General features: G+C 40.4%; 1 protein-coding gene across 3 annotated transcripts; it reads left to right on the forward strand.

The window, feature by feature from the left end:
* Positions 1–10,310: 10,310 nt before the first annotated feature.
* dusp23b (dual specificity phosphatase 23b) lies at positions 10,311–41,566 on the forward strand. 3 transcript variants are annotated; one of them, XM_052024349.1, is made up of 4 exons: positions 16,654–17,195; positions 22,320–22,474; positions 33,663–33,937; positions 39,022–41,566. In XM_052024349.1, the coding sequence occupies exons 2-4, from the start codon at positions 22,330–22,332 to the stop codon at positions 39,205–39,207; spliced, it is 606 nt and encodes a 201-aa protein (XP_051880309.1). In that variant the 5' UTR covers positions 16,654–17,195; positions 22,320–22,329; the 3' UTR covers positions 39,208–41,566. The 3 variants fall into 3 exon arrangements, with proteins under 3 accessions (XP_051880310.1, XP_051880309.1, XP_051880311.1); XM_052024350.1 differs by lacking the exons at positions 16,654–17,195; positions 22,320–22,474 and adding an exon at positions 10,311–10,603 and having other exon boundaries at positions 39,022–41,565; XM_052024351.1 differs by lacking the exon at positions 22,320–22,474 and having other exon boundaries at positions 16,655–17,195; positions 39,022–41,563.
* The last annotated feature ends 30,523 nt before the right edge of the window (positions 41,567–72,089 follow it).

Here is a 72,089-nt window from a genome sequence, read left to right on the forward strand (position 1 = left end):
TTACAACCCCACTTTCTTAGCGTGTCCTGTATCCCTTGATTTCCTTAATGCCTTAAACTGGGTTGATGTTCTCCTTGATGGTGAAAGTTAGGATTTGGAAGGTGGTATGGGCAGTAGACACAAGATGCTTGAAGTCATGCAACACACTGACTTGGAAATGTATTATAATACCTTTGTTGTTGTATCTAAATTTTGGAATGCCCTATCCAACAATCCTGTGGGAATTGTTTCACAGAAAGACTGTAATGGTTCAAGAAATCATTTTAAGTAATCATGGGTATAAAATATTATTGGAAATTAGAGGATATTTTAATGGCAGAGAATTGGACTACTGGTATTACTCCCATATTTTTGTTTAGAAAACTAAATGTCTATGGAACCAGAGACCAAGTATTTTAATGTCAGCAACACAGATGAAATCTCCATTTAAAGATGTCATAGAAAAGCATTTTGAAACCAAAATTATAATAGTGGTCTCCATGCATTTCAAAGGTACAAGGCCATGCTGGCATAAGCAGGAAGAATAGACAGGGGTAATCATAGATTCACTACTCTCTGGGGAAAAGTGGTTGTTGAACTGTTCTTTAAACATCTCCAGACTAATAGAGCAGGCCTGTAATTATCAGAACAGTAACCTCAGCACTGTGTTCCCTAGTCCTTGCAAACAAGGTTTGCTGCTTTCTAAATGGCTTGCCCATTATTACAGGGCTGCCAGAACAAGGCACCTGATCCTATAAGGCAGCAGTGGAAGCTGTGGACTGCTTTAGACAGGGGTAATGCAGTAGAAATTACACACTAAATTGCTCAAAACACTTGAGGTACCACATATTTAAGATATGACTAATCTTGGATCAGGTAATGTCACAGGACGTGTAGCAGATTGAATGGCAAGGTTGATATTGCACAGAAATTTGCTTGGATTAGTGAAAGATAGGAAATATTACTTGGTGATTGATGCTGGATTGAAATTGAAATAAAAAGTATATTTTTAAAATTTGCAGATGACACCTAGTTATGGATTAGTTACTGCTGAAGACTAACAAGGTATAGGGCAGCATCCATAAACCTTCAGAATGACTGGCAAAATAACTTCAGTTTAGATAAATGTGATTGTGTCATTTTGCCAAAAGGAATAAGCATGTCTGGGAGGGTGGGGTCACATACTCAAAAGTAACTGACTAAACGGATTCAAGGTAAACATTTACAACTCATTTAAAAAAAAGCAGTAGCTAGCTAAATAGGCCATTAAACATAGAAATAAAGAAGCTGAATTAATTTCTGGACCAATTCAATAGAAAAAAGTTATTTAGAATATTGGTTAGACCACATTCAGAGAACTTTATATACTTCTGGTCTCTGGAAAATCAGGGTAAAAGTCTTTTCAATGATAATATCAGTATTAGGAGTTGATAATCAGAGAAGATTAAACTGATAGCATTCTTGAGAATAGAGATCTTTAAAAATTTGCAGAGGTTTGTTAGGGTAGAAGTAGGAAAGATGGGCTGTAACTTGTACCATGCCCATAAAGGTAAGTTTAAACTGGAGCTGTGCCAAGGGATTTGCATCAATTTTACTTAAGACCCGCTGTAGAAAAATTCTATCTCAAATGAGGCCCAAGGCATGGTGTGGATTAAATCATTTTGTGTGGGCAAAAGCCTTTGGTCCATCAGTTCTAATCACTGTGAAGCCACTGGAAGAAATTGGGTTGCAGAACAAGGGAAGAGAGACAATATTACCAAGTCTTTTTTTTAAATCTCCACCTTCTCTTTGTCTTGCCACCAGGTAAATGCAATTGGACTTTTGATAGAATTCAATCACACAAATGAAATTCTAGGCAGAATTCTGAACCAGCTGCCATAAATATTAATATATTTAATGACTCTAGTGAAGAAGTTAGGAGAAACTTTTTTTGAACTGAGTGATTAAAAATACTTCATGAAACAATGAGGCAAATAATATAGATATCTTTAAGAGGAAGAATAAATAAAAGGAGCAGTCTTTGTTTCAAACCTACTCTGGCACCATTTCCCTAACTCTTTCTCTGCTATGGCAAATCAAAGGTGTAGTTACAGGGACTCCCATGCACCCTAGCTACATCTTCATTTTTGATGGAACATGGAGCAGTGTTTGTTCCAAACCTACTCTGGAACCACTCCCCAACTCTTTCTTTGCTGCAATAAATCAAGGGTGTAGCCATGGGTCCGAGCCACACCTGCCTTTTCAGTGACTACATGGAGCAGTCTTTGTTCCAAACCTACTCTTTCTCTACTCCATTGATTGCTGCATTTATGTTGCCTCCTGCACCTGTGCAGAACTCAGCAATTTCATCAACTTCACTAGCAACTTCCACCCTGCCTCAAATTCACCTGAACCATTTCCAATACCTCTATTGCCTTTCTTGATCTCTCTGTCCCCATCTCAGGAAATATACTATCCCCCGACATTTACTACAAACATATTGACTCCCACAGCTACCCAGACGACACCTCCTCTCACCCTGTCTTGTTAGGATGCCATTCCTGTCTCTCAGTTTCTCCATCCCTGTCATATCTGTTCTCGAGATTAGACCCACCCCACCCACCCCCTGCCTGTTGGTGGAGCCCTCACCTGCATCGGCTTTGTTTCCCGTACTTCTACTCTTACCCCCACCTTCCCCCAGACAGAACAGGGATAGATTTCCTTTGGTCCCAGCCTTTCACCCCACCAGCCTATGCATTTGGTGCATCATTTGACATTTTGCCAGCTACATCACGGTCCCACCACCAGCCACAACTTCACCCCTCCACCCCTTACTGCTTTCCGCAGGGATCACTCGCCCTGACTCCCTGGTCCACTCATCCCTTCCCACCCATCCCTCCCCCTCCCGAGGCACGTTCCCCTTCAACCTGTTCCTACACCACCTCCCTCACCACCATCCAGGGCCATAAACAGCCTTTCCAAGTGAGGCAGAGATTCACATTCACCTCCTCCAACCTAGTTTATTGCATTTGGGGCTCTTGATGTGGTCTCCTCTACATCAGAGACCAAGAACAGACTAGGTGACTGCTTTGCTGATCACCTGCAGTCCGTCCCCTGTGGCCATCTGGAGCTCCCAGTTGTTGGCCATTTTAATTCCCCTCCCTATTCAGACTCCAACCTGTCTGTCCTCAACACTCTCCACTGCCACGTTGAGGGTAAACGCAAATTAGAGGAACAGCACCTCATTTTGCACCTGGGTATTCTCCAACCCGCTGGCATGAACATTGAATTCTCCAATTTCAGGTAACTTGCTCCCCCTCTGTCCCTTCTCTCTTTCCTCCTGATCTACACTCTCCCCAGTCCCCCATCACTCCATTTCTTTCCCCTCCTTCACCCACTCCATCTGCCCATTGACCTACACATTTCTATTGCAAGATCCCCTCTCCCCACTGTTCCCATCTGCACACCCCATCTCCCTTGGTTCCAAGCACCACCTTCCTCTCTTATCAGATTCCATCATCTGCAGCCCTTTGTTACCTCCACCTACCACCTCACAGCCTCTGCAGCTATTTCCACTCTTGCTTCCTCCATTCACCTATCACTTGCCAGCTCTTGCTCTACCTATTCCCTTCATCTCTTTATACTGGCCATCATCCCCTCTGTATTTCAGTCCAGATGAAGAGTCTCAATCCAAAACGTCAGCTGTCCATTTCCCCCCCCACAGGTGCTGCCTGACCCACTGAGTTCCTCCAACAGTTTGTTTTTTGCTCCAGATTCCAGCATCTGCAGTCTCTTGTGTCTCCAGGATAAAAGATGATACAATTGTTGGGAAAGACCTGAACTAGTCTGGGAGAAGGGAACCAGAAGAGAAAAGCAAAAAATTGAATGTTAAATAATGTAGTAAATGAGATGTGAAAGGGCATGTAGGAAAAAAAACACAATAAAGAAACCCAAGTTTTGGCAAGGCTTAATTGTTTTTTTTAAATTTGGTTATTCACTTTCAGGATCTTGGTATTACTGATAACCAAGCATTTGTTGAGTTTAGTCATGAGTGAAGGAGGATTATAACTAATCAGCCAGCAATCCCCAATTCCCTTTGAATTGAATGGTTTGCTAGTCCATTTCAGAGTTAATCACATTGGTGGGTTTGAAGTTACAATCCAGTTAAGGATGGTAGCTCTCTTCCTTTGAGCTAACTAAGATTTTACCAGTAACTGTGGTTATCATTACGAATGACTAGTTTCATGGTTCCAAATTATTAACTGAATTCAAATTCCCTAGCTTCCATAGTGCTATTTGACCTTGGGTATGTACAGTGTTGGTCTGGACCTGTAGATTTCTAGTTTGGTAACTTAATTGCTGAGTCCAGACTCTAAAAAGAGGTAAGGAAGAAAATAGTGCAGTCTGGCTATATTTTCCTAAAACAATGTTTGGTTAAAGCCTTAATGCTAGAGGACTGGAAAGTTGTGAATGTGGCAACATTGTTTTAAATGCGAGAAAGGAATCTAGGGAGAACTAGTTGGGTGGATTCCAGATTGGCTCAGAGGTAGGAAGCAGAGGGTGGTGGTTGAAGGTCGTTTCTCGGAATGGAGCCCAGTGACTAGTGGTGTGCCACAGGGGTCAGTGTTGGGACCCTTGATATTCGTTATTTACATGAATGATTTGGATGCAAAATCCAAAGGCTTGATCAGTAAGTTTGCAGATGACACAAAATTAGGTGGTGCTGTTGATAGTGAAGAAGGTTATCATAGATTACCTGGGCATCTTGATCAGTTAGGGAAGTGGGCCGAGGAGTGGCAAATGGATTTCAATACAGATATGTATGAGATGATGCATTTTGGAAAGTCAAACCAGTGTAGGATTTACCTGTGAATGGTAGGGCACGAGGGAGTGTAATGGAACAGGGGGGCCTCGGAGTACAAGTGCATAGTTCATTGAAAATGGCATCACATGGTGGTGAAAAACGTGTTTAGCATGCTGACTTTCATCAGTCAGGGCATCGAGTATAGGAATTGGGCCCTCATGTTGCAGTTGTACAAGTCATTGGTGAGGTCTGTGTGTACTGTGTACAGCTTTGGTCACTCTGTTATAGGAAAGAAGTGGTTAAACTGGAAAAAGTGCAGAAAGATATGAGGATGTTGCTTGGACTAGAGGGCCTGGGTTATAGGGAGAGGCTAGGTCTTTACTCCTTGGAATGTAGGAGAATGAGGGGCAGCCTAAAGTTCATTTTAAAATTGAGAGGCATAGATAAGGTGGACAGTAACAGTCTTTTCACCAGGGTAGGGGAATCCAAAACTAGAGGCATGGATTTAGGGTAAGAGAGGAAAGATTTAAAAGGGACCTGAGAAGCAACTTTTTCATGGAGGGTGGTGAGTATGTGGAATGAGCTGCCAGAGGAAGTGGTTGAGGCAGGTATAGTAGTATTATTTAAGAAGCACTTCAGTAGGTACACGGAGAGGCAGGTTTTAGAGGGATATGGGCCAAATGGCAGGAAATTGAGACGAGGTGGGTGGGGACCGAGGTCAGCATGGACTCGTTGGACCTGTATCCATTGGACCTATGACTCTAAAGGGTGAAACTACAGTTCATTCAGTGTGATATCAGTGATGAACAGATTGGGGGAAAAATTAGGGCCCAGCATAAATCAGTATTTAGAAAGCCACGAACCTAAAGTCCATTTGCAGCGAGTATGCACCTGGTGCACTGAATGACCTCCTGTTCTTTTGATTTCCATGATGGGTTTGGATGAAATAGATCAGTATAATGCTGATGTAATAACATGGACATATACCCACAAGGGTCAAATAACCCATTTCTGTGGCATAAATCTGCTTATGAAATGGTTTAATTCTTCCTCTCAGGTATTTGAAAATGTATATATAATATTCATTGTGGATAATGATAGACTTTAAGGATTGTGAAATATGACTGACTGCTCTGGGGACTGCAAGTGTTTTGAAGAAAGATTCAGAGGGAGCCTCTGAAGATTCATTGAATAATATTTACACTTTGTTTGATCTCCTCATGCCATGTGCAAGTCTGTACATTTTACAAAAGACTTTGTTGGAGGTTAATTCCCTGCACATTACAGTTATTAATTTTGAGCTTGTGTTAGTATAAAGGTCATGCCATACAGTAAGTTTTTCAGTTTGATCCTCAGATTCTTCAGTGTTTGGGGATTTCTATCATAGTTACAAATTAACCTGTCAATAATTGGCTAATAGACCAAGAGTACTTTCAATTCCAAAAATGTAATGGGATCTTTTTAAGTCTAGGTGACGGGACAGAACCTTGGACCTCAGCCAATAGGTAGCAATTTCAAGAATGTTGGGTTATCTCAAATGCACTGAATCATCATTCTGCTATCCAATCCTCTGCTACTTTGGACCTTGAATCTGGAGTTCGAGCTGACATTTAAGATTTCCTTTTTCAGCATAAGTAGTTTGCTACTGCAGATTAGAAGGCAACTTGGAAAGCCCGAGTAAAGCAGGATTACAACTAATGCAGCAGAAGGATATATGAAGCTGGGGAACAATGGTATCTTTTGTCCATTCTAATACAGGGTCTCCACAGTTTACGAATGTCTGATTCATAAACAGCCTGTACCTATGAATGAGTGTTTGGGAGACCAATGGGATGGATTTGTTGGCTACTGCGGGGCTGCAGGTATCTTTTGCTGCCTGGGAACTCGGTTTGTGGCCACAGTTCTGACTTGCAAACTGTCCAGATAACAAATAGTAGACAGGAAAGGAACCCTACTGTAACCCAAGGGATTATGTGAATTGCAGTCTGAAAGAAAATGTTTGTTTTATTACACTGGAGCAGAATTAGGCCATTCAGCCCTTCGAGTCTGCTCTGTCATTTGATCAGGACTGATTTATTTTTCCCTCTCAATCCCATTCTCCTGCCTTCTCCCTGTAACCTTTGACACCCTTACCAATCAAGAACCTATCAACCTCAGTTTTAAAATAACCCAATGACTTGGCCTCCACACCTGTCTGTGGCAATGAATTCCACAGATTCACCACCCTCTGGCTAAAGAAATTTCTCCTCATCTCTGTTCTAAAGGGACGTCCTTCTATTCTGAGGACGTGTTCTCTGGTCCTAGACTCTCCCACTACTGAAAACATCCTCTCTACGTCCACTCTATCCAGGCCTTTCAATATTTGATTAGGTTTCAATGAGATTCTCCCCCCCCCCCCCAAATCCTTCTAAATTCCAGCAAATACAGGCCCAGAACCATCAAACACTCCTCATACATTCACCCTTCCATTTCCGCGATCATTCTTGTAAACCTCCTCTGGATTCTCTCCAACACCAGCACATCCTTCCTTGGATATGGGGCCTCAAACTGCTCACAATACTCCAAATGTGGTCTGACCAACGCCTTATAAAGCCTCAGCATTACATTCTTGCTTTTATATTTCTTGTCCTCTTGAAATGAATGCTAATATTGCATTTGCCTTCCTTACTACCGACTCAACCTGCAAGTTAAGCTTGAGGGAATCCTGCACTTCGACTCCCAAGTCCCTTTGCACCTCCGATTTCTGAATTTGCTCCATGTTCAGAAAATAGCCTTTGCCTTTATTCCTCCTACCAATGTACATGACCATACACTTCCCTTCACTGTATTCTGTCTGCCCATTCTCCTAACCTGTCCAAGTCCTTCTGCAGACTCCCTGCTTCCTCAACACTACCTGCCCCTCCACTTATCTTTGTATCATCTGCAAATTTGGCCACAAAGCCCTCAATTCCCTCATCCAGATCATTAACATAAAAGTAGCAGACCCAACACTGACCTCTGCAGAACACCACTAGTCACCGGCAGCCAACCAGAAAAGGGTCCTTTTATTCCCACTTTTTGCCTTCTGCCAGTCAGCCAATCTTCTATTCATGCTAGTACATTTCGTGTAATACCATGGGCTCCTATTTTGTTTAGCAACCTTGTGCGGCAGCCTGTCAAAGGCCTTTTGAAAATCCAAGTGAACAACATCCACTGACTCTCTCTATCCTGCCTGTTACTTTAAAGCACTGAAGTCAGGCTAACTGGCCTACAATTTCCTGCCTTTTGCCTCCCTCCCTTCTTAAAGAGTGGAGTGACACTTGTGATTTTCCAGTCCTCCAGAACCATTCCTGACTCTAGTGGTTCTTGAAAGATCCTCTACAGGTCAGATGAGATGTCCTGAACCCAGGCACCAGGCAGGCAAAACAGCCTTCGGGTCTCTCGATCCTTGCGACAGAGAATTGTGTCTATTCCCCTGACTATACTATCCCCAATCACAACTACATTTCTCTTCTCTGCCCCTCTTGAATGGCTACCTGAACCACAGTGCCATGGTTCAGTTGCTCATTCTTCCTACAGCCCCCACTCTCATCCACACAGGGAGCAAGAATCTCAGACCTGCTGGACAAGCTCAAGGGCTGAGGCTCCTCCAGCACTACCTCTTGGGTCCCCCTACCTGCCTCACTCACAGTCACATTCCTGTTGTCCCTGGCCACAGACTGAATTTGAAGTAGTTAAGCTAATGGGTGTGACTGCCTCCTGAAACACAATATGAAATACAATATCCAGGTAACTCTCTCCCTCCCTGATGCGTCGCAGTGTTTGAAGCTCAGATTCCAGGTCATCAACTTGAACCGAGTTCCTCGAGCAAGCTGTGGTCACCAGGAGCCACAAGGGGGTCCACCAGCTCCCACATCATGCAGCTACAACACATCACCTGATCCTGCGTCCCTATTTAATTTGTTATAATTTGATGTCTTTTTATTTAACTATAAAAAAACTTTACCTGTTATTACCTGCTATTCACCTGTGCCTCCTCGCTGAAGCCTCTTGAGTCAAAGCTTCAGAATTCCCACTCCTACACTGGTTCACTCTCACAATAGCTGCTCCACTTTACCCTACCTTCCTTTTATTGGCTGAGTTGCCGCACACTTAGCCAATCACAAAACCTTAAAAACAAAACAGAAAGCTTCTCCCCTCTGCTGCTCTGGCTGCTGCAACTGGAGAAAATAAGGCATTGTAGTTCATATAAGGCACGAAAAGGTGCAAAAATGCCTAAATGATGAAATTCGTTATATTTTCAGAACTTGATACAATTATAGAGAAACATGCAAGAAGAAAACTATGTCATCAAGCAAGTTTCTAAATTGACTGTATTTGCTGAATTATATGATCTACCGAATCTTAAATCACTGTCTGACAAGGTGTTGGCAATAGACTTTATTTTCTTTCTCAAGATCTTAATTGGCTCCAGGGCAGGGTTCGGGGAGTGCGACTGACTTGATGGATGAGAGAGTTTTTGGTTGTCATTTTTGTGTGTGAAGGTGAAAATGATGATATTCACAATCTTCAGGAAGTCCCAAATGAATTTAAAAACTTTTGTTTAAGAGCTTTAAAAATAATATGCCACCCTCTTTCAGTTAATACAGAGGTCCACAGTACCTTTTCAATGAGGCATAAAAGATTATTTAGAAGAGCAAGACACACTACTTATCTTTGAATCAATATCACAGATTGTCATTGGACAAGGGGACACTGCCGGGATTTGACTCTTCGCAGGTGGCCGAGTTAGTGGCCCTTATGCAAGCTTTGGAAATGGGAGAGGACAAGAGAGTCAGTATTTACACAGACAGTCATTATGCCTCAGAGTAGCACATGACTATATGCTGGCGTGGGCTAGAAAGGGGTTCACGACCAGTAGTGGAACAGAAGTGAAGAACGGAGATAAGATGTGACAACTTGACCAGGCTACCGAGAAACCCCGGGAAGTGGCTATCAAAAAGGTTAAAATGCATGTTGAGGGAAAGAACAAGACAGAGCAGGAGGATGCACAAACATTGGGGAATAACTATGCAGATCAGGCTGCGGAGGAGGCGGCTATAGACCCATCATTAATTACAGAAGTAGTAGGGGCCTTAGAAGTTGAGGTGATTAAGCAGGGTACAAAGGTAAAAACAGCACAGGGGCTGTGATGGTGCCCCGATGTTTAAGACAACCGCTTCTAAAACCGTAGCATGGGATTACCCATACAAGCCAAGACAAAATGCTGTATCTACTAAAACAATATTGGTCATGGCTGGGGATGGGCTGAGAAGTGGCCAAATATTGGCAGAAATGTATTATCTGTGCAAAGAACAATGAGGGTAAGAGTGTAGCGTCCAGATGGACCATCAACAGCAGCCACTAGGACCCTGGGGAAACATCCAGATTGATTTCACCAGACCCCTCAATCCTGGTAGAGGCTTGAGAACAGCAGGAGATTGCAGACTGGGAACATCAATTTCTGCATGAAAATGCATCAGCATTACCCTCAATTAGAGACAGGGTAACGAGCCAGGAGATTGTTAGGATAGGATTGGGTCCTCGTTGGAGAGGACCATGTGAGGTTTTGTTTGTAACGCCAACATGTGTTTGCTTAAAGGAACCAACTGGGGCAAGATGGAGACATTGGTCGTATGAATCTAAACCCACCTTTGCACCCCTCTCTAACAGGACAGAACACTCCAGAAATGACCAAATTAGAGCGGGTCATGCTCCATTTACTCCTGAGAACCAAGATAATATGGTGGACAACATTTTGGGTCTGAACTCTACCAATCCCCCAAATGATCGGAGAAGGGTATGAGGTATTGTCCTGTAAAGGTGAAGAGACCATAGTAATATCTGTTGGGCAGGGCTTACAATGTACCATCGGATTGAGCATAACTGTATGCATGTTAATATGAACTACAATCCAGGACTAAAGTAGGATGGAGAAAGGGTAGAAGGACCAATGTGGAACTTTGGAAAGATAAGAGGATTTGGCCAAAATGGAGTGCCCAGTTAGAACATAGAATATTACAGCACAGTACAAGCCCTTCAGCTCACAATGTTGTACTGACATTTTATCCTGCTCTAATATCTAACCCTTCCCTCCCACATAGCCCTCCATTTCTCTGTCATTCATGCGTCTATCTAAGAGTCTCTTAAATGTCGCTAATGTATCTGCCCCCACAATCTCTGCCGGCAGTGCGCACCCACCACTCTCTGTAAAAAAAAACTTACCCCTGACATCCCCCTTATACCTTCCTCCAATCACCTTAAAATTATGCCCCCTCGTGTTAGCCATAGGCAGTTAATGGTAATGTGATGGGGAGTCGTTGGATAACTTTTACGAACTGTACAAACGTGACTACAATATCGACAGCTACGATAACTTCACAGGCAAGAGTATCCACCACACCAGAACAACTAGAGTGTGATGAGGATATCACACAAGTGACTGGTCATGAACTGGTGATAACACTTACTAAAGAGAAGGTAATGTTGGTACCATATTATCGACATGTACAGGTGATCATGAATTTAACTGGTCTTGCTATCCCCACTTGGTGACCCATTCTCACACAACAATTATTTCAACAGTTGTTGAAGGAACAGTTAGTGGGGAAGGCACTTAGGGCCCATAGAACCCAAAGAGGGCTGGTGGAACTAGTGGGGATGGGATATGCAACAGGAATATCTACAGTGAATACTCTGGATAGAGTAAAAATAAACAAGCAGATTGAGTAGCTAAAGGGTAAAATTGGGCAAGTGATAACACAGGGACTATCTTGAGATCACAGAACTGAGATGAACAGAACAGGAGAAAAGACAGCACGTACTCCTGAAGGAAGTGAGGATTCTGAAGCCTTATGATGAAGCAATAAATAGTACTATAGACAGGATGGGGAACACATCCCAAGAAGAGCATAAGGAACATGTGTGCTCCATGTATTCTGTGTGGCTACTTTCCCCAAGTGCAAGGTGGTCTGCTACGAATAAGCTGGGCATCAACTCCCTCACTGGATATCGACATGACGGCTTAGACAATGGAGTACTGACACGCAACCTGGCTGCCACCTTAGAGCCTTAACCATAGCGGGCCAGGTAGGTCAAGTTTGTCAGGGTTCCCAAGGGGAATATATCAATGGAATAATACAGCAAATCCCTCAGAATAAGACCTTTGCCCAATACTGAGTTCACAATATTGGGCAATATAAGCATATGCAATGTATTGCAGGGCATGATGCCCCAAACCACAGTATTATAATTGATGGGAAACCCAGAGGTGAGATCTCACTCATGACACCAACAATGAACCCATTGAACTTGTCCAAAGGAATCAACACGGTAGTGTCCATTTGTGGATTTACCCATTTCAATGACTGTCATCTCACAGTTGATGTAAAGACTAGTGCCTCTTTCATCAGTGTTGCATCCTCCTATGTAAAATATTACATAGCATCGGCTTTGTGGTACACCAAAAGCGGACTGAACTGTACCCTATTGGGGCATAACATGATCATCAGAGGACTTGCACACCCAATCTCAAATATGAGAGAGGAGATTGACAATTTTGAGAACAGAAACGTTTGAAACAATCAACTTCATGATCGGGAGAAGTGACAATGATGAGGTTCTGAGACAGTTTGTGGCTACAGAGTTACTACCCATTCCACCCCTCCATGCTGACTGGAAAATGCTGGTAAAGGAAGGTAAAGACTTAATACACAAGTGGTCAGAAGAGAACAAACACATAGGCAAGCACGCAGGGAAGCAGAGGAGATATTACGTAAAAAGAGGCTTGGAATTGGGGATTAAATGTTAACATCCACCTTTGGGTTAGAATCATATCCCATGCCTTAGTGGTATTGGTAGCTTTGTTAGTTATGTTTTGCTGTTACAGGAATAGATATAATATGTTATAGTCCTTATTATTAATAAATAAATGTGAAAAAATGGCAGTTGAAATAAACACGAGGTTGGGACAGTAAAGGGGAAGATGCATCTGCTCTATGCCATGTAAACTGGCCTGAAAGTTGTCTAAATTGAGAGAATTGAACTTATAAATAGAGACCCTCCCAAGGGCCTAATCAATCAGAGGAAAGAATGTAAATTAGTGGCCATTGCAACTCTATTGGCTAAGTCGTGGTCAAAAAAGAGGAATGTAGTAGGGAACAGTGAATCCTTGGCTCTGTAGTGCAGTTGTAGAGAACAGGGGGATGATCATGTGGCAGAGAGATAGAGGGGGACTCTACAGGGTTGGTACCAGACAGAGAAAGTCTGGAACAGGTTTGAGCCAGTCCCAACCACAAACTGCAAGCTAAAGTGAACCATAGTAAACTCATGCCTGGTTACCAGCCTAACAATGATCCCATAAACTCCAATTCAGAAGCTTGCCATTGTACATTGTAAGGTAAAAGTGGACCTGCACATGTAGCACACAAAGTACTCAAACCTGAAGACATACATTGCACACAGGCACTGAAGCTTGACACTGCAAAAGGCCTACCTCATTCTATGTATACACAGCGCATGCAGGGTAGAGGTAGTTGGGGGGAAGTAGATGAAAATTAGTATAAGAATAATGAACTTTGGATTGAGGTTCATTCATTCCAGGATGAGTGACTCCCCTGTTGATGTCAACTTGTAATAAAGAGAAAATTTGTTCTGAAGGTAAACCCTGGACTACATGTGAAATTTTTCCAATTACATATCTGCAAAAGGTGTGGCCACGAGAGAGAGTGAGCATGAGAATTAAAGCTATCATCAAAGAACAATTAGAGAGTGAGATTACAAAGGAGCATGAAATGTTACAGTGATAGAGTGATAGAGCAACACAGCACAGATACAAACCCTTTGGCCCAACCAGTCCATGCCGACCACAGTGCCTACCCAGCTAGTCCCAATTTTCTGCATTCGGCCCATATCCCAATAAGCCCCACCCCTCCACATACCTATCCAAGTGCTGCTTAAATGATACAATTGTACCTGCCTCAACCACTTCCTCTGGCAGCTCATTTCCATATACTCACCACCCTCTCCGTGAAAAGTTGCCGCTCAGGTTGCTTCTAAATCATTCCCCTCTCACCCTAAATCTATGCCCCCAAGTTTTGGACTCCCTTACCCTGGGGAAAAGACTGTTACCATCCACCTTATCTATGCCTCTCATAATTTTAAACATTTCTATAAGGACGCCCCTCATTCTCCTACGTTCCAAGGAATAAAGACCCAGCCTAGTGAACCTCTCCCTATAACTCAGGCCTTCTAGTCTTGGCAATTTCCTCATAAATCTTCTCTGCACTTTCCAGTTTGATCACGTCTTTCCTATAACAGGGTAACTACAACTGTACACCAGTACTCCAAGTGTGGCCTCACCAACATCTTATACAACTGCAACATAGTGGCCTAACCCTGCTCAGTGCCCTGACTGATGAAGGCCAGCATGCTAAACACCTTTTTCATCACCCTGTCTACCTGTGACACCTCTTTTAATGAACTATGCACTTGTATTCCTAGGTTCTTCTGATCCATTACACTCCCTAGTGCTCTACCATTCATAGTATAAGTCCTACGCTGGTTTGACTTTAAAAAATGCATCACCTCACTCTTATGTATATTGAAATCCATTTGCCACTCCTTGGCCCACTTCCCTGTAATCTGTGATAACTGTCTTCACTATCAACAACACCTCCTAATTTCGTGTCATCTGCAAACTTACCGATCAAGCCTTGTGCATTCGCATCCAAATCATTCATATAAATAACAAATAACAAGAGTCCCAACACTGACCCCTGTGGCACACCACTAGTCACTGGCTTGCTTTTGAGAAACAACCTTCAACTTTCTGCTTCCTACCTCTGAGGCAATTTTGAATCCACCTAACTAGCTCTCCTTGGATTCCACGGGACCTAACCTTTCAGACCAGCCTGCCATGCGGGACCTTGTCAAAGGCCTTGCTAGTCCACATCGACAACATCCACCGCCCTACCCTCATCTACCTTTTTGGTTGCCTCTTCAAAAAAAATCTAAAAAGTTTCATCAAGCATGACTTTCCACACAACAAAGCCGTGCTGACTCCTCCGATTCAGACTCTGTTTATCCAAATGCTTATAGATCCTGTCCCTCAGAATTTCCTCCAGTAACTTCCCTACTACTGACATCAGGTTGACCAGCCAGTAGTTCCCTGGCTTGTCCTTGCTACCCTTAAACAACGGAACAACATTAGCCACCTTCCAGTCTTTAAACTTCACCAGTGGCTAACGATGAAGCAAATATCTCTGTAAGGACCTCCACAATTTCTTCTCCAGCCTCCCACAAAGTCTGAGATGCACTTAGCCAGGCCCTGGGGATTTATCCACCTTAATGTACTGTAAGGCTATAAATACCTCCTTCCTGTTAATATGAATGTTCTCCAAGACATCTCCACTTGTTTTCCTTATCACATGAGCAACCATGATTTTCTCTTCAGTAAACACCGAGGAGAAATATTAGTTAAAAGTCCCACCCACCTCCTGCAGCTCGAGACATCGGCAGCCCTGCTGATCTCCAAGGGGATCTACTCTCTCTTCCTGGCCACCCTTTCACTCTCTATAAAGCTATCGAACCTCTTGGAATTTTCCTTAAACTCACCTGCCAGATACATCACATATCCTCTCTTTGCCCTCCTGATTTCCCTCTTGAGAGTATTCTTAATCCTTTTTTTAATCAAGGGATTCACTTGTCACCGACCTCCTAAACCCAATGTATGCTTCCCTCTTTTTCTTGACCAGAGCCTCAATATCTCTCATCAGCCAAGGTTCCCTAAACTTGTCAGAGTTACCCTTCACCCCAACAGGAACTTGCTGCTCCTGGACTCTTGAATCACACTCTTAAATGCCTCCCACTTGTTATTCTTTCCTTTCAAATAGGCTCACCCAATTGACCTTTGCTAGATCCTGCCCAATTCCCCCAAATTTAGCCCTACTCCAGTTTAGGACCCTAACCTGTGGACCTGTCATATCCTCTTCCATCACTATCTTAAAACTAATAAAATTGTGGTCACTAGAGCCAAAGTGCTCCCTGACCACCACTTCCTTTACTTGCCCTGCTTCATTCCCTAAGAGGAGGTCGGGTATTGCACCATCCCGAGTAGGGTCCTCTATATATTGATTCAGGACACATTTCACAAAGTCCACCCTGTCCAGGCCCTTAACACTGGGTGGCCCAGTCAATACCAGAGAAATTAAAATCTCCACTAATACTACACTATTAATCTTATAGCTATGAGTAATTTCTCTGCACACCTGCTCCTCAAGTTCCCGCTGACTATTGGATGGTTTAAAATACAGCCCCACTAGAGTGATCCTCCCCTTGTTTCTAAGTTCTAAATTCTACCCATATGGCCCCACTGGACAATCCCCAAAGAATGTCATCTTTCAGCACCACTGTTATGTCCTCCCTTATCAAAAAGATAAAAGCCCTTCTTTGCTTACCTGTACCTCTGGCATGCCTGTAGCATCTCTATCCCGGAATATTGAACTGCCAGTCCTGCCTTTCTCTCAGCCACGTTTCTGTTATGATTATAACATCCCAGTCCTCAGTGCCAATCCACACTGAGTTCATCCCCATTGCCTGTTAAACCTGGTGCAATGAAATAAATGCAGTTTAACTGCATATTCCTTTACTATGCCCTGGCTATCCTGATTACTAAACTTGCACTCACTGGCTACTGCTTTATCCAATGACTTGCTCCTGCACAGAGCCCCAACCCCCTGCCAATGTTGCTAAATATACAGTTCTGGGACGTGCCCAACAGGTCAAGGGGTGCTAATGGAGAGAGAAAAGCTGACGGATGACTTACGGCAGATCCGGCCAATTCTCATAAAACAAAAAAAACCACGTCGCCCAAAGTTGTAGAATTCAAATTATGTCTGGAGGGCTTCTATGTGCTAACACAAAAGATGAGACGCTGCTCCTCAAGCTTGCGTTTGGTCCTCGTTAATAACCGTGCAGGAAGCCACAGATTGGTCAGCGTGGAATTGGATGAAGAATTAAAGCTCCTACAACCTGAATTTAGCCTGCGGAAAGAACTGAAGTTCCAGGTTCATGAAGAATAATAATCTCACAATTATACAATGCCTGTAATCACCAAAGAATCAGTGGGACGAGTGGCTTATTTCCCTGATGTCTGAATTCAGGGCTCTAAACAGATCCCAAAGTGAAGGACGGGTTACAATGCAGTCACTGTTACAGTGTTTGTGCTTCTCTCATTGTCGAGGTCGCCCCGACGCTGCCTAACGCTCTCCTCTGATTGGCTGTTGCTGTACTAACCTCAGACCGCCTTCTGTCAATCAACGCTGCAAGTTCGGTCGCCTTGCCATTAAGGTTGTGGCCTACCGGTGCAAGCGTTTTCTCTTTTATATGTAACTTACCTTCTCCACCATCTTACAAGGTACGTATTTAGTCGTTGCGTGATAAAGTTATAACATCAGAAAAGAAATGGTAAATTTCATTATTTCCTTTAAAGGTTTAATTCCATGTTATTTGATATCATTTTGAATTAATTCTCCCATATCTAAGCACACGTCTATTTGGAGCAGGTTAGAGGCGTACAAGAAGCCCAGGAAACTCCGTGCTGTACGTTTTTTCTCTTACGTCTTTCGTCCTGTTAAATGCTGTGTGTTGCAGCGTTTCCAAACATAAACTCTAAATTTAGCACCAAGCTCTGTATCACTGGGAGAAAAGGTTTAAGTTTTTTTGGTCGTGTGTTACGGAATGTATTTGATGTTGATCGCAGTGGGTTTTTTTTTGATGCCCCATGAAATTAGTAAAAATGCTGTCCTTCAAAAATACCAAGCGCCTTCCCCAAATAATAAATCCCGGAATTTGCCGGGTTGGGCACATCTGGTCATATCACCAACTAATCATGGAGTGTGTCACGAGTCATCGCCCTTCCAACAATTTACAACGTAAAAACGATTTGTTGAATTGATTTACTGTAAGGGTAATAGGGTAACTCTGATCTCAGTAACAATGAAGTTTAAGGAGTTGAACAGTCATCAAAGCTTTTTAAAATTAAAGAGCTCTTCACTTCCTTTATCAATAAATAAATTAACTGATAATTTGGTAGTTAAACATGCTTTGAGGATTTGGTTACAATTTACAAAATATTATGGTTTATCGAGATTCTCTCTGTCTAGTCCGATTTTTGCTAATTTTTTTTAAACCTTCTATGACTGATGTAGTTTTTAAAGAATGGGATAGATTGGGAGTTACTTGTTTTCATGATCTCTTTGTTGGAGGAAATTTCACTACGTTTGAACAATTGTCAATTAAATATAGTTTACCAAAACCCCACTTTTTTTCAATATTTGCAAATCAGAGACCTTCTCCGATCTTAATTACATACATTCCCTATAAGTCCTGATAGGGACTTACCAGATGCAATTTTTAATTTGAAGCCTTTTTATGATGGTTCAATATCTAAGATTTATGGTAGGTTATCAGGAACGAATAAGGTTCCTTTAGACAAAATTAAAAATGCTTGGGAACATGATTTGCAGATTTCAATTTCTGAGGAAACTTGGAATGAAATTTTTAATTGGTTAATACTTCATCATTATGTGCGCATCACTCCCTCCTTCAATTCAAAGTGGTCCATAGAGCTCACCTGTCCAAAGACAAGTTATCGCGTTTTTATTCGGATATATCTCCTTATTGTGATAAATGCAATAATGGAGAGGCTTCTTTAATTCACATGTTTTAGACATGTCTGAGTCTTAAAAAATACTGGATAGAGGTATTTCAAACTTTTTCTGTGCTTTTTAAAATAAATTTTAAGCCATATCCTTTAACTGCATTATTTGGGATTGTTGGAGAAAAAGATATAATTTTGGAGACTTCTGACTTACACATATTGGCCTTTATTTCTCTTGTAGCCAGGAGGGCTATGTTGCTTAAATGGGAGGAAGTTACTCCCCCCCCCCCCCCCACTCATGTTCAATGGCTACAGGATGTTATGTCATATCTAAATTTAGAGAAGATCTGTTGTTCAATTTCTGGATCTAATCTAGACTTTCAAATATTGTGGGGACCTTTTTTTGAACTACCATCAAAACCATTGATTTGGTGCTTAAAGTACAGATATTGGCTAATACTATTATGTCTTCAGGGCTTTTTTTTTGTCTTTTTTTTAAACCAAAGACCTTCGGTCTTGGTAGTGGGTTTAGATTTTTTTAATAATAAAATTATTCCAATTTATTAATATTAGTTATCATTTCTGTTTATCAATATGAGGTATTGTGATTTCAAGTATGACTCAATACAATGTATTTTGTAACATTTTGTCTTTTCTTTTGATTCATTTACTTTGTATTTTCTATGTGGAATTAATAAAAGATATTATAAAAGAAAGAAAGAAAATTAAAGATAGTCATTGATTCACAGGAAACAATGAAAAGGATATATAACATAAAGCTGTGTGTCCCAGGATTCAGATCACTTTAGTTCATTGAGAATTTTATGTAATTTGTATTGTATCATAAGGTTATTAATAATACATTTTGCAATAATTTGCAAGAATTAGGAAGGAGATAGATGTAAAGTGGCATAATTCCCCTAATGGCTGGTAGATTTCATTTAAATCATGAATAATGCTCACTGATGCAATCTTCCACAAACTGAAACTTGTTCATTGAACATTTATTCTTTACGCTAATAAAACAATCTCCAGATTTGATCAAAAATACTTCCTTACCACATCTTAATTTGGTAAGCGACATTCAATATGAAGAATGTGAGAGTCAGAGAGTTATAGCGTCATGCAGTACGGATACAGTCCTTTGGCCAAACTCATCCATGATGACCAAGTTGCCTACCTGAGCTGACTCCATTTGCCTGTGTTTGGCACATATATTTGTGAATCTTTTCTGCAGCCTTTCCAGCTTAATGACATATTTCCTATAGCTGGGTGACCAGAACTGCACACAATACACCCAAGTGTGGTGTTGCCAACGTCTTGTACAGTTGTAATATAATATCTCAACTCTTGTACTCAATACCTGACTGATGAAGGTAAATGTTGCAAAGGCCACCTTCACTACCTGTGTCACCACTTTCAGGGGAACTATGTACTTGTAGCCCTAATATAACAGTCTCCAGGGCCCTGACATTTACTGTGCCCTGGTTTAACTTACCAAAATGCAACACTTTGCATTTGTCTGAATTAAATTCTATCTGCCATTCCTTGTCCAACTTTCCCAGTTGATCTGGATTCTTTTGTAATTTTAGATAACTTTCACTGTCCACTATACCACCAATTTTGGTGTCATCCACAAATTTACTATGCTAACTGTATTCTCATCCAAATCATTGATATAGATGATGGACAACGGTGGACCCAGCACCAATCCCTGCGGCATATTGCTGGTCGCAGGCCTCCGATCTGAAAAACAGCCCTCCACTACCCACCTCTGACTCCTTCCACCCAAGCCAATTTTGTGTCCAATTGGCCAGCTCACCCTGGATCCCGTGTGATCTAACCTTCTGGACCAGCCAACTGTCTGGAACCTTGTCAAAAGCCTTGCTAAACTCCATATAGACAATGTCTACTGCCCTGCCTCATTGATCTTCTTGGTCACCTCTTCAAAAAATGCAATCAAATTTGTGAAACGTGATTTCCCTCGCACAAAGCTATGCCAACTATCCCTAATCTGTCCTTGCCTTTCCAAATGCAGATCGATTCTGTCTCTCAGAATCCCCTCTAGTAACTTTCTGACCACTGATGTTAGGCTCACCTGCCTGTACTTCCCTGACGTGTCCGTACAGCCCTTCTTAAATAAAGGCTCAACATAAGTCACCCTCCAGTCTTCCAGTACCTCACCCATGGCTAGTGATGACACAATTGTCTCTGCCAGGGCCCCTGCAATTTCTTCCCCTCCTTCCCACAATGTCTTGGGATACACTTGGTCAGGCCCCATGGATTTATTAAACTTTTTGTACCTCAAGACCTCCAGGACCTCTTTTGGAATGTGGATATTCACTACAAAGTCACTATTCTAGTCCTTGTATTTCCTAGCTTTCATGACCTCCACAGTAAATACAGATGAGAAATATTCATTTAAGACCTCTCCCATCTCCTGTGGCTCCACACATAGATGACCACACTGATCCTTAAGAGGACCCATTCTCTCCCTAATTACCCTTTTGCTCTTAATATAATTCTAGAATATCTTAGATTTGGCAGATAAGGTAAAAGAAAATCCTATCTCGTGTCCTCATTTTGCTCTCCCGATTTGCTTCTTGAGTGTACTCCTATATTCCTTATGCTCCACAAGGGATTCTCTTGATCCCAGCTGCATACACCTGACATATGCCTCCTTTTTCCTGACCAGTGCCTCAATATCCCTTGTGAACCAGGATTCCCTAATTCTACCACTCTTTCCCTTCACTCTAACGGGAACATACTGGCCCTGAACTCTCCCTATCTCACTTTTAAGAGCCTCCTACTTGCCAGATGTCCCTTTATGTGCAAACAGCCTCTCCCAATCAACCTTTGCAAGTCTATTGCCACCAAAGTACCCTTGCCCCAATTTAGGACTTTAATTCGTGGATCATTTCTACTCTTTGCCATAACTATTTTAAAACACTATAATATTGACCAAAAATTTTGGTCATTGGTCCCAAAGTGCTCCTGCAATGACACTTCAGTCACTTGCCCTGCCTCATTTCCCAATAGGAGGTCCAGTGTTGACCCTCTCAAATAGGGCCCTTATTCATATTGCTTCAGAAATCTTTCCTGGACACACTTAACAAATTCTACCCCATCTATGCCCTACGGACTATGACAGTACCAGTCAATATTAGGGATGTTAAAATCACCTAATTTTGTTTTTACACCCTATTTTTTTACAGCAAAAATTCATTTGATTTATTTTTGAATGTTACTGTTGAATCTGCTTACAGGATCCTTTCAGGTAGCATGTTCCAGATCACAGCTATTTGCTTCTTATTACTCCCTGGGTTTTATGTCAACTGTCTTAACTCTACATCCTCTGGTTTATGGCCAATGTGTCACTCTCTATCTTCTTCATAAAAACTCATGTTATTTCTTGAGTTGGTCACAGAAGTTGGTACAGATTGGTGAAAGTCTTATTTCAGTAAAAGTATAAATACACTCAAATCATTGCATTAGAATGCCCTAACAGCAGTTCTTAGGCCAAATTCTGGAAGAGCTTATTAATAAAAAGTTAACACATAAAGGTAATGAGATTTGATTGCCGAAAGGATTGTTAAGTACCCTGTGACTGTATACTTTCACTGCTGTTTTGTAAATAAAAACAGAAAATACTGGATATGCACAGAAGGTCAGCATCAGTGGAAAGAAAAAAAAGAGTTAAAATTTTGGTCAAAGACCACTCATCAGAAATGGGAAAGAGAGAAAACAAGTAAGTATCTTTTCTTGTTTTCTTTCTTTCCCAATTTTGATGAAAAATCTTCATCGTTATCTCTATTTCTCTTTCCATAGGTGCTACCTGTCCTGCTGAGTGCTTTTCAGCATTTTCTGTTTTTATTTTAGGTTTCGGATAATGAATTTTCAGACCACTACCCTCCTCTTCTCAATCCTGAGGGACTGCCTAAGGATGATGTGCTTCCATTCCAGTCTTGTGGCTTCTGAAGTGGCTAATAAGGCCAAAGTGGGACTTGCAGACTCTTCCACAAATGGGGCAGAAGGTGCCTGACAGGACAGGTGGATAATTTGTGTGTAGGCACAAGGTTTTCAAAAACAACCTGAGTGCTCCTCCATTTTGAGAGATTGCAGCAAGGTATTCGCAAGGGTTAGAGAGGATGCTGCATACATTTCCTTGAATCCTTCCTTTTGTCTGCCTGTGACAGAGCTCAAAATAGTGTTTCAGGCATCTGGTGTTGGGAATGCTTAGGATGTGACTTAGCTAATGGAGCTAATGGCATGCAACAAATGCATCATTATTAGGGGTCTTGGCCCAGAGGAGGGTACTGTCCACCATCTGGGTAAAAACATTTTCTAGACCCCTCTCTAATCCTTCTAGCAATTACTTTCTATCAAGTATCCCCCTTGGTTTTTGAACTTTTCCTAAGGATTCCAGATTCCTTTCTATTTCTAACATCTTGCTCCCAAATGAACCTCAATTAAGTGTTCTCTCAACCTCCCTCTATACTTGGCCTTTTAGTTACTATGAGGTAATTCCAAGAGCAGGCATGTTTTAGTATACGGGCAAGTATTTATCTCACATTAAAACAAATTATCTGGTCATCAATCTCAATACCTGATGGATCTTGCTGTGTGTTCATTGGTTGCTCAGACTCTTGACATTATATCAGTGACAGTAACTTGAAAATATTTCTGTAATGCACATTGTGCACTTGAGGCAAGATGCAAGTATGCTTTCTTTCTTCATTTAAATCAGCAGTCTATTTAGTATTTGGGCTGTTTCAGCTTTTAGGTTGGCAAGTTCTAGAAAAGTCTTTTGGGGAATAAACTAACTTTAGTTTTACATGGACTAGCAGATTATGTTTAATAAATTTTTCCTTCCTATGTACTCTTGAGAAAGCTAATGCATTTTTTATTCACTGACTAAGTATTACAATTGCAGCAGTTGGAAACCAAGATTAGTGGATGAATTTCAGCTTCAAAGTTGTAATCAGCCACCTGATTATTTTGCTGTGTATTTTTTTGCAGCATCTTACTTTTCCTGCTGAAAATGAAATTATTTTTCATTACTTCATAACAGCTGAGTAGTCTTTGCTGAAGCTAGTTCAACATTGCGTGTAAAAACAAAATGGGCCACATCATGCTGACCTTTGCTTCCACAGGGAATAACTGCATACAGTCTCCCTAAGCCTCTACTTGCCTAGCGTAGCTAGAGTGAGTGGATCTTACTGGCTGAAGGCATCCCTGACTTCAGCCCTGCTTGTCCAGCAGATATTTATTGTAATAAATATTTTAGAAAAACAAATCTTTTAAAAAATGCTAATATTTGAAAGTATTAAGCTAAAGCAAAATAATTAGGACATGAGAGGTGACTTCCCATGGAGCCCATTGATATTTATGATATTACCTTGGAAGTCAGTTGACTTTTTAATAAGTGTTGGATACATTGAACACAGATAGCACTGCCAGACTTCTTTCCAGCTCCTCTCTGTGTACCAACCTCCTGTTCAAGCACCCTCTTTGTCACCACACTGCCTCTGCTTTCAGCAATGCACAGGAGAGAAAGGTTATCATTCACATTTTTTGTCACGCTAGGTTTGGCTGAGGAAAAACCTGCATGATTTTTCAATTAATTATGTAATATTTTTTGTCAGGTAATGGATTAATATTGTACAAAAAAGTTTTAATTTTCCATATTGCATTTTAATTTTTGTGATATTTCCATTTTTGAGGAAATCAAGACCAGGAGGAGAGTAAAAGAAAGAAGTTAGGGCTGACATCCTGTTCCTTTCCTCTGCCCACCCCCTCCTCAACTCGCACACTTTAAACCTATGGTACATTCAATACAACAGTATTGAATATTACATTGGGAATGCTGTATTTATGTCTCCCAGGCAGTTCTGAAATGAATAACTAACTAAACAGATCTGCTGAAGATGTTAGAACAGATTTCCAAAGCATTTGCGATCCTGGGGTTTATGAATAGATGTATGAAATATGGAAATTGGAAAGCTGTGCTAAATCTATGAAACACTGAGCTAGAATATTGTATGCATTCAGAGGACCACATTAGAATAAAGGGAAGGGGCACACGAGATTTATAAGAATGGCTCGAGCAATGATGGATTACATTTATGTGGATAGACCGAAGAAGCTGGGATAATACTCCTTGGATACATAAAGATGCCATAGAGGTGTTTACAAATTGGTACAGATTTTGATGGAGTAAAGTGAAACTATTTCCAGTTGCTCGTGGGTCAATGAGCAGAAGGCCTAGATTTGTGGTGGTGGGGAAAAAAAACCCACACACAATGGCCTGCCAAATGTCTGATGCACTGAGTGATTAGTGTCTGGAGTGCATTGACAATAGTATGATAAATAGTGATTTAATTGTAGTCTTCAAATTTCAACTAAAATAAAAAGGTTGCAGGGTATGGAGAATGATCAAGAGAGTGGGACAAACTTATGTGCGGTACCAATTTGACTTGTGGAAGAAATGCTGGTCACAACATTGGGTGAATTTTCTGTCCCTTGAATACTTTCTGGGATAGTTAATTGTCAACTAGAACTGCAGAAAAGGTTGAGGAGACTGGAATTTCATATTTTACTTGACGCTTTCATCTGTGCATGACACCTCTATGTTACATTGAGCGTCCAGTTAGATTCTGAATGCAAACCCTGGTATTAGTGCTTGAACCAATAATTTCCCGCCTAGAAATACATGCAAATAACATGAGTCATTTACTCGCATGTTTTGTACAAGGTTGAAAATAGTACCTTTCAAACTTTAATTCACCTTCTCAAATTTATAAATGTGGAATATTACTAAGCAACAAAAGCTTGTCAGTCCTGAAGAAGGGTCCTGACCTGAAACGTTGACCACCTGCTTTTCTCCATGGATGCTGCCTGGCCTGTTGAGTTCCTCCAGCATCATCGTGTTTTTCAACAAAAGCTACTATTTATGTATTACAATTCCACAGATACCTGCTGCGAACAATTAGAACAAAGATGCAGAAACCCCATTTTTAAAAAAAAAATCAGTTTTCCAAACTTTATTTTTGCCCGAGCTTAGTTATAAGCAACAGAGTTTGTTAACGACTAATGTTGTTAACAGAGACAGAAGAGACAGATCTTCCGCTGGCGAGCCACTTTAACTCCACTTTCCGTTTCCAAACTGAAATGTCAATCCGTGCCCTCCTTCATTGCTGAATTGAGGCTACACACAGAGCAGAGGAACAGCACCTCATATTCAACTTTGGTAGTCTCCAACCTCATGGCCTGAACATCGATTTCACTAAGCACTCCCCTCTGCCCTTTTTTGTCTTGATCTCACTGGCCCCCATCACCTTATCTCTTTCTCCTCCCCCACCCTCTCCACCTCCCCATCATCCACACATTCCTACCACTCGTTCCCCTCCTTGGCTCCTTCCCTTTATTCTATAGTCCACTGTTCTCTCCTATCACATTCCATTATCTTCAGCCCCTTGTCACTTCCATCTATCACCTCCCAGTTTCTTACATCATTCCCACTCTCCTTCCCTCACCTGGATCCACCTATCACCCTCCAGGTCTTGCTCCACCCCTTCCCCCCACCTTTTTATACTGGCTATCTCCCTTCTTTATTTCCAGTCCTGATGAAGGGTCTCAACCCGAAACGTTGACTGTCCATTTTTGTCCATAGATGCTGCCTGACCAGCTGAGTTCCTGCAGTTCATTCCTGTGTTGCTGATGTTGTTAATATGCTTTTTGCAATTTTTTATTGCTTTTCTCAACATTAGGAATAGGAAGTATACTCATCTAATCTGTATGCCCGTTACTTTGAGTACAAGTGATTCAATTCTAAGTGTGTGAAACTAAAGAAAGTTGTGGTATCTGTGGATACTCCTTATACTTGCACTGCTGGCAAGTTTAGTAAGTCTGTAGGATCTACGCTGATCAAATTGCACTGCTGAAATTGTGCAGACCCTGAGCAAGTATGCTGTCGAGGGAATATATGACAGTAGTCATCCTCAGAATATCCTGACATCTTTTTGCTGCGGAAATCTTTTGAATTACCACATTATATAGCTCCTGCATTTTCTTGGATGTCAAAAAGCCTTCACCTTGTAGAAATAGAATTTCCTGTTTCTCCTCACAGTTCCTTCTAATCAGTGTTATGTGCCTCAAATTATCATTAAAAGTCTGCTTCTCAGTTGCAAACTACTGAGTGCCTCTGTTTGGGCTGACCCTGGCAAACATTCCTTGGTGTCCAAAATATATGCTGACGTCCATGAGGTGTCCCTGATTTCAGAGATTGCTGGGAAATCCCCATAGAAACAAGAGTCAGCTTTCAGATATTTAATCTGGTATCTGAAGCAGTGCCAATGCTTCCCAGTGCTGAAAGCATCCCCCTCAGAAAGCACATCAGTAAAAAGGATGCAGTATCTGGGAGAATTTCCAAAATTTTACTTGACCTGTCAGTTGTCTTACTTTAATCACTTTCAGATGGATGTGACTGACACTTAGAGAAACAGACTCTAGTATATACATGTAAATGGTCTGTCAGTGCAGTGGTGGGGTGTTATTCTGACTGGTGGTGTTCTGCAAAGATCTGTGCTGGGACCTCTGTTGTTTGTGATAAATATAAATAATTTGGATAAAAATATATATGGGCTGATTAGTAAGACACAAAAAAATTAACGGCTTGTGGATAGTGATGAAGGTTGTCAAAAGTTTCAGCAGGAAACCAGTTGGAAATGTGGGCAGAGAAATGGCAGATAGAGTATAATCTGGAAAGTATGAGGTGTTGCATTTTTGGCAGGTCAAATGCAAGAGGAAAGTATACAATAAATGCCAGGACCCTCAGGAGCATTGATGAGCAGAGGGATCTTGGGGTGTATGTCCATATCTCCCCAAAAGTAGCAACACAAGTAGTTGGGTGGTAAAGAAGGCATATGGCATACTTGTCTTCATAGTCAGGGTGCTTAATATATAGACTGAGTCAGAGTACAGGAAGGAGATAGAGAGCCTAGTGGCATGGTGTCATGACAAAAACCTTTTCCTCAATGTCAGCAAAACAGAAGAGCTGGTCATTGACTTCAGGAAGGGGGACAAAGCACACACTCTTGTTCACATCATTGGTGCTGAGGTCAAGACGGTTGAGAGCTTCAAGTTTCTAGGAGTGAGCATCACCAATAGCCTTTCCTGGTCCAACCACGTAAATGGCACAGCCAAGAAAGCTCACCAGTGCCTCTACTTCCTCAGGAGGCTAAAGAAATTAGCGTTCCTGTCAACCCTCACTAATTTTTATTGATGCCCCATAGAAAACATCCTATCTGGATGTATCACAGCTCAATATGGCAACTGCTGTGCCCGAGGCCACAAAAAACTGCAGAGAGTTGTGGACACAGCTCAGCACATCATGGGAACCAGTGTCTCTCCCCCACACGACCCCTCCCCCACCATAGACTCTGTCTACACTTCTCGCTGCCTCATTAAAGCAGCCAACATGATCAAAGACCCCAACCACCCCAGGCATTCTCTCTCCTCCCCCCTCCCATCGGGCAGAAGATACAAAAGCCTGCAAGCACATACCACCAAGCTTTTATCCAGCTGTTATAAGACAACTATAGTAAGATAAGATGGACTCTTGACCTCACAGTCTAGCTCATTATGGCCTTGCACCTTATTGTTTGCCTGCACTGAACTTTCTCTGTAACTATAACACTTTATTCTGCATTCTGTTATTGTTTGCCTTTGTACTACCTCAATGCACTGATCTAATGAAATGTAGGATGGCATGCAAAACAATGTTTTTCACTGTACATGTGACAATAATAAACTAATTTACCAAAAGTCAGGAAGTCATGTTGCAGCTATGTAAACCATTAGTGAGGCCACATTTGTAATATTGTGTGCAGTTCTTGTTGCCGCATTACAGGAAGGACATGGAGGCTTTACAGAGGGTGCAGAAGAGGTTCACCAGTACTTTGCCTTGATTAGAGAGTATTAGCTACAAGAAGGGGCTGGAGAAACTTAGGATGTTTTTTTCTGGAGCACCGGAGACTGAGGGGCGACCTGATTGAGGTATATAAAATTAGGAGAGGCATAGACAGGGTAGATCACCAGAATCTTTTTCCCAGGATAGAAATGCCAAAAACTGGAGGGCATAGCATTAAGGTGAGAAGGAAAATTTAAAGGGGATGTACATAGTGAGTTATTTTTTTGCACAGAGTGGTATTGGTATTGGTTTATTATTGTCACTTGTACCGAGGTACAGTGAAAAGCTTGACTTACAAACCGATCATACAGGTCAATTCATTACACAGTGCAGTTACATTGATGTAGTACAGGTAAAAACAATAACAGTACAGAGTAAAGTGTCATAGCTGCAGAGAAAGTCCAGTGCAATAAGGTGCAAGGTCACAACAAGGTAGATCGTGAGGTCATAGTCTCATTATATAAAGGAACTGTTCAATAGTCTTATTACAGTGGGGTAGAAGCTGTCCTTAAGTCTGGTGGTGTGTGGCTTCAGGCACATGTATCTTCCACCCGATGGAAGAGGAGAGAAGAGAGAATGTCCTGGGTGGGTGGCGTCTTTGATTATGCTGGCTGCTTCACCAAGACAACAAGAGGTAAAGACAGAGTCCAAGGAGGGGATGCTGATGTCTGTGATGTGCTGGCCTGTGTCCACAACTCCCTATACACATGACTGTGTGGCCAGATTCTGCTCTAATTCCATCTACAAGTTTGCAGATGATAACACAGTTGTAGGCCGTATCTCAAACAGTGATGAGTCGGAGTACAGGAAGGAGATAGAGAGCTTAGTGGAATGGTGTCATGACAACAACCTTTCCCTCAATGTCAACAAAACAAAAGAGCTGGTCATTGACTTCAGGAAAGGGGGCGGTGTACATGCACCTGTCTACATCAATGGTGCTGAGGTCGAGAGGGTTGAGAGCTTCAAGTTCCTGGGAGTGAACATCACCAACAGCCTGTCCTGCTCAAATCACGTAGATGCCATGGCCAAGAAAGCTCACCAGCGCCTCTACTTCCTCATGAGGCTAAAGAAATTTAGTTTGTCCCCTTTGACTCTCACCAACTTTTACCGATGCACCTTAGAAAGCATCCTATCTGGATGTATCACGGCGTGGTACGGCAAGTACTCTGCCTAGGACTAGACATTGAGGCATGTTACCTTGCTTTTCTTTGGTACCGGGATGATAGTGGCCTTCTTAAAACAGGAGGTAACCTGAGATTGAAGCAGGGAGAGATTGAATATGTCTGCAAACACTTCTGCCAGCTGATCAGCACAAGATCTGAGCACACGGCCCAGGACACCATCTGGGGCAGGTGCTTTCCTCATGTTCCCTCTCCAGAAGACTGATCTTGCGTCATCCACTGTGATCACAGGTTCAGCTGTGTTGGTGGCTGTCAGGGTGGATGGTGACTATCCACTTCCCTTTTGTTCAAAACGCGCGTAGAATGCGTTAACTTCATCAGGAAGGGATGTGCTGTTGTTAGCTATGCAGCCCGACTTTGTCTTGTAGCCTGTTATGGCATGTAAGCCCTGCCGTAACTGACGGCTGGTCAGGGACTCTATTTTGAGTCGGTATTGCCTCTTGGCATCCCTCATAACTTTCTGAAGGTCATACCTCGTTTTCTTGTACAGATCAGGATCACCAGATTTGTGTGCAGCAGTCCTCTCCTTCAGTAGGGAGTGGATCCATGGTTTCCTGTTTGGGAATGTATCACGGATACATCCTGTTTGTTGTCTTCTTTGGTACACAGTCCTCCACAGGTAGGTAGGTGCCTTTAATGCACTGCCAGGGGAGGTGGTGGAAGCAAATACAATAACGTTTAAGAGGCATTTAGAAGGCAGCTTAACAGGCATAAAAATGAGGAATATGCAGCATGTACATGCATATGTGCAGTTTAAATTGGCATCATGGTTGACACAGATATTACAGGCTGAAGGTCCTGTTCCTGTTCTGCACAGTTCTATGTTCTGTCCTTTATAACAACCTTGTGCGTTTCCTCTGCTGTTGATAGAGCCATAGAGTCACAGAGCAATACCGTACAGATGCAGGTCCTTTGGCTCAACGAGTCCATGCCGACCACGGTACTCCCCCCACCCCGCAGCTAGTCCCAATTTCCTGCATTCGGTCCATATCCCTCCAAGCCCTGCCCCCCTCCCCTCCATGTACTTATCCAAGTGCTTCTTAAATGATACAATTGTACCTGCCTCAACCACTTCATTTGGCAGCTCATTCCTTATATTCACCACCCTCTGTGTGGAAAAAGCTGCCCCTCGGATCTCTTTTAAATCTTTCCCCCCTCATTCTAAACCTATTGCCCCCCTGGTTTTGGACTCCCCTACCCTGGGGAACAGATTGTTACCATCCACCTTATCTGTGCCTTTCATAATTTTAAGGTTTTCCCTCATTCTCCTACGCTCCAAGGGTCCAAGGGATAAAGACCTAGCCTGGCCATCCTTTCCTATAACTCAGGCTTTCTAGTCCTGGCAACATCCTCGTAAATCTTCTCTGCATTCTTTCCAGTTTAACCACGTCTTTCCTCTAATGGTGACCAAAACTGTACACAGTACTCCAAGTGCTGCCTCACCAACATCTTGTACAACTGCAACATAATGTCCCAACTCCTAGACTCAATTCCCTGACTGATGAAGGCCAGCGTGCTAAACTCCTTTTTCACCACCCTATCTACTGGTGATGTTGCTTTCAATGAAATATGTACTTGTATTCCTTGGCCACTCTGTTTTATTACACTCCCTAGTGCCCTACCATTCATAGTATAAGCCCTACGCTGTTTTGACTTTCCAAAATGCATCACCTCACACTTATCTGTATTGAAGTCCATTTGCTACTCCTCAGTCTACTTCCCTAACTGATCAAGATCCCTGAGTAATCTACGATAACGTCCTTCATTATCATAACACCACTTAATTTCATGTCATCCATAAACTTGCTGATCAAGCCTTGTGTGTTTGCATCCAAATCAGTTATATAAATAACGAAATACAAGGGCACACCATTTATCACCGGCCTCCATTCCGAGAAACAACCTTCAACCACAGCCCTCTGCTTCCTACCTCTGAACCAATTTTGAATCCACCTAACCAGCTCTCCCTGGATTCCATGGGACCTAACCTTCCAGATCTTGTTGAAGGCCTTGTTAAAGTCCAAATAGACAACATCCATTGTCCTACCCTCATCTACCCTTTTGGTTACCTCTTCAAAAAAGACCCTAAAAGATTCTTCAGGCATGCGTTTCCATGCATAAAGCCATACTGACTCTTTAATCAAGCATTGTCTATCCAAGTGCTGGTAGGTCCTGTCCCTCAGAATTCCCTCTAGTAACTTCCCTATCACTGATATTAAATGGTAGGGAAGTTACTAGAGGGAACTTAAGCAACCATGAATTTTTGTTTCTTCGGTAAATACCAAGGAGAAATATTTATTAAAAATTCCACTTATCTCCTGCCGTTTGAGACATAGGGGGCCCTGCTGATCTCCAAGGGGACCAACTCTCTCCCTAGCCACCCTTTTACTGTTAATGTAGCTGTAGGATGTCTTGGGATACTCCTTAAACTTAACTGCCAGATCCATCTCATACCCTCTCTTTGCCCTCCTGATTTCCCTCTTAAAAGTATTCTTAATTTTTTTTATGGTCATCAAGGGATTCACTCATCCCAGACACCTCAAACCCAACGTATGCTTCCTTTTTCTTGACCAGAGCCTCAATATCTCTCGTCAGCCAGGGTTCCCTAAACTTGCCAGATTTACCCTTCACCCTAACAAGAACATGCTGCTCCTGGACTCTTGATATCACACTCTTAAAAGCCTCCCACTTGCTATTCGTTCCTTTCCCTTCAAACAGGTTCACCCAATTGACCTGTGCTAGATCCTACCTAATTCCCCCAAAATTCATCCTGCTCCAGTTTAGGACCTTAACCTGTGGACCTGTTCTATCCCTTTCCATCACTATCTTAAAACTAATAGAATTGTGGTCACTAGCGCCTAAGTGCTCCCTGACTGTCACTTCAGTTACTTGCCCTGCCTCGTTCCCTAAGAGGAGGTCTCGTATTGCACTGTCCTGAGTAGGGTCCTTTATTTATTGACTCAGGAAACTTTCCTGGACACATTTCAGAAATTCTACCCCATCCCGGCCCTTAACACTCTGGGTGGCCCAGTTAAAACCAGAGAAATTAAAATCTTCCACTAATATAACCCTATTATTCTTACAACTACGAGCAATTTCACTACGCACCTGTTCCTCAAGTTCCTGCTGACTATTGGGTGGTCTATAATACAGCCTCACTAGAGTGACCCTCCTCTTGTTTCTAAGTTCTATCCATATGGCCTCACTGGACGATTCCCCCAAGAATGTCATCTCTAAGCACTGCTGTTAGGTCCTCCCTTATCAAAAAGGCAACACCCCTCCTCGCTTACCTGTACCTCTGTCATGTCTGAAGCATCTGTAGTTTGACTCGTCCTAGTTTCTGTTTTCTCTCCCTTTTTCAAATAGCAGGGATTACATTTGCCAACATCTAACGTAGGTGAAAAAATCCATAATCTATGGAGTTTAGGAAAATGATAACCAATGCATTCACTATTTCCACAGCCACCTCTTGCATTACTCTGGGACACAAATTATCAAGGCTTGGCGACTCTATCTTTCAGTGCCATTAATTTCTCTAGTTCAATTTCCTTACTAATACTAGTTTTCTTTAGTTCTTCAACTTCATTAGATTTTTGGTTCCCTAACATTTGTGGAAGGTTATTTATGTTCTCTACAGTGAATACAGAACCAAATTATTTGTTTAATAGCTCTGCCAGTTCCCTGTTTCCATTATGTATTCTCCTGTTTATAACCAATTGATAGTTTTTCTCAGAAAGTTGAGACAGGGATTGTGGGACAAATGTGTTTGTAATGATTCAAACTATCGTTTGACAAAATATCATCTTATTAGATGAGCATCTTTATTGCAGAACACTACTGCACATTGGCATCAAACAAGCAGAGGTACGTACTCTCAATTGATGGCTTGTGCCTCATTGCGCTGTTAACTTACAATTTTTTTTATTGGTTTCAGTGGATGAAATGTTCCAACTTTAATGAAACAAACCCATTAAACCTAGTTGATATTTGAAAATATACAATGAGGAGCTATGTTCTTAATTGATTCCATAATTACAATTTATATGATATCCAACATTGTTTTATAAACAGGTGGAAAAATGACATCTGCTCCACACAATTTTTCCTGGATTGAACCAAATAAATTAGCTGGAATGGCCTTGCCACGTTTACCTGCCCATTATCAGTATTTGTATGAAAATGGCATTCGACATCTAGTTACGCTTTGTGAAAGAAAGCCACCATACCATGATACCTGCCCAGCAGTGAAAATTCATCATATAAGGATCCATGACTTTTGCTCACCTACTTTTGAACAAATCAAGAGATTTCTTTCGATTGTTGAAGAAGCCAATGCAAAGGGTGAAGTAGGTATTAATTGACTTTCTATATTGAATAGATGGGTGATCTACTTATTTGAAGAGTATTTGTACACATGATATCTTCTTACTAAAACAAACACAATTAAATAGTTTTCATTTATTAAATAGTGTGAATTTATATCTTGCAGGTTACATAGCATCTGTAGAGAGAGAGACAGAGTTAATGCTTCAGGTCAGAGATCCTTCTTTCTAGGTTCTGATGAAAGGTTGTTGGCGAGAAACATTAACTCTTTTTTTCTCTCCACAGATGCCGCCTCGCCTGTCGAGTGTTGCTAGCACTTTCTGCTTCTTTACAGCATCTACGTTTTTTTAAAACTTGTATCTTTTCTGATTCTTTTAAAGCTCCTTTACGATGATACCTTAAAGCCAAAATTTGTAAATGTAGAGTTGTGAAATCTTGCTAAATGGTCAAGTTGTTCTTTGAGTTGGTGCCTTTTCTGTACGCTGCATTAGTCCAACAATCTGATTATAAAGTACACTGCCACCAGTTCATGTTGCAGGAGCTTTCATATTTTCAGACAGCAAACTTTGTGAAGTGCATGTTGTGAGGAGGTGGTGCAATATAGAGGGCTAAAATGGGTGTGGCACCTAAAGGTTATTGGTTTTCATTTATCTACATCATAAGACCATAAGATATAAGATGCATCCTTTGTTATTCTGGAGTTTTGGGGGTTCCACTAAGAAATAAACAGTGAGTTTATCCCCAGAATTCCAATGAATAAGATATGGCAGCAGGGGAGAATGTCTCCAACCTCCCTTAGTTGACAGTGGCCAAAGCTACCCAAAGAAATGTAGAGCTTGAGGTGATCTGAAATAGGCATAGAGGTAAATGAGGAACTTATTTGCACAATGTCACAGCACTTGTCAGTCATGAATTGCAGAGCATCATTTAGTTAATAGAACCAGAGATCCATTCATTAAAGTGAGTGTAATTAAATTTCAGATGCAGAGACAAAACGCCTACGTTATTGTGTGTTTGGTCCAAGCAAATGATGAATTTTTACAGCTGTACGAAGCTATCTTCTGCTTATTAGGTTTACATGTCTTTTACAATAATATGCTTATTTAACTATTTTATAAGATTATGGGGATAAAACTAACAGGCTCTGGATTTATAGAATGTGTCACTTTGTTCTTTTTATTGTTACTGGTCTTCCCCCGATTCAGGAATTTCCATTATCACAGAAGCTAATGCCTCATGTTCTTTTACCCTGCAACTCAAACTCATAATTGTTTGATATAATGTGCCTCTTCATTTTACTTCTTCACTGACCTCTGTAACTCCCTCCCTATTAACACTGGCCACATCTGGCTCTACATTGCTCTCTTGACCCCTTCTCTCTCTCTGAGGTATAAATGGAAAATATTGGCAACAGTCAGCAAATCAGGGAGGATTCATGGTGTGAGAGATACAGATCTAATGTTTCAGCTCTGTAAACTTTCATGAGATATCTTAAACAAAACCTTGAGAGATAATTTGCATGATGCAGGAATTGATGGAAGGGGAGGAAAGAACAAACAAAGGTCTTTCATTTGGTGGAAAGCAGGAGAGATTAACTGACAAAAAGGATGACTTTGGGTCATAAAGAAACTAAAGATAGATTTGGAGGAAGTGCATGCAGCCTGCATTTTGCAGTTAACAGCAAAAGAAAAATTGCCACAATCCTGAAATAAATCTGCTCATGAAGGTCCAGCAATTCTGATTAGTGAACAAATTAATCTGTCCTTTGCAAACAAATCCTGTAACTTGCAAGCAATGCAAGTTTCATAGGGGCTCCTGCAGTGACCAACAATCAATTGAAACCAATTTTTTAAAAAAAAAGTAGACCAGGAGCAACTGAATTTCTGAAGAGTGGTTTATTGCTGATCAATTCCAGTCTGAAACATCAGAGAATATTCTGTTTGTATCAATAATCAATTGCCAATAATAATGGTGTTTAATTGTTCTGATTTCTGGGAAATTCCATGACTTGACTTGCACAGAAATATGGAGATAATTTCACTTTCATACAACCATTTGTGACCAACACATTATGAGAGCATTTTTACAGCTGCATACCTGGTGAAAATCCCACTTTTCTAATTTTCTCTCTTCATTTATGATATAAATATAGGATATAAATATTTCTTTCTTTTCATTTTCTCTTTCTACATTGAATTTGATTTCAATCACCCCATGTTCTTCCTGTTTCTTTCTCTCATTGGAAAGGAAGCAGGTTATTGGCTCCCTAATTGCCCAAGGTACCCTTTTTATTAATGTGAACTTCCAATGATCTTTGATACAACAGTAAATAAGAACTGAAGGGTGAAGAAAAATACACGAGTCAGGCTGCAAATTTAATTGATTTGCAATGGACCAGCCGTAAGTTGGATACTTTGCTAGTTATAAATCTGTATCGAGTCAAGTGCTTTAACTTGAAAATCTAAGCAAAAGGCTTTTCTCTAAAGATAAAATCCAATCACAAAGACAAAATGTGGATATGGGGCGATTAAGATAAAAGCAGAAAATGCTGGAGAGAATTAGTTGATCATGCTGTGTGTGTGGAGAGAAACAAAGTTAACTTTTCAGGTGAATGACCTTTGGAAGGAGCCTGAAAATGTTATAGATGTGTAGGTTTATAGCAAGTACAGAGCATGGAAAAGGGCTGGAGGGAAGGGAAAAAGAGAGGATGTGTGAAGGTAGGAATTGAATTGGAGTTACATTATAAAAGGGAGACAGCGCAAGATAAAAGGTGAATGGTGAAAGATTAAATGGGACCTCCGTGCATGAATTACATGAACAGGCAGTTGCAGCAAACAATAAGGAAGCCATATAGAATGTTGATCTTTACTGCAAAAAAAGTTTGGGAACAAAACCAGAGATGTCTTATTGAAATAATACAGATCCCTGGTGAGACTGCCCATGGTATATTTTATACAGGTTTGGGCTCCCTACCTAAGATGGATATACTTGAAATATTTTTATTCCTAGGATTGGGGGTATTATCTGATGAGAGATTTAATCTTATTGATTTTATACTCTAGAGTTTAAAGGAATGAGGTGATCTCATTGAAATTCTTGTGAGGGCTAACAGAGTTAATGCAGGAATGATGTTCACACAGCTGAGTGTCAAAAAACCAGGGGCCACAGTCTTCAAATATAAGGTTGCCATTCGGGAATGAGATGAAAACCTTCTTCACTTAGAAGGTAGTGAATCTTTGGAATTCTCTACTCAAGGGCAGTGGAGGCTCAGTCACTAAGTATATTCAATTTAGAGACTGATAGGTTTTTGGTTACTGAATGAATTAAGGGACATGGGGTTAATACAGGAAAGTGATGCTGAGGTTATAGATAAGCCTTGACCTTACTGAATGGCAGAGCAGGCGTGAGTGACTGAATGGCCTACTCCTTATGCAACTGCAAAGTGAAGAAACTATAGATAGGTCTATTAGTGCTCTAAGTGATGGCAGCAGCAGCATCCATTCCCAGTACCATGTGTCCAAACAAATTGAAATATTAGTTACAATTTTTATTATCAAACTGAGTACTAAGTCTGGGAATATGGATAGAGGCAGATAAGCATGCACTGATTCCAGTGAATAAAGGGTCTAGAGTAATTGACCCTCCAGATTACACTAAGATTATATATAAAATTACATATAAGACATTTAGGACAGCGAGCCAGAAAACATTTTTATAGAATTAGGAAACCATAAAATGCATGTATGGATTGAAATCTAGTCCACTAATACTTAGGAATAGGTTATGTTGGTTGTTGAAGGAAATAGTAATTTGGACATCGTGCTGTGTGGAATTAGGACTGTTGATCACATTGAGGATAACAGCCCAACACCAATCGAGCCAAATAGCCTGTTCCTGTGTTAAAATTTCATAGAAATTAACAATTTTTTTTGTGCTCCTTGTCTTAATATAATAGTCTTAGTAATAGTTTTAGTCATATCCTTTGGTGCTTCATATTCCCATAACTTCATAAATAAATTTGTAATTTCTTTTATTCTACACATCACAAATCCATTAACAGTAGTTGCCAAATTGACTGTAATGTGAAAATGAGTTCTCTGCAACAGGGCAATTTTTTAGTCCCCAGGTTCTCTATGCTGCAATGACAAATTAAATGCAAACTTCCAGACTGTAGAGGAAAAGGACCCCTGAGGAACCACGGAACTGTTGTGAATAGCTCTAGAAATGTTTGAAAGAATGTAACAGCTGAGAATAGTCCAGTTGATAACACAATCATGCAAGATATTTTATCTTTTCATTTGAAATTCAATCTGACACCATTGTCTCTGGAGTAATATTTGCTTGTCTGAAGAAGAAATCATTGCTGTTATAAAGCTGATATGCTGTGTCCTGCAGCTGTAGTAATTTGCAGATAAATTATGTTACTCCTGATGGGTCAGTAATAACCAAACCCAAGGAATTAGTACTTCTCTCCTAATCTGTGATAATGGACTGTAGAAATAGGTGCAGGTCTCACCTGAACGACTGAATAGCAGCAACATAAATCACTCATCCTTTTGTGTTCTATTGAAATACAGACAGAGTGAAACTAACTGTTGTTTACTTCTGGTGGATGAATACAAGAGTGGGTTTATATACCGTAAAACGATTGAGATGTTTTAAAATGACAGGAGTAGAAATCCATTTAAATGGATTAGAACTTACTGCTAATTGTCAGTAATAACTCCTGCTCTTTAATGGGACCATTCAGAACCTTTTGTTTGTAGAGTCTTCAATAAAATACTTAATTTACTAAAGAAACCAATAAAGAATTAAACCGTTGGTCACTGACATTCTGCACTTGTTTCATGTTTATTGAGGAATTCACATTTGTTTTCTGGAATTTTTGTGACACTTGACCATTTGGTGTTTCTAAGATGTAATTTCTCATAATGTTGAGAGTAGGCTGTCTAACACTGCAAACATTAATAAAACTTAACATTTAATAATAAGCATTTCTTAAAAGGAGTTAATTTTAAGTATCTTGTTCATCATATTCTATTAATTTGTGTCAACGGGTAAAGTCCAGGGAATGCAGAGCTAACTGAGTCACTTCATTTGTTTCTAGGGAGTTGCAGTCCATTGCCTTCATGGTTTTGGGAGAACTGGAACAATGCTTGCCTGTTATCTTGTAAAAAGTAGGAAAATAACAGGCGTTGATGCAATTGAAGAAATACGAAGGATTCGCCGTGGTTCAATAGAAACCAGTGAACAAGAAAAAACAGTTGTACAGTTTCATCATCATATAAAATAATAATTTCTCATTACCAACTAAAGATTTTTCTCTCTCTAACAAGCTGATTATTTTAATGCATGGATATCTTCAACCCCAGAAGCTGGTACAGCTTTTTCAAGATTGGACATTTCTCGGATGCTTGATTATGTTTACCACTCTAGAATGTCAGTTTCTTTTTATTAGTTTCCTGTGGAGCTTCTCTATAAATATTATTTTTATGCTGCAGAGGTATGATCAGATGCTTTGACCGGTTGCTTGATTTCTACATGTCAGAATATACCTCACTGTTGTAATATGGCATTCTAACTATGATGGTATTTGTTGCCTCCTTGCACTTGAGAGGATAGAGGCATTTTAAGATCTGCTACAACATATGTAAATTAAATCACTGTAAACATTTAACACACAATTACAGCTCTAGCAGAGGATTAAATAAGCAAGTTGTTTATTTAACCATTATTTATTTAATTATTATTTGATTTCCATTCAATCGTTTATTAATTAAATAAATAATGGCTATTATTTAATTATTTATTAGATAATAAGTTGGCTTCCAAAAAGGCAATACAATATACTTTGCTGTATTATGAACATTGTAAATAGATTTTTAAAAATTTTTTTTCTCCTTGAAGAATTTACAGGGCAAATTAGAAGAACAGAATAAATTCCACTGTTTTCTATCATTACTTCATGTAGCTGAAAACAACTACAGAATTTTGGTGTATTCAGAGATTAATGTAAAATTCTGAAGTTGCCATCCGTAGTTTCTTCAAGGGCATCTTCAAGGACTTTCCAAACATAATATAAAATCATTGAACTAATGTTAATTTAAGCTTTTTGCATTAAATTTAATACCCTGAAAACATGGTGTTTAGCAAAATATATTAAAAATATTTGTACTTAGTGCACTGTTACAATCTCACTTAGGTTTCTTCAACTAAGCTTTAATAATTGCCGCTTAAAAAAAAGTTCTGATGAAATGTCATTGACCTGAAACGTTAGCTCAGATTGTCTCTCCAAAGCTGATTGTTACAGCATGGCACAAGTGCAGTCTTCCTCTGGAGCCTGTCTCCCACTACACTGAACATGGCAAGTGCCTTGGTACAAAGTCTATTGCATTCATAAAATAGATTTGACAGCTAGTGAGGCCCTGCTCTCAGGCTCACCAGCTGTCAAATGTTTCAAATGTTCACAGTCATTAATAATATCTCACCCAACATAAATCCACTTATCTTTGGTGGTTAAATAGAGAACATAGAACAGGACAGGAACAGGGCTTTTGGCCGATGATATCTGCGTCGACTGTGGTGCTGAATTAAACTAAATCTCTTCTGTCTATAAATGATACATATTCCTCCATTCCTTGCATATTCATGTGTCTATTTAACAGCCTCCTAAACACCACTATTGTATCTGCTTCCACCACTGCACCTGGCAACCCGCTCTGGGAACCTACCACTCCCTGTGTTTTTAAAAAAAGAACTTGTCCTGCACATCTCCTTTAAAATTTCCTCCTATCACCTTAAATGTATGTTCTCTCATATTTGACATTTCCACCCTGGGGAAAAAGATTTTGACTGAACATTCTATGCCTGTCATAATTTTATAAACTTCTATTGGGTCTCCCCTCAACCTCCGGCACTCCAGGGAAAACAATTCAAGTTTGTCCATCCTCTCTATAGCTCACACCCTCTAATCCAGGCAGCATCCTGCTAAACCTCTTCTGCACCCTTTCCAAAGCCTCCACATCCTTCCTGTAATGGGGCAACCAGAATTGCACACAGTAAATGTTCACAGGATTTTGGTGCATCCAGAGCTTAATATGGAACCCTGGATCTGCTATCAGTAGTCCTAAAATGTTCACAGTCATTAATTTAGGCCTAATTAAAAATAAAAATGTTAAGATTAAAAATATTTCAAAAACCTACATTTTAACTACAGATGAAAAGTCATCAACCTTGATGATCAGCTTTGTCCCTTTCTCCACAGATGTCGCCTAACCTACTAAACACTTGCAGGTTTTCCTGTTTTTATTCTAGAATAACTAGCTTTGTCTGTGCATTGTAATTCATTTGAATATTTCAAACTCTGGATTTTATTATGTTCTAATGATTGATATTTCAACTTATAATTTTTAATCATATCAGTTTAAAATGTCAATTAAAATTAAAAGTAGAATGTCCTGTTTGAGAATTCTTCAATGTGATCAGCTGCTAAGACCATTTGATGATGTCCCAGCTATTGAGTGCCAAAAATCAGAAAAGGAGTTCTCATTACAGAGATCATGAAATCTTTGAGGAATTACTTTTCCCCTAGTTACCACAAATTGCTGCCGCATCACCAGTGCTTGGCCATTAGTGCTCTCCAGAATGATTCTTGTGATTCTGGAAAGTTGAATTGATATGTTGGACTTTTATAGGCATGAAGGATAAATTGAATGCTTGCTCTTGCAGGATTTTTGCATTATTTTTATCCCACCCAACACATCCACTTACTTTTGGTGGTTAAAATCCCCTCGTAGTCTATACTTAAAAAAAAAATCAATAACTCAGAAATTAAATATGGCTATGTAGTTTGAAAATGAGAATTGCATATAACTCATTCAGGCTATATTTAGTAATGAGTTCTTTCTTTAATGAATTACTACAGCAATATTAACTTTTATTATTACTACAGTGTTTTTATGTTGAATATATGTAGAATTTGATTGTGGTGTTACAATGGCACTTGGGGTTCTGTTGAATCTGAAGAGTACAAGAACAAAATAATTGATGGAGTTGTACGGTCCAAAAATTAGGCCACAGTTGTTTTTGGACTTCCATTCTAGAAAATGCAGTATAACTATTGTAAAAGTAGAATGGATTCACTTATTTTTATGGCTGAGAAACTTCTAGGGATGAGGAACCTCAGCTCTCAAGTCTGTTTCTATTGGAGCAGAAAGGTTGTTGCGAGACTTAATAGGTTTTTAAGGAAGAAAAGACTTGCTTATTTGTGGTGCCTTGCATGATTTCAGGACATCCCAAAGCATTCCGCAATAAATAAAGTGTAATCAATGTGATCTTGTAGAAAACATGACGCTCAGTTTGCATGTGGTGAACTCCCACAGACAGCAATATAATGCCTAGATATTAAACAATTGGGTACAAATAGAAATGTGTACAGCTGTTTACATGGGACAATAAGCACAAAAAAAGTTGCAAGCCGGAAGAATGATGGGACATTACTTAAAAGGATAGCCACAAAGGATAGTGGATGTATTGATCAACATACATGAAGAATGGTTAATTTGTGGTCAGTTGACAGATTTAAACATAGAACATAGAACAGTACAGCACAGAACAGGCCCTTCGGCCCACAATGTTGTGCCGACATAGTTAATCTCTCCTACCTACAGAATGCCTATATCCCTCTACTTTCATATCCCATCCAAGCCCCTCTTAAAAGCCCCCAGTGAATTTGCCTCCACCACCCTATCAGGCAATGCATTCCAGGCATCCACCACTCTGAGTAAAAAATGTACCCCTCATGTCTGTTCTGAACCTACCCCCTCTCACCTTAAGTACATACCCTCTGGTATTGGATTGCCCAATAATGGGGGGAAAAAGGTATTGCTTGTCCACCCTATCTATGCCCCTCATAATTTTATACACTTCCAACAGATCACCCCTCAGCCTCCGCCGCTCCAGGGAAAAAAGCCCAAGTTTGTCCAGCTTCTCCTGATAGCACATGCCCTCTAATCCAGGCAGCATCCTTGTAAAACTCCTATGCACCCTCTCTGAAGCCTCAACATCCTTCCTATAGTGAGGTGACCAGAATTGCACGCAATACTCTAAATGCGGCCTAACCAGAGTTCTCTCGAGATGCATCATAACTTCTTGACATGAATTCCGTTTTTAATCGAGGTATTGAGTACAGAAGTCAAGTGACATTTATCACAGTGCAGCTATTAGTAAATATCTGCAGCCACACTTCCCTCATGGACAGGGAGCAAGTGTGTTTGGATTTATGTTGATTGGGAGAAGGCTAACCCGGCAGAGAGCACAGGTCAGGAGAGCAAGTGGTGGCGCCAAAGAAGAAACAGCAAAGTTCAAGCTATTCTGTATTTGCAATGATATGGTAAGGTCAAGTTTTGTCATGCTTTTTACTGAATTTTACAAATGATGCAATAGCTGGGTTTGCCAACAGAGGCATCATTCTTTCCACATCTGTAGACAGCATATTGCTGCCTGATGCTGAAATATTGGTAATGTCTTTGGTATTTTGGCAGGTGATAGTAGAAAAAAAAAGTATTCTGTTAATCTCATATGCCAAAAATAATGACAAGCTTCCACTGGTGAGGTCGCCTTTATCTGTGGCAGACAAGAATAATATCAGTCTCGACAAGCAACACAAATAAGTCCCAAGGGGATATAGAGAGACACTTTTGCTCTGCTAGGTGCAATACTAGGGAGAATAATAAATATACTCAAAGCCAGGCTATTCAGAAGTGAAACAGGACAATATTTTGCACTAGAGATGGAAGATCTGTAGATTGTTCCACCTAAACTGGACACTAGCTCAATCAATAATGGATTTTTGCTAGTCAAAGGTATTAAGGAATGTGGAATGGAGTTCGGGCATTTTCTTTCCGATATGATCCCCATGATCTCATTGAGGAGTTGAACAGGTTTGAGGATTTGAATAGTCTCTTCATGTTTCTCTGTATGTCTATCTTCAGCAGTGCCAGTGAGCAAATGCGGTTCACTCTTGCCGTTTTCTCAAACACACGGCAGGCCTTCTTTATCCTTCAGAAGACAGGAGTCTAATATTTCCTCAAGAGAATCCTTTGTCTGAATTTGTAAAGTAAAAAATGCACTCCCGCCAGATAAGTAGTAGAAATTTTGTGAAATTGGCAGGAAAAAAATCTTGTCAGAAACAAAAAGCAGAATAAAGGTATTCAGATTTTTCAAAACCTCTCATTTACATCCTACACATATTTAATGTTTCTTATTAATTTCCAGCAGCTATCTCGCACTTATGTAGGTGGTTTTGTGAACTGCTGTTGACAATTTATAGTGTTAGTAGATAGTGTATTGTGTGAGTTAGACCATGTGATAAAGAAGGAAAAGAAACCTATTTCCAAGACAAATTAGACATGCAGAGGAACCTAAAGGTGGTTGCATTCCAATATGCCCACTGCCCTTGCCTTGGATGGTAGAAATTGTTAGTTTGGGAGGTGCTATTGAAGAAGCCTCACTATTCGGCTGAATTCATTTTATAAATGGTGAACTCAGCAGGCACTGTAAGCTGATGGATGGAGTGTTTAATGAGGTTAATCAAGTGATGATAAAGTGGCCTGCTTTGTTCTTTATGATGGCAGACTTCTTGAGAGTTTTTTCCTGTTCTTATCCAGGTAAGTGAGTATTCTTTATGTCTTGGTACGTCATGTGGAGTCAGAAGGTGACTCACTGCAGGAAACACATCCTCTTCCTGCTCATTGGGGACTCTGCCACGTTAATGGTATTGAGGATTTGAAAGATTTTTGAAAGAAGAAGTGGTTAGAATTGGTTGTTGGAGATGTTCATTAGCTCAGAGCTGTTGGACCAGGCCTAACCATTATGAAGGCCTTGTTGTCTGCACTCTACTTTGTATATGCAAATTGATACAACTGTGTATACACTAACAACTTGCAGGGGCAACAAAACGGTGCCTAGTCAATCTCAGGAGCATATTACAATTAATACTCATTTCAGGCAGATTAGATTCATGCAGTATAGAAGCAAGCCCTTTGGCCCGCCATGTCTATGCCAGCCATCTAATACCTATCTATACTAATCCCATTAATCAGCACTTGGCCTATAACTTACTATTGCCTTGGTGATTCAACTGCTCACTCACATGCTTCTCATTTTGTGAGTACCTGCCTCCACCAGTTAATCGGGTACCGTGTTCCAGATTGCAACCATCCTCTGGGGGAAAAGTACTTCTAGAACCTATTCTTCACCCAAATTCTTCACATTAAACCTATACCCTCTGGTATTGGGCACCTCCACCATGAGGAAACATGTTTTACAATCTACCTTATCTATGCCTCTCATAATTTTATATACCTCTGTCAGGTCCCTCCACAGCCTCCTCCACTCAAAAGAAAACAAACCCAGCCTATCCATTTCCATCCCAGAAAACATCCCATGAATATCCTCTGCATCCTCTCCAGTGCAATCACATCCTTCCTATAATATGATGAACCAGCTGTGGCCAAACCAATGTTTTATAAAGTGTATATAGATCTCCCTGCTCTTATATTCTATGCCCTGGCTAATGAGGGCAAGCATCCCAAATGCTGCTTTCACCACACCATCTATCCATGCAGCCTCCTTCCGTGATCTTTGGACTTGTGCGTAACTACTCCCTTAGGCCCTACCATTCATGGTATACAGTGGCATGCAAAAGTTTGGGCACCCCTGGTCAAAATTTTTGTTACTGTGAATTGCTAAGCGAGTAAAAGATGACCTGATTTCCAAAAGGCATAAAGTTAAAGATGACACATTTCTTTAATATTTTAAGCAAGATTACTTTTTTATTTCCATCTTTTACAGTTTCAAAGTAACAAAAAAGGAAAAGGGCCCAAAGCAAAAGTTTGGACACCCTGCATGGTCAGTACTTAGTAACACCCCCTTTGGCAAGTATCACAGCTTGTAAATGCTTTCTGTAGCCAGCTAAGAGTCTTTCAATTCTTGTTTGGGGGATTTTTGCCCATTCTTCCTTGCAAAAGTCTTCCAGTTTTGTGAGATTCTTGGGCTGTCTTGCATGCACTGCTCTTTTGAGGTCTATCCACAGATTTTCCATGATGTTTAGGTCAGGGGACTGTGAGAGCCATGGCAAAACCTTCAGCTTGTGCCTCTTGAGGTAGTCCATGGTGTATTTTGAGGTGTGTTTAGGATCGCTATCCTGTTGTGGAAGCCATCCTCTTTTCATCTTCAGCTTTTTTACAGACGGTGTGATGTTTGCTTCCAGAATTTGCTGGTATTTAATTGAATTCATTCTTCCCTCTACCAGTGAAATGTTCCCCGTGCCACTGGCTGCAAAACAAGCCCAAAGTGTGATCAATCCACCCCCATGCTTAACAGTTGGAGAGGTGTTCTTTTCATGAAGTTCTGCATCCTTTTTTCTCCAAACATACCTTTGCTCATTGAGGCTAAAATGTTCTATTTTAACTTCATCAGTCCACAGGACTTGTTTCCAAAATGCATCGGGCTTGTTTAGATGTTCCTTTGCAAACTTCTGATGCTGAATTTTGTGGTGAGGACGCAGGAAAGGTTTTCTTATGACTCTTCCATGAAGATCATATTTGTGCAGGTGTCGCTGCACAGTAGAACAGTGCACCACCACTCCAGAGTCTGCTAAGTCTTCCTGAAGGTCTTTTGCAGTCAAACGGGAGTTTTGATTTGCCTTTCTAGCAGTCCTACGAGCAGTTCTCTCGGAAAGTTTTCTTAGTCTTCCAGACCTCAACTTGACCTCCACCGTTGCTGTTAACTGCCATTTCTTAATTACATTATGAACTGAGGAAATGGCTACCTGAAAATGCTTTGCTATCTTCTTATAGCCTTCTCCTGCTTTGTGGGCATCATTTAATTTTCAGAGTGCCAGGCAGCTGCTTAGAGGAGCCCATGGCTGCTGATTGTTGGGACAAGGTTTGAGGAGTCAGGGTGTTCGTAAAGCTTTGACGTTTGCATCACCTGGCCTTTCCTAATGATGACTGTGAACAAGCCATAGCCCTAACAAGCTAATGAAGGTCTGAGACCTTGGTAAAAGTTATCTGAGAGCTCAAATCTCTTGGGGTGCCCAAACTTTTGCATGGTGCTCCTTACCCTTTTTTCACTCTAAAATTGTACAATACAAAAATAATACACTAATCTTGCTTAAAATGTTGAAAAGAATGTTTCATCTTTAACTTATGACTTTTGGAGATCAGTTCATCTTCTACTCACTTAACTATTCACAGTAACAGAAATTTTGAACAGGGGTGCCCAAACTTTTGCATGCGACTCTACATCCTAGCCTTTTTAGACCTCCCCCACCCCCTCCCCCTCAAAATATATCAGCTCACCACTCTTATCAGGATTAAATACCATCTGGCATTGCCATTCTCAGGTTCATCTTCCACTGTCACATACCCGACATGATGTCTTTAATGCTAGATATCTCCTGTATTCAATCTTTGCCATATTCACAGTTTATGGGGCACAACCATGTGAGAATTGTACTTAATCATGCAGAATTAAACAACTTCAAGCAATGGTTTTCCGTGGCATGGTGACTATGTGAAACTGCCCAATTACTAAGGCAGTTTTTATATAAATAGATGAATATTTAGACAGCAACAAGATTTGAGAGTCTGAGGAATAGGGAGGGACATAAATATTCAAATGGCCCGTGGAACGTAATATTCCTGAACTTTAGGGCAATAAATATTCCTTTCAAGCAGTTAATACAGCAAGTCTCATTGCTGGTAAGTTTCACTTTAGACGAGCGAGAGCGGGAAGTAGTTAACAGAGCAAGTCTCATTGATTAATTGGGCAGCAGCAGTCAATAAAAAAAGGTAAGCTCAAGCGGAGCGGCCATTGTAGGAGTGGCTCAGTGGAAGAGTGGGACCTTGAAGCTTTGGCTCAAGGCTTCGGTGAGAAGAGGCGGAATAAGTGAGTGGAGGCTGAGGTGAAGTTCAGGTAAGGTCTCTTTCTTTTTGTTGTTGTACAGTTAGAGCAGTGGGAATGGCAGTCAGGGTGGTAGTATGCTCCTCTTGCAGGATGTGGGAAGCCAGGGAAACCTCCAGTGTCCCTGATGACTACACCTGCGAGAAGTGCATCTGGCTGCAGCTCCTGACAGACCGCATCAGGGAACTGGAGCTGGAGACAGATGAACTCTGGATCATTTGGGAAACTGAGGAGATGATAGGAGTTTCCAGGAAGCAGTCACACCTAGGATGCAGGTAGCTGGGTGATCGTCAGGAGAGGAAAAGGGAATGGGCAGTTGATGCAGGGTACCCCTGTGGCCTCTCCCCTCAATAACAAGTATACTACTTTGGATACTGTTTGGGGGAAACAACCTATCAGGAAAGCCACAGCAGCTAGGTCGCTGGCACTGAGTCTGGCTCTGTGGCTCAGAAGGGAAGGGGGGAGAAGGGGAGTGCGATAGTGATAGGGGATTCAATGGTTGGGGGAACAGACACGAATTTCTGTGGATGACAACGAGATTCCCAGATGGTATGTTGCCTCCCTGGTGCCAGGGTCAGAGACGTCATGGATCAAGTCCACAGCATTCTTAAAGGGGAGGGTGAGCAGCCAAAAGTCGTGGTACGCATTGGTACCAACAACATAGGAAAAGGGATGAGTTCCTGAAGCGTGAATACAGGGAGTTAGGAAGGAGGCTAAAAAGCAGGACCTCAAGGATGGTAATCTTTGGATTGCTGCCTGTGCCATATGCCAGTGAGGGTAACGATAGGAAGATATGGCAGACGAATGAGTGGCTGAAGAGTTGGTGCAGGGGGCAGGGTTTCTGATTTGCGGATCATTGGGATCTCTTCTGGGAACGGTATGACCTGTACAAAAGGAACGGATTGCACCTGAACTCGAGAGGGACCAATGTCCTTGCAAGCAGGTTTGCTAGAGCTATTGGGGAGGGTTTAAATCAGGTTGGCAGGAGGATGGGAATCAGACTGTTAGGTCAGATGATGGAGCAGTTGATGGAAAGGTAGATGCAATGTGCAGGGAGACTGTGAGGAAGGATAGGCAGTTGATGGGGCATAAACACAGTTAGTAGGATGTGTTAAATTGTGTTTAATGCCAGAAGTATTAAGAATAATGGTGATAAACTTAGAGCGTGGATCAGTACGTGGAATTATGATGACGTGGCCGTTAGAGAGACTTAGCTGTCGCAAGGGCAGGATTAGCTGCTTGATGTTCCAGAGTTAGGGTTTAGATGTTTCAAGAGGGATAGGGAGGGAGGTAAAAGGGGGGGGGGGGGTGGTGGGAGTGACATTGTTAATCAGGGACAGTATCACAGCTGCGGAAAGGGAGGACGTCATGTTGGGATCGTCTACTGAGTCAGTGTGGGTGGAAGTCAGAAACGGGAAGGGAGCGATCACTCATTTGGGAGTATTCTATAGGTCCCCCAGTAGCCACCAGGACACTGAGGAGCAGATAAGTCAGCAGATTTTGGGAAGGTGCAAAAAGAGCAGGATTGTCAACTTCCCTAATATTGATTGGCACCTCCTTAGTGCAAAAGGTTTAGATGGGGCAGAATTTGTTAGATGTGTCCAGGAAGTATTCCTGACACAGTATTTGAACAGGCTGACTAGAGGAGAGGCCATACTGAATCTTGTACTAGGCAGTGAACCTGGTCAGGTGACAGACTTCTCGGTGGGCGAGCATTTTGGAGTTAGTGACCACAACTCCCTGACATTTAGCATAGTCATGGACAAGGATAGGAGCAGGCAATATGGGAAAGTTTTTAATTGGGGGAGGGCTAATTACGATGATATTAGGCAGGAACTTGGGAGCGTAAATTGGGAACAGATGTTCTCAGGGAAATGCACAGAAGAAATGTGGAGGTTGTTTGGGGACCACTTGCATGGGGTTCTGGAAAGGTTTGTCCAACTGAGACAGGGAAAGGATGGTGGGATAAAGGAACCGTGGATGACAGGAGGTGAAACATTTAGTCAAGAAGAAGAAGGAAGCATACTTAAGGTTTAGGAAGCAAAAATAAGGACTCATGAGAATTATAAGGTAGCCAGGAAGGAGCTTAAGAAGGAACTTGGAAGAGCGAGAAGGGGACATGAGAAGGCCTTGGTGAGTAGAATTAAGGAAAACCCCAAGGCGTTCTACACATTCATGAAGAACAGGAGGATGACTAGAAGGACAGTAGGACTGCTCAGGGATAAAGGGGAAAGATGGAGGAGTAGGAGAGGTCCTTAATGAATACTTTGCTTCCATGTTCACCAGGGAGAGGGACTTTGACAAATGTGAGGTCAGCGTAGAACAGGCTAATGTACTGGAGCATGTTGAGGTTAAAAAAGAGGCAGTGTTGGAGCTTTCGAAAACATTAGGATAGATAGGTCCCCAAGACTGGACGCGATATACCCAGGTTACTACAGGAAGTGAGGGAAGAGATTGTTGGGGCGTTGACGATGATGTTTGCATCCTTCCTGGCCACAGGATTGGAGGATGGCAAATGTTGTTCCCTTGTTCGAGAAAGGTAATAGGGATAATCCTGGGAATTATAGACTGGTAAGTCTTGCATCAGTGTTGGGCAAACTATTGGAGAGGATTCTTAGGGACAGGATTTATGAATGTTTGGAGAAACATAGTCTTATTAAGGATAGTCAGCATGGCTTTGTGAGGGGTAGGTCATGCCTCATGAGTCTAATTGAGTTTTTTGAGGAGGTGACGAAGCAAATTGACGAAGGTAGAGCAGTGGATGTGGTGCATATGGACTTTAATAAAGCATTTGACAAGGTTCCCCATGGTAGGCTCATCCAGAAAGTCATGAGGCATTGGGATCTTTGGAGACTTGGCTGTGTATATTCTGAATTGGCTTATTCACAGAAGGCAGAGGATGGTAGTAGATGGAGAGTATTCTGCCCGGAGGTCAGTGATTAGTGGTGTTCTGCAGGGATCTGTTCTGGGACCCCTGCTCTTTGTGATTTTTTTATAAATGACTTGGATAAGGAAGTGGAGGGATGGGTTAGTAAGTAGGCAGATGACATGAAGGTCAGAGTTGTTGTGGATAGTGTAGAAAGTTGTCATAGGTTACAACGGGATATCGACAGGATGCTAAGTTGGTCGGAGAAGTGGCAGATGGAGTTCAATCCAGAAAAGTGTGAAGTGATGCACTTTGGAAGAATGAACTTGAAGGTGGAGTACAAGGTTAATGGAAGGATTCTTAGTAGTGTGGAGGAACAGAAGAATTTAAGGGTCCAAGTCCATAGATCCCTCAAAGTTGACATGCAAGCTGATGGGGTGGTTAAGAAGGCATAGTACTAGCCATTAGTCGGGGGATTGAGTGCAAGATCCGCGAGATAATGTTGCATTTCTATAGAACTCTGGTGAGACCACACTTAGAGTATTGAGTTCAGTTCTGGTCATCTCATTATAGGAAGGATGTGGAAGCTTTAGAGAGGGTGCAGAGGAGATTTACTAGGGGCAGGCATGGTAGTGTAGTGGTTAGTGTAAAACTATTACAGTGCTAGAGACCCGGGTTCGATTCTGGCCACTGTCTGTAAGGAGTTCGTATGTTCTCCCCGTGTCTGCATGGGTTTCCTCCAGGTGCTCTGGTTTCCTCCCATATTCCAAAGACGTACAGGTTAGCAAGTTGTGGGCATGCTATGTTGGCTCTGGAAGCATGGCGACACTTGTGGGCTGCCCCCAGGACACTCCACGCAAAAAGACGTATTTCACTGCGTGTTTCGATGTGCATGTGACTTATAAAGATATCTTAGGATGCTGCCTGGATTAGAGAACATGTCTTATGAGGAAAGGTTGAGTGAGCTAGTGCTTTTCTCTTTGGAGTGTAGAAGGATGAGAGGCGACTTGACAGAGGTGTATAAGATTATGAGGGGCCAAGAAAGAGTGAATAGTCAGCACCTTTTCCCCAGGGCTTCTATGACCTATACCAGAGGACATTAGTTTGTCAAAGGAGGAAAGTTTAGGGGAGATGTCAGAGGTAGATTTTTTTTACACGGAGTGGTGGGTGCCTAGAACGCATTTCCGGGAGCGGTGGTAGAGGCAGATACAATAGGAACATTTAAAAGACTGTTAAATCGGCACATGGATGTAAGAAAAATGGAGGGTTATGGCTGTGAAGGAGGGAAGGGTTAGACTGATCAAGGAGCAGGTGTTTATATAGGTCAGCACAACATCGTGGGCTGAAGGCCCTGTACTGTTCTATGTTCTAAAGGAGGGCAAATGTTTAAGGAAGCATAATATATGAGATTACAAGATATAAATCATATTGGGTTGATTTCACTTTGGGGAGGATGGGAAATATTTGACACAATCTTTTCTTCAGTGACTGAATAGAAAGGGTAGACATCTTACCAAAGCAGGATGTTGAAAGCCCAGTGTTTGGTTAAATGGCCTTTTTGTTCTGTGCTTTTCGTTTCAGGATAATTATGTTCTGAAAATAGAGTTCCACAAATGATGTAGTGATTTCTTGTGCACCATTTATTTGCCACAATAACACTTTGCATTTTTTCACCTCTGCGATTTCCTGTCTAAGTAATTTCAGTTGTAAAATAGTAATTAGGTTTAAAGTGAGTTACGTCAAAAACAATCCCCATGAAAGACGCTCGGGGAATTCTCAGTGGTGCACTCTCTATGAACTGGTACTTCGTACAAGTTGCAATGCAAAGGCTATTCAGCTGCCATTATTACAAAGAACTTCATTCTGAAGGTTATGACAGAGAAAGTTATAAATGATATTTTCATGAATATTTGTGGTCTATCTAGTTGGGAATATTGGCTCCAATTTCTTGTTTAATTCCAGAGTTGAATATTTGATGTTAATGTGAAGATAAAAACTGAAAGAAGGAGATCTTACCTCGATGCCCATTTATTGGACATAAGCAATTGAAAGGTACATACTCATCACTTGTTATTGTCATTTCAGTGTTTTAATTAGAGTGATTAATAATTTTGTTCATATTGGCTTAAGGCATATTGTGAGGGCAGAGTGGACTAAGCTATGATTACAGTGAATAGCGTACAATCAAAAGAACAGAAAGATTGAAGTAGTTAATACTTCTGTTTATACTCCACAAGAGTCTCTGTCCAATCAATCTACCTTTTCTCAGCCTTTCAGCATTCCTTACTACTTGCTCTTAATATACATCATCAGAAAAGTTACAACACCAACAGCAACTATTTGGCCTTTTGAGTGCATAGCAATTCTATGCAACAACGATCCAACTAGTCCGCTCCCCTGCTTTGACAGAAGCAACAGAAAAATTGCTCATCTAGTTACCTTTTGAAAGTATTTAAGTTTTATGTCATACCACTGCCAGTAAAACAAGTTCAATTTGATTTATAACTATCTTATGTTCATAACGTCTGGCTTTGGATTCTGCCAAAAGTGGAACACCCTGCATCTACTCGTCCACCCCATTCAAAGACATGTTTTAATAAGCCTGCTGATTCTTTCTTAACAGAAATAATCTCTGTTCTGGTAACATCCATGTAAGTAGCTTTAGCACTTGGTATTCTTTGCACAATAGACACTAGAATTTTGTATATTAATGTGCATGGTTTAAATAGGTTTCCATATGTTTAACATAATTTGATTATTTTTGAATTCTGTAGTTCTATCAAGTGAGTCACAGTATTTTTAGCATTTTTAATTGTTAGACCTACTATGGTGCTATTAATGATTTATTCACTCATATCCATACGTAAAAAGGAAAAGATTAGCAAAAGTCTCCAACAGATTAAGACAGGAGAAATTATATTGGGAAATAGGGAAATGGTGGAGAAATTGAACAAATATTTTGTCTCTGACTTCACAGAAAACATAGGAAGCCTCCCGGAAAGAAAAAGGAGGGCAGCAGATCTAGAGTGAATGAGGAACTAAATATATATCATATGTGAACAAGTTTTTGCTGTTCACAAAAAATAAGTTTCTGAGAAATTAACAGGACTGAAAGCTGAAAGCTGGACTAGAAGACTTGCACCCTTGGGTTTGAAGGAGCTGGCTGCACAGACAAGCAAACAGTGGTTGTCATTTTACAGAGATACTAGGGCAGTTCCTACAGACTGCAAGGTGACGAGTGTAACCTGTCTCTTTAAGAAGGGAGAAAATGGGGAACTACATACCAGTTGGCATGACATCAATAGTAGGAAAGAAAACTGAAATCCATTATTAAGGAAGTGGTAACAGTACACTTAGAAAATAATAATGGGATTGGGCAGAGTTGGCATGAATTTATGAAAGGATTTGTTGGAGTTTTTGAGATAAACTGGCAGAACAGATGAGGGAAACCTGTTGATGTGTATTTGGACTTTCAGAAGACCTTCAATAACGTGTCACATAAGAAAATGAGAGTGTATTGAATTGGAAGTAATACACTGGTGTGGATGGAGGATTGGTTGATGGACAGAAAGCAGAAGAAATAAATGGGTAATTTTCAAGTTGAAAGGCTGCAGCTAATGGGGTTTTGCAGAAGGCTCACAGGCTAGATCAGTGATTTGGCTGAGGGGATCAAATCTATCCAAGTTTTCTAATGATGTAAAGTTGGGTGGCATCATGAGTTGTGAGGTGAATACAGGGGGGTTTCGTGTGTTCAGGCTAAGGGAATAGGCAAGGATGTATTGGAGGGAATATAATGTGGAAAAAATATGAGGTAATCCATTGAAAAAGTGCAGTGTTTTTATTAAATGGTGAGATTGGAAGATGTTAGTGTTCTTAGGAACACAAATGTCCTTGTACATAAATCACTTGAAAGTTAATGTGCAGGTATAGCAAACAATTAGAAAAACAAACCATGTGCTGGCTTTTATTGCAAGAGAATTACCCAGTCTTTGACTTTATCAGGGTGAAATGCTGTTGATTTATTACCTAGACATGTCATGATCAGCAACAAAGAGTTTCAGCCAATAAATGTAAGATGATACAAGGAATGCCATCCAATTCTCTCAGCTCCACCTATGATTTACTTTGCTAACTGCAGATGAATTAAAGGAGTGAGGGTTCATTTCATTTCTACTTACCTATTTAGCTTTTATGTAAAGAAGAATCCCAACGATATTTGTATTGTTCTATTTATGTTCTCTGTAATTAACATTATTCTCTATCTCTTGAATAATAGACACAGTTGGAGGAAATTGTCCTCCTGATTCTTGATGCCAAACATAGAACAAAACACACAAAAATGTAATATTCAATGTCCATGAGTTTTGGTGATATTTATTCTGGAACTATTGCATTCCTTTTGTTTACATTTATAGAACTAAGGAGTCCTGTTAATGCTTACTCTTTGTTGCATTAACATTCAGTGCTGGAAATTTGTGATATGGAATGTATTATCATTCAGTCATCATAAAAGAACATTATCTAGTATGTGATGTAAATAGCCTCAGCAATTTGTTCTTGGACCATCCATTTGCCTTGAATATCAAATTGGGCTGACTGTTGGCAGTAAAGAAGAATAAAGACACTGGTATTCCACAAATGTGTAGTTGAATATGAGAAAGCAAGGAATAATATAATGTACCAATAGTATTGGATGAAAAGGGATAAGAGGATACTTGGAGGTACTATAAATATCAGCTTGATTTGTTACTTAAATGAAGTTCCGTGTTATCGGAAGTAGTCAAACACAGAAAGAAACATTACTTGCTGTAGAAAGCATTATTTCTGTGGAATCTGTAAACTGCTATACACCATAATTAGATCTTTCTTTTTTGCTCAAGGACTTTGCACAATTCGGTACATTTACTTCTGATTTACTTCTGACATTTATCATTACTTATTGAATGATTTCCATTACAGTCTCTCACTCCCAGGAGGGGGATATCTTTTTATATAACTTCCGTCCATGTTTATTTGAGCTTATCGCGTAATTGGTGAACAAAAGTGCCTTAAAAGATGGAAATGTCTGAAACATTTGTTAATATGTCAGGATGCATTACCTGAATTGGAGCAAAAAACTGCAGGTGCTGCAAATCCAATACAAGAACAGGGAATGAAGGGAATACTCAGCAGGTCAAGCAGCATTTGTGGGGAGAGAAACAAGAGTTGACATTTCAGGTGAAGGACCTTTCATCAGAACTGGAAAGTGAGTAAACAAGTGTGTTTTAAGTTGCAGAGAGTGAGAAGATTTAGGAGAATAGAGGGTGCAGACCAAACTTGCCAAGGTAACAATTAATTCAAAAACCAACACCTGAGGTCAGGATTGAACCCGGGTCATTAGCTGTGAGGCAGTAGCTCTACTAGCTGCATCACTAGGGCAGCATGGTAGCGTAGTGGTTAGCGCGACGCTATTCCAGCGCCAGCGATCGGGGTTCGATTCCCGTCGCTGTCTGTAAGGAGTTTGTACGTTCTTCCGTGTCTGTGTCGGTTTCCTCCCACATTCCAAAGACGTATGGGTAGGTTAATTTGGGTTTAAAAAATGGGTGGTGCGGACTTGGGCCGGAAGGGCCTGTTACCACGCTGTAAATAAAATTTAAAAAAAAACTATGCCACTCAAATTATTGACCTCTGTAATATTTTTTCTTCCTTCTCACTTTCCTTCAGTGAAATGTGGTAGGTGGATGGAGACATGTAATTATGGAGGTCTTTTAAAATGGTCATTCTCTGTCATTGGAGGTTCTTGGTTTCAAGTGGTAAACAATGCATTACTCTGCACTAAACTGAAGCAAGTCAGGGATTTATTAAAGGATTGCCAAACTTTCTGAAGTGATGATGCCGTTTTCTACATGTTGTTACATTCATGGCCCTCCGTGCAATCCTTCCCACTCTGTGACTCTGCTGCTTATGACGCCTTTGTTCTCATTTCAACCTTCCGCAGAAACTTTTTTTATTGAACAAGAGTCCCTAAATGCAGAAGTCTGGGGCTAGAGGATATTCTTAGCAGGAAAAGAAAATTTCTTAAAGAGAAACGGAACAATCTGGAATTACTCAGCAGGTCGGGCAGCATCTGTGGAGATGGAATCACTGTTAATGTTTCAGGTTGATGGCCTTTCATCAGTTCACTGACACTGCCTAAACTGCTGACAATTTCCCACATTTTTTGTTTTTACTTTAGATTTCCAGCCGTAACATATTACTTTTGGTGAAAATATATGAGTTGGTAGAGTCAAAAAACAATCTGGCATCAAAAAGCAATCCTTTATGCAAAGCTTCAGTAGTGTACTCAAGCAATCAGGATCACAGGCAAGCTTTAAGGCAATTCCATAAATTCCTGCATCTCTACTGAAATCATACATCCAGACAGAAGATCCTCTTTGACACACTTCAGCATCCTTGCTGTAAAGAAGTCTCAGACGTAATGGACTTCACTTTTGTGCTGCCTGTCCTTGGAAAGACCCATCTTATCTGACTTGCAATCAACCTCACTAATAGGATTGCCTTTGTTCCAGTTTCTTGAATTTATACTGAAGTTTCATTCCCTTTAAATATGATGATTTTCTTTTAGTGTTTCACTTTATTTTGTATTGGTACCTTTTCCCAGCAGTAGAGGGCAGCAAACAACAGTTGTTGGAATCACCTGAGTGGAAGATTGTATGGCAAACAACTTCCCACACTGACTGGAAGATAATATTGTTCTGTCAAAATGTCCTTTTTTTGTCTTTCATGTGGTTTTATCTTCTCAAACAATTCATTGTTTAAAACATGATGGCAGAGAACAGATTTCCATCTGCCTAATTTTAGTGGGTAACTTGGCTTTTGCTGATTCTCTGAGGCTTGGAGATGAGGATGAATCTCTACATGGATTCCCTCCTTCAAATTCCATAAGTTCTCAGCATCTAGGGAAACTCCTGAAAATAAAATGGCATATGTTCCTTATTTATCCCTCTTTCAGGTATTTTCATACCTCCCAGGAGTAGAACTGCCTGAAAACTCACTTAAGTACCTATCGTGCAGTCACCTTCATCTCGTCAGTTCGTGGAGTTTTAATTTCAGTATTTGCTGTATATGTCAGGAACTCCTTTTATTACATCTGGGCATAAAGATCATGTGGGGAAAGCACTTGAGGAAGGTCGAGCATGAAGGATTATATGTGAGTGCCAGAGCCCATTAGTTAGTTTAAACATACCAAGTAATGTTACTGAATGTTGCTTCTACCTTGGCATGCTTCAGTATGACTTGAAGATTTCACCTAGCTTGGCTTTCACAGGTTACTGCACAAAGGAAAGCTCTGGCTCTGAGGTGAAAAGCAATGAAGGGCATTAATGTTATGTAGAGCAATACCCAATAGGGAACATTTCCTTATGAATTAGGATTTGCTGAAGCTATTACAAGAACCATATAATGCCTTCAGCTATGGCTGAGTTCAGTCATTATCCACACAATGGAATCAGGCTATGTTAGATACAGTTCCCACCAGATTTCTGCTTGGCTCACATTTCACTCTGGTCAATAAACCTCCATTCCAGCATTAGAAGTTGCAGCAATGAGTTATCCTATGTCAAAAGTGGATTACACTATTGAGTAATGCACGATGAACAGAAACCACTCTATATGAGGGGGCAATAACTAAATGGGAACACAGCATTTTTTAATTGCAAGTTGTTGATGACAATTTCCCTTACGTATGTTGCCTTTGAGGTAGATATATGAATCTACTTTGTCAGATGAAGTGAATCAGAAATGGGAGTGAGTGAGGAGATCAAGCACTTCTAGAGCAGACAGCATGAACTGTTGGTGACTCAAGTGTGTCAGAGCGGTGATTCTGAAGGGTACTACATGTATACATACAGAAGGACATAAATGCTCAGCACATGGGAATTGTCCACATGAAAGCAGTAGCCAAAGGCTAGGTGTAGTGGCCTAGGAGTAGTGTCCTAGGACTGATCAGGACACTGAAGATCTGGTGAAGTCCTACTTGGAATGCCAGGGCTTCAGGCAAAAACTACCCACAGCTCTGATGTAAACACAGATGAACAGCTAGTCCCATGCAGTGGGTGGATGTTGGCAATAGAGTATTTCCTCCTGTGGGCTGACAGCCACTTGAAGTGATTGGAAGTGTTGCTGTGTGGGTCACGTACTTCTCAATGAGAGAGGCTCTGAGATCAGTTTTTGCAACACAGGTTTATCTGAGCATCTGGTTTCCACCACAGTTTGCACTTCATATTAGCATTGTTCACCACATGCCTAAAAGACATTTGGGCATAGCTTAACATCCAATGCGGAGGCTAACCAATATGTCCATAGGGTGAAGGAGAAATAGAAACTGCAGTTACTGGACAAGGGGTCTAAGTGGACCATGAGACATCAACTGGCAATGTTTCTCCTCATGTACAGGAACACCACCACTTCTTTATAGGATATTCCCCAGTTAAGTTGCTGCTGGGTTGATTCTTGTGTACAGGGCTGAGCTTAGCGCTGTCAACTTGGAAGGCCAAGTGGAAGAATCAGAAGGGGTGTCACAAAGCGAAAGGTCAGGCAAGAAATATTCAAATAACAGACACTGAAAATATGCCAGCCACCAAGCCAGGGAGGATGGTCGAAGTGGAGCTTTGGAGAGATTGTAGGAGTCAGCAAAGATATGCTAAAGGTGGGTGGTAGATGTTGAATAGTTCACATTAGTACATGCACATGATACCTAAGATGGTCATTGAGAACATGACACAGGACAAACATCAATTTGAGTTAAAGAATGGTTACTATAGCTCAACCATTGCTCGGCAGTGCATAGGTTGTCAAGAGGCACAGGAAAGCTAGGCAGCTTAGAGGAAGAGGTGGTCCATCATATTTGAAGGTATCTAGAGTAGATACTCAAGGATGGAAAATGTACCTTTGCAGTTGAATATTTCACAGAAGTCACCAATATCAATTTAATTTGTAATTATCCATGCACATACGAATACATATTGTAACCAGATTTGTCTTCCTTTCCTTCTACAACATTGATGCTTTCAGTTTTTAGAATTGTGTCATCTAATCATTAATTCCTGATCCATTTTGTGTTCTCTTTCATTATTTCTAAATTTAAATGTTTCCTATGTGTCTTGCACCACAATATCACACTTCATTTAGGTTTGCAAATGGAAAGTTTTACTATCACAAGCTTAGAAAAATATCAAACAAACTCCACAAAGTTCTAGAACAATTAATGCACTTTTTTCCATGGGAGTTCCTCGTTTTACCACATATTGAGTCTGAGCAGCATCTGCTTCATTGTCCCTCTGTGTTATATGTTAGGGATTGTCAGGCATGGGACATCCTTAAGTTAATACAAACAAGAACCAGTCTTCAATCAAGGGAAAGGATAGCTGCATGAATAAACACCACTGACTGCAAGAGAGAGCTATCTCTCAATGCAGTGGTTAAAGAAGGCTGTTCTGGGTATTTGGATTCCCAACAAAAGTGTCTGAATGTGCAGAAGTGGTCTTGTTGGTTGATATGTGCTCCATTATGAATATTTGCCCCCATCCAAAATGTAATTGTAGCAATTGAAATTGCATTTAATCACCTCTTGTTATCCTTGTGCTTAGAGTATAAAACCTCCATGTACTTTGACTTCAGAGCGATTCTTCTGAGAATTCTACCAAGAGGTTCTTCCACTGTGTCTCCTCTAGGTGTCTGCTTGTGCTGAATAAAGACCTTTTACACCTATGGCTCACTCAAAGTCACAATATTCCATATTCGTGGAATATAAGTTAACTGATTTTGTTTTAGAGTGTGAAATTGAAGTTGTTTAAGCACCCCATTTATCTTACAAACATTTCATTTGGAGACTGCTTCATAATGGAAACAAAATGGTGTGCTTTGCTGAAGTGGCTTAGAATAGCACCTCAAAAGTTGACTTCATTCCATTCTTCTGAAGGCAAAGTGCTACCATAGTAACTGGTTATTTCTGTGAGTGATTTCCGACCAGAGCAGTTTTATCGATGATGTAAGTCATTCCGTGCTGCCCAGTGGTTTGATTTGTGCATATTTTCAGTATTAGCAAACTCATAAAAGATTACATCAAAGTAATATTTGTACTTCAGAGCAGTGACATAAACATCAATGTAGAACTATGTTGCTAAGTAAGCTATTTTATTGCATTTTTCCTGTATTTTGTTTGTCTTTGTAAAGTCAGCATGCAAAGATCTAACAGACTATTAGTTAGTGCTATATATTAAATCCTGCTCTGAATTGTTATATTTCCTTCAAATTTACTTAAAATCATTATACTTGGTACAAAATTAATGCAATAAAAATAAACAGTAAAGCTTTTGAGATTGGTTACCCATTTGTAAATAAAATGGTTCTCTACATACAAGCAATTAAAAAGATACTTGATTTTCATCAATTGGAGCATATCTTTTTAATTGCCTTGCAAGCATAATTTCCCCTGCAGTATTTGGCGTTTGTTAGAATAAGATGACAGATGGAAAAAGAAGAAAATACTGGTGAAAATCATACAACTTATTTTAATTAGATTGAAATTTTAACTAACTGAATTGCTTAATTGCTTTCAGATGGATTTTTTATTTGGGTGCACTAAATGGTGCTCTAATTTGTGTCATAGCATTCTTAATGAGTGATGCACAAGAACAGTGCAAGGAACATGGATTTACACCTCATCTTCATTTTCATCTCATTGCAGGGCCAATGCAACAGTGATATTTGTCTTTTACCTGTTTAAACATTTCTATTCATTTAGCTGATATAAATGTTAGCCTTTTGTTTGTTGAATGAATACCGAATTATTTAAAACTGGTGATGTAGTCATCAGTCAGTAGATGGTTCTTAATAATCTGATGCTGTATTTTGTAGGTTCTGTTTTGAAAACAGGAGTGTTTTGAACATATATACTCCATTTAAGATGTGAAATACAATGCTGATTTTGTGCTTTGTTTTTTAGAAAAATGACGCTCTGTACATTTAGTTTCATTGCTGGTTAAATCCTTAATGCTAGCAAAGAGCTGTGATGACTATTGGCTCTTTGCTAACATTAAGAAGATTAAATATGATTTTTAAAATGCTACAGTGGACCAATTGTTTTGTTATGCAGGTGGATTTGTGGCTCATGCAGTCTTAGCACAATCCTGCAATCATTACCTGGAAGGAAATAAAACATCCTATTTTATCAGTGTTTTGAACAATGTTGCTGCAAAGGATAGCCTCCAGGCACAGCTTAGCAAGACAGCAAATATCAGCTGATTTTCCACTTGTGCAGAAAAGTATACTCAGATACAAATCGAACCCTAAGTGCATTTGAGGTTCAAGATGCTATAAAAATTAAATTCTTGCAGCATACAGAAAGACTCAAAGTTTAAAACTATACAAAATGTGAAGTGTAAACAATATTTAATTTTTCCATGCTATATAGAGCCCAAATCAAAACTTGTCTCATCTAGTCAGGAATTAGTATTCAGAGCTACCTTTCCATAAATGTTATTAATGCCCCATTACATATGGCAAACAAATATTATGGCAAACAAATATTTTGGCAAAAGTGCTTGAAGTTTCTGACTTAGTTCACCCAACACTTTTACCATATAACTGCCTGGAGGAAAGCATGTTATCATCATTGAGTGAGTATTAATTAATTTGATCTCAGTTCCCAGACTCTTGATTTATCTTACACAAATGATTCAGGTAGCAGTGATCTCCAGAAATAATTAGCCTTGAGAGATCTATTAAAATATTTTATCCTTTTTCACCAAATAAAAAAAAAGTGGGAGCGGTATTCAGAAATTTATTCAAGTAATAAACTCTAATGTCATTTCTATTTCCAAAGCCCAAAACTAGTGTTTTCTTTTTAAAAAAATGCGCAAAATGATTTTGAAAATAATTGGAGAAGAAATTTGGCTCAGAAATGTTGGCATTTGGGGACTCTTAATGATGACAAATGTCCCAAATTTTGTGTCGTCTGCACTTGAGAATGGAGGAATGCTGGCAGTGAAATGTCACATTCCATTGTGGCTGAATTGCCTAGCCTGAGGCTTCCACGATATTGGATCTGAAGTCTCATCTAGTGGAGCTGATGAAACAAGAAGAACTTGCCAGTGAAGGGGAGGTCAGAAGTTGAGGATGGGTTTGGGGATTGGTGATGATGGGCAGTCTTGGATTACTCAGGACCCCATGTGTTGGGAGCAGCAGTGAAGGAGAGAGTAATAGTAATTGATTCCATTAACATGGAGATGGTGGGGAGCACTCCTCGTTCAAGTATCTTCTTGCTTGGGACTAACAGGCTTGTTTGTCTACAAAATAGTAAATGCCATTTTCTGGCATGGGTAACAGGACACCTTTTGTCTTTATCCATCAAGGTACGTACTGTACTCTAGGCCAGAAATGAATCAGTAGCAACACAGTAATGTTGCATGAATTTATAGGCCCTGCATATAATTTGGTCTATATTTACTTACTTAATTATTCTGACAGAGAAGGGAGTGTGCTGGGTTTCCACAGAGCAATCCCATTCAAAATTCCACTCATTTCCCTGTAGTTCTGCAACTTATTCTCTCTTGCATACCCATCAACTCCCCTCTGATTCTTTTGTCATTTACGACAATAAGAAGTAATTTACAATATCGGGCTAACATGCTAGTGTGTCTTCAGGATGTGAAGGGAAACCAGAGTATTTGGGGGAAACCTACACGGTACCAGGGAAATGTGCAAATTCCACACAGACAGCACTCAAGGTCAGGAATGAATCCCAGTTCTTGGACAACAGCGCTAACTGCTACACCAATTTACGTCAAACATTTTTGTTATTTTTGCTTGCGTCATGAACCATTTCACAACAGAATAAATGAGCAGACCACATACGAAATAAGAATGTAAAAAAATAGCAGAAATTGGCAAGTTGGCCCCTTATTTCTGCTCCACCATTCATCAAGATCGTGGCTGTCCGTCTTGTTCTTTCCTGCACTTACCCCATATTCCTTGATCTCCTTAATATTTAAATATCTATCCATCATTGAACTGAACTTGCTCAGTGATTCAGTGCCTCCACATTTGAGTATTCCAAAGATTCACCAGCCTCTGGGTGAAGAAATTTCTTCTCATCCCATTACTTTGAGACTGTGATCCTGCTTCATCAAAGGGAAACCTCAAATCTGCATCTACCACCATTCTTCTAAACTCCAGAGAGTGCAGGCCCATGGCTGTCTCAATCTGGCTTTATAACAAATGACTGGCAAGTGCATAAGACTTCCAGTTCTTGCTCCAATTATTTCTTGTTCCAATTGTTTTCCTTGTTTTCTTTTTGAAGTATCTCCCCTTGGGGTTACCAAGATTGTAAAGTTGCCATGTAGGCAATTGCACTGAAAATTTGTGACCTGTCCTTTTTGTGAGAGCATTTTTGTGTCAGGCCCTACAGGACTATTTTTATTCTGAAGGAATTGTTCGTTCCTTTACATTTTTCTGTATTTTTTTAAAAAAAACCTGTTTCAACATGTTAAATAATGTTTGGTTTACTTGCAAGAACCAAACACTGAGCTTGGAATCTTTCAAATAATTTTTTTGCATGCAACTTTTCGTTAGTTAACAACTGTGTGACAAAGACTACATACGTAGAAAATCAAAAAACTGCAGAGGCTAGAAATACGGGGAAAAAACAGACAATGCTGGAAACATTCAGTAGGTCAAGCAACATCTGTGGATGGAGAAGCAGTAAACATTTTGGGTAGCTGCTCCTATTAAGCCATTTGGACTTGCACTATCAGAGATACTCCCTTTGTTCTACACATTCCTCCTTTACCTTCTCTCTTACTGAAAACAAACTCTCTCTTTCCCCATTCTGAAGAAGGATCCTAGACCCAAAAGGTGCACAATTTCTCCTTCCACAGGTGCTGCCTGACCTTTTGAGTGTTTCAGCATTTTCTACATTTCTACAGGGGCTGTCTCAGAATCCAACTGCACTTCACAAACACGGAGGTACTTCTTTACTGTTGCAAAATAGGAACCACAACAATTTATTTGCAAGCGGCAAGAACCCATAAAATGACAAAGCTGCAACAACCATATATTTTCCTAATTGTGACTGGAGGATAATTATTGGCTAGGATGCCAGTGTTAACTCCCTTGCTCTTTAAAGCAATAGATTTCAATCTATTGAAACCACCCAAAGTAGCAGATAGTACTTCAGTTTGATATCTCTTCTGGAAGATTGACACCTTGATTCATGCGGCATTAATGGGTCAGCCTAGATATTTTTCTGCTTATGTTTTTGGAGTGGGATTTGAAATCTACAACCTTCTGATCCTGAAGTGTGTATGGTTCTAGTTGTGCCAAGGTGACGCAGACTATTTGACTGTTAGTCACATGATGGAATGGAATGCAGCATAGAGAGACACAGGACAGAAACAGGCTCTTCAGCCCACTGAGTCCATGCCAACCATCAACACCCATGTATACTAATAGTACATTAATTCATCTTATCTCCCTAAATTCCCATCAATTCTACCTAGATTCTATCATTCATCCACACATTAGGGGTGACTTGCAGTGGCCAATCAGCCCAGCAATCTGCACATCCTTAGGATGTGGGAGGAAACCCAGGCAGTCAAAGGGAAAATGTGCCAACTCCACACAGGCAGGACCTGAAGTCAGAATTGAACCTGGGTGTTTGGCACTGTGACACAGTGGCTCTACTAGCTGCACCACTGTGCCGCGGTGTCTTCCTGTTCTCAATGGGAGTCTCCACTGCTGACTTTGAGGTGGACCAACTAGTGTCAAGGAAGACCTCCGCATTTGACTGTCAATACTAACATCTGTAGAAATAGTGACTGGAGAAGAGGCTACTCAGTCTGGCCTATGAGTAGCATTTCCACAGAAAAAAGTCAAAAACTCTCCATGAATTCCATTGATAATGGGATATTTTAAAAGTAGATTTTGAACAAAAGTAGAGCTCTCTTCAGGGTTCTTGATTGTGAGCCCACACCAACTTGTTGTCAGTACATAGGTCGAGTTATCTGATGTTGGGAAGCTTTGCTGCTTATTCAAATAGTCTCATTTGGAGTAGAAGGACACTTTTTCTCATCCCAAAAAGTTCAACTGAACCAAAGTTAGTGTCAAGTTATGCCACAAAAGTTTCAGAATTTTGATGCCAAGCAGATGTTGGCCAGAACAGGCTCTCCAACAACCATACAGTTCAGTCTCAAAATAAGAGGTCAGCCTTTCAGCATGAGATGATGAGAAATTTCTTCACCCACTGGGTAGTGAATCTTTGGAATTCACTACCAAAGAGGACAGTGTAGGTTCAAACACTTAGTATAAAAAGTACATATTTAGATATCGTGGTTTTGAAGTATATAGTGCAAGAATGTACTGCTGAGGTTTCAAAAAAAAGTCAGTTATGATCTTATTAAATAGTGGGTCAGGCAAGAGAGCTAAATGGCTTAATCCTGCTTCTGTTTCTTATAGTCATACAGATAACTCCAGGTGAAAGTAGTAAATGAGCATCAGGTGTAATGGAAAGGCTGCAAAAGCTAATTAATGATCACATGATTTTTTTCTGTTTGAATTGGTCTCTAATTTCAACCAGTAACAAATGTCAATAACAAAGATTGCAAATTAGTGCTGAGTGTGCAGTCTAGAGAGAGAGTCAAGAGTCTACAGGCAGGTAAGAAATCTAGTTGAAGTGGGCCCTGGCCTATGTTAATATTATAGTTATTGTAAATATGAATTATAAATTATTGTAATAGTTTGGGTGTACATAAATGAATCCACAGAAATACTAAGTGGTGGAAATCAAGTTCCATGGTGTTTATCTCGTTAATCTACTCTAAATTACACAAATTTCAGTAAAAGAAACCATTAGATATCTGATGTACACCCACTTATCCATTTTTTTTTACTGCCCTCTTGTTGAAGTAGTGCAGATAAGGAGAATACCTGTGGAAGTTCAACTCAAATTGTTTACTGAGACCAAGTGATTGGTTTATAGGCTGAAAGCTTACTGAGTCATGTTGTGATGTATGGCTCTGTATAATGTTGTTGCTGTACAGTTGAGGTCCTGTAGGTTTAATCATTTTATTTGTAGTACTTTGTCAATATGGATTTCTCTTTGAACATTGGATAAAGAATCTGAGAAAGTATTTTAGTGTTGTATGCTGTACCTAGTATGTTGCTATTGTATTAACAAGAAAGGAATCTTCAATCACAGTACAGCTCTGGCACTGCGATAGAGAATTTGTAATGGAAGTAATATAAGTAACTTCAAGACACAAAACTATAATGTTCTATCAATATAGTAATCAATAAATTGTTGAATTTTTATCAATTGCAGCATTGCTTTTAGAATGCTTTCTCACAGCTGGTGGCTGTGATTGCTCTCTTTTTGAATCATTTTATTGAGAGAGAAAAGACATACAAGTCCAGCAACTGTAAATCAATCTAAACATTGTTCTGAAGGATGGGAAAGTTCTGAAGTTGTCAATAACTGCTAACATAAAGATTTTTTTTGGTTCTTTAGTGCTGTTTCTGAACAAAAATTAGCATTTGAAATTATAAAGATGTACTAATTGCTGTTACTTTTAGATAGGTGGCTTGGAAAAGAACTTATTGTCTGTTACTGAACCCAACTTTCCAATCAACACAATACCATGGAATAGTTTAGAGATCAGCTTGAATTTATGTGAAGTGATAATTTTCCATGATAGATGCTCTAATTAGAAACGATATCATGACTGAACATTCAAATTTGTGCTTATTAACTCTGGTTGACATGTTATGAAGAAGCTTTTTTTAGATATAACTTGCTGAAGTAATACTACTGAAAGAATCAGTTCACCCAGAACACTGATTATTATGGACCAAATTGAGCTGATCATCTTGTGGTACTGACAGGATCTGTCCTTCTCAAGTAAGTACATCCTGGATTTATAATGACCCACAAAGCCCAAGATGTGCTGAGTGACGGCATCCCTGTTTCAATCCTACATCAGCCAGACCTGATTGCCAATCATTTGAATGGAGATTTCTAGCTTGAAGATTAGGAGGAAAATGGTTTTAATTATTTCTTGGTGTTATAAAGTCTTGATAGACATTTACAGGCAATGAAGCTCCCACTGTGCAGTCTTGTTCCCTTTCAAAGCCTGTCAGTATGTTTTGGGGGTAGGATCTCCATAATATGCTGCCCAAGATCAATCCGGACACAAAGATTCCCCTTAGTCAGCCTTCCCTATCCGGCCCAAGTGAGGAGCATTGTCAGACGAGATATGACATAAAACTACACTTAAATGAGAAAAACCTGAACGTTGGGGAAGGAATCTGGGAACTTAATACCAAGGCAACTCAAAGCATAGCTACTAATGACCGATGATTAAAATTTGGAAAATTGAAAAAAATCTGAATAGGAGCGCTGATAATTCGGAAAGTTACGGGGTTGGTGATTGGAGAGATGGGGTTTGTAAATGAATCAGAAAACTGTAGCATAGGAGGCCATTCGATCTATCAGGCAATGCTGGCTGGGAAAAAAAACCATACTCACGAGTGATAAACTTTTGCGACCCTTCTAGAAACATACACCTTCCTAAAACTGGAAGTTAGCTGCTTAAGTGTGTAAATATTTAATCTATAGTCTCTGTTGTAGCAGTCAATTATCAGTGATGAGTAGAGCAGACACTGGGCCTTTTCCCCTCGGTTTTGTAAATTAATGCTCCTGTATGAAGGATTGATTTAAAACCTCTGATAACCCTGGAACACACCTGCTGGGGAGCTGCTCAGCTTGCTGTTGATCTCACCTCTTAAGGCTCATGTCAGATACAACGATGAGACCTAGAATCCGTTTTCCATCAATGAATGAGTCACTTGATTCAGATGGTGCCATTTGCATTTCTTTTTTTTTGGTAATTTATTTCCATGATTGTGTTTTAATGAATTTTGTCCTTTTCCCGAATTGTCCTCCTCCATGAATAATTAAAATACATATTTCATACTCTGTAAAAATAGATCATGGTTCAAGGGGTAACGTTTTATAGTTAACACTTTATCTGTTGCTGGCAACTCATTGATATTGTTCACAGGGGTTACTTTGGGTGGAAGCTCTCGTATCTACACACTGTAGTTTAGATAATTCTAAGGCTTGTGCCGTGTCATTATGAATCCAGTAATATATTAAGTTTTTAATGTATTTTTCTTTTGTTGCATAAGTGACTCTCACCATTCAAAGGTCCCCAACTAGATTAATTTATTTGATTTTTGTATTAGCATTGCAGTGAAGAGAGAGAGTCTTCACAAAGACCAGTGATTGGGAGCTATGTTAACGTTGACGTATAACAGAATGGTCACTGTCTACTGCAAAGAAGTTTTTGCTTCCTTGCCATACAGACAAGCCCATCCTATATCTGGTACTTAAAAGTTGCTTCTTTAATCTACTTGTTTGGGTTGAATTGAATGTGGTTGGCATTAGTTACCAACATTTTGTATGTTTTAAGTAAGACGCCGAACTGAGAAATTGTTAAATTTAGGATGGGTTTATTAAAAATAAATAGAAAATATACTGGTGATAAAAGTTACAGACGTGTGATACTACTTCTTAAAAGGCTCTTGGCATATGAATATGCAGACAATGAAGGGATATGGACGTGTAGGCAGAAGGGACTAGTTTAGTAGGTTTTAATCATTCATTTAATTAGCTTGGCACAACATCGTGGGCCAAAGGGCCTGTTGCTGTGCTGCACTGTTCTGTCTTCTTGTTTATGATATTTATTAACAGCCCTTCTGTTTGACACTCCAAGCTTGGAGGATGACATTGAACAAAATTTGCTTGGAAAACTCAATTGACTGAGCTTGCTGGACAAAGGATTTGGAGAATGTCAAGATCAATATAAAGGATGCTGCTTGTCGCCATTTTTATGTTCTCACTCACAAAATTAGATTCAGTCTAGTTGAGTATGCTTGAGAGCACATTCACACCATTTTATTTGTTTGGGGGATAAAAAGGACATTTTGTTCCTTTTAGTGAAAAAGAAAGCACAACAGAAAAATGTGATGGATGACACAGTGGGAGAAATTTTAATGGTCAAGGGTTACTGGTTTGGGGCTGGGTAGGAGGTTAAAAGAATCTTGCATCTAATTTTCTGATTATAATGGAGGCAGCAAGTGAGATAGGCAATCATTCGCAGGTGAAGTATTTTAGATTCTTCAGAATCTTCAAATTCTTCAAATCCAGTTTCTTCAGTTCCAGATTTCCCCTTGTGCCTTCATCCTTTCATCTCTTATTAAGCTGACATCTCCACTCCAGCTGATTTCCCAGCTAAGGGTCAATCTGTGTTGTAGGTTTTAATCTCATGGTTTTAGCTTTTTAGTCCAGAAGTTCTGCCCCTCCACCTTTATATTCATTTTCAGAATCAGAGTGTCACTAGTGAGATCATCATTTATTGCCCTTGAGAAGGTGCTGGTGTGCTGCCTTCTTGAACCACTTCTGGCAGAAGTACTCCCACAATGTTGTTGGCAAGGGAGTTCCAGGATTTGGATCCAGTGATGATGGAGGGTGATGTTTACTACATCAGGAGGATGGATAACTTTGGAGGGGGAATCTGGCAGGTAGTGGTGGTCTTATGCACCGGCTGCCCTCATCCTCCTTGGTGATAGATGTCGTGAGTTTGGGAAGTGCTGTCAAAATAGGCTGGGTGAGTTACTGCAGTTTTGTAGATAGTACACATTGCAACCATTGTGTGCAGTGGTGGAAGGAATAAATGTTCAGGGTGGTCAGCAAGCTGCCTTATCTCAAGAAGCCCATCACCAATGAGGCTAAGTGCAGAATATTCTATCCTGCCAATTTGTACCTTGTGGATTGCAGAAAGGCCTAGGGTGTCAGGAGATGAGTCACTCCCACGGGGTACCCAACCTCTGACCTGCTCTTATAGCCATAATATTTCTTTGAATCATTCAGATGAGTTTGTGGTGACCCCCAGGATGTTGATGGTGAGGGACTCGGCATTGAATGTCAAGGATCGATTGTCAGACTCCCCCTTGATGGAGATGTTGCTTATTAGCCCATGCCTGTCTATGTCTTGCTGCATGCAGGCATGAGCTGCCTCAGTTGCTGAAGAATTATGAATGGAACTGAACATTGTGCACTTATCAGCAACCATTACCACTTCTGACCTTTATGATCCTCGATGAAGTAACTAAAGACGATTGGGCTCAGGACATTGTCCTGAGGAACTCCCGAAGTGATCACCTGGGGCTTGGATGATTGACCTCCAACAACCATAGCCATTTTCCTTCCTCAGAGCAATGTCCTAAGCTCAACCACCTTAAATGTTTTTCATCTCTGCTTAACTAGGGCACCCTGATGCCACACTCATTAAATGCTGTTTTGATGTCAAGTCAGTCCCTTGCCTCATCTCTGGAATTCAGCTCTTTGGTGCATATTTGGATTAAGGCTGTGTTAAGGACTGAAACTAACCTGCCTCTTTATAACCTTGAGTATTAGGGCTAGTACATATCAAGACCAATGAAAGTTATTCAGTTGAAGCATTCAAGTAAATGTGTAAATTTGGATAAAAGAGTAAATTTGATTTGGTCCTATAAAATGATTTCGTTGCTAAGTCCGAATAATTTAATGTGGTGGCAGGTTATTCCTCATAATACCCATTTCCCCTCTACAAATCCAATGACACACTAGCATTTGGTGTCTAAAGACTGATTTGGTGCATTGATTTGTCCTGTAAAAAATCAAAGCTTACAGTACTGAGTGGTGTTAATGATTTAGTAGTTGTTATCTACAAGTTGCACAACTATAACCTGAGAACAAATATTTCCTATCCTCCTGATTGAAGGTCACTCAAAAGAAAAGGTTATATTCACCTCTTTGTGCAGAAAATTAATATTGTGGAAGGCGCATTTTGTTATCAACTATATGAGGGAAATATCCAAACGTTTTTTGGATTTTTGATTTTGTAAGCAAGCTGAAGGATGCTAGTGTGATTTATTTAATCAATATTTTGTTTTTGTTATGTAGCTACATTTTTAACTGGTTCAGGGTCTCGCCCTTTTGAAAAGAAAATTTGAGCTGTGCAATTTGAACTAACCTTAGTTTGTGCTTCTCTGTTGGGCAAGTGAAATAAATGGTTTCCCAGGTGATGGGTGGGGAGATGATGTATGCTGTCCGTGACTGGAATTTCTGCTGAAATGGATAAGCACACCAATGTAAATTGCATTCAGTTTTAGAAAATGTTGGTAAAAGTGCCCACCATCCCAGAGATGAGTACATGGAAATAACAGCAAAAGGATGGAATGATATAGGCCATGCTGTATGTTAA

This window comes from Pristis pectinata, chromosome 10, assembly GCF_009764475.1.
Source record: "Pristis pectinata isolate sPriPec2 chromosome 10, sPriPec2.1.pri, whole genome shotgun sequence".
Classification (NCBI taxonomy): domain Eukaryota; kingdom Metazoa; phylum Chordata; class Chondrichthyes; order Rhinopristiformes; family Pristidae; genus Pristis; species Pristis pectinata.

Bases quoted from the DNA above. Each gene is read 5' to 3' on its own strand.
- dusp23b (XM_052024349.1), top strand. From the start codon at position 22,330: ATGAATTTTCAGACCACTACCCTCCTCTTCTCAATCCTGAGGGACTGC. The intron at 22,475-33,662 runs GTGCCTGACAGG...TTTTATAAACAG, and splicing joins TTCCACAAATGGGGCAGAAG to GTGGAAAAATGACATCTGCT. The intron at 33,938-39,021 runs GTAGGTATTAAT...ATTTGTTTCTAG, and splicing joins AAGCCAATGCAAAGGGTGAA to GGAGTTGCAGTCCATTGCCT.